The following is a 71,322-nucleotide window of genomic DNA, read 5'->3' on the forward strand; positions in this document are numbered from 1 at the left end:
GCTCGGGTGTCAAAATGCCCAGTTTGCATGGAAAAGGTGGTAGTATTTACACATACAAATTAGGTGCACAATTTAGCAGTTTAAATGACTGAACGCACTGGTACGCTTACAAATTCTTGCAGTCACCGTCTTCCAGCACAGGGCAGAACCACAGTCCAAACACAGCCAGACTAGTGGTTCCCAAAGTTTCGTCTCCTTATCTCCAACACTATCAGAGTTGTGCTGCCAACATTTTAATGGGGTGCTCCCAGGAAAGGGTCCTGTATCTGGTGGTAAGCTGGTAGTTTCTAAAAGGCAGAGGGATGTGAGTTTCAGGTTACTTCCCACCATCTGGACTGCAGAAATGCTAAGCTGAGGCTGGGCAAGGACACGGCGCTGCAAAGCACCTCTGATGGGTACCAGCTGGGCTGCACTGTCCCTTCTTTGCCTGGTGCGAAAGTGATACCCACATCCTCACCAGGACAGCTGGGGAGCAGCAGAGCCCTGCTGAGGAGGCAGTGACCTGCCCTGAAGGGCTGCGCAAGCAGCAGCGAACAGAACATTTCATTGCTGCACCTGCAAAACGAGGCAACTTTCGTAGATTTTTGTCACTGTGTGTAGAGCTGATTGAAGGCTTTAGGAGGTGAGCCATGTTGTTCTTTGACTATAATAGAACTAATTGTGTTCCTCTGGACAGGAAGTTGTAGCATGTGCACACACGTGTGCATTTTCTTCCCCTACCAGCTTCCCTTGGCTGAAGCAGAACCCAGTTATTGAAGAGTCCATATTGAAGAACCCATTTTGAAGAGCCACAGTGACTTGATTTTGTGTTTGTTTTCGTTTTCAAGTTCTTTGTTAGAAAAAGATCCCATAAGCTTAATTTCAAAGGTGGAATCTGGAAGGCTTGCCCCTAGGTCTGGAGACTGGCATTGTTAAAGGGGAGGTCCTGCCAGCTGCTGCGATGTCCTCCTGGCTCACCGTTGAGCAGGGGAGTTCCCGTGTCCCTGTGCTCACTGCCATTCCCCTCAGTTTTCTGTGATTATGCTGCAAATTCTGCATTTGTATGTTTAACTACATGAAAGGGCTTGTTTGATTTGATTAGCACAGACTTACAAAAGCATCTGGAGAAAGTATCTTCCAACAGGGAAGCTGTTCTCGACAGGAGAACGGGATTAAACAGGCATTTAGAGAGTTAAACCCTGGTCTCTTTTGGAGGCACAGCTGGAACCAAGATCTTAGACCAACAGGATCTGCTGTACAAAGTGGCTTCAGCTGGTGCGAACGGGCTCTGATGGATTGGGGGCAAAACTAAGTACTTACAGTCTCAAGATTGAACTCAAGTACATCTCTTCAGGAGGTGACCAAAGAAGAATGAAAAACTTCTGGTTAGCCTTTGCCTGTGGCCCATGGGGCAGAGACGGAGAGACTGAGCAAAGTGGAACAGGATTACAGTCCCAATGCTGAGATTAACGCTGGTGTTAAAGGGAAACAGGGCGCTCCAAGTTGCCGGCCTAATCACAGGCTGTAACCTGCACGGCAAGTCTTTCCCACTTCAGACTCTCCTGCCTGGCAGACAAATACTAGTTCTGGGACAGGTGACATTGTTCAGGTTTGACAAACTTCTTCTGTTTTCATTGTAATGCTGCCAGCCTCCTGTGGCCATTCTCTGTCAATTGGGCTCTTGTTCCTTTGGGGGACTGATAGCTCAAAGATTCTTTCTTTCTTTCTTTCTTTCTTGGAGGGAGTAGGGAGAGGGAAGAAGAAGAAGGGAGACCTTAGAACACAAAATTAGATGCTTGAGATAACAAAGGCTATACCAAAATCTCTAGGATTCACAGCAAAGAATTATGCTTCAGGTCGATTTTGATTTCTAGAAATCAACTTGTTGGTTCAATCCAAGATCAAAAGTGCTCCTTTTAAGACTTTGTGCCTTGACTGTTGCCATAAAAAAGCAGTGTTGAAAGAGTGGTAGGTCTGGGTTTAAGCATGGCTCACCATGTGCTTAGGCTTTAAGAAAAAGAATCTCTTTCGTGAAGTCTAGTTTCCTGCAGGTGTGGTTTTCTGTCTTCTCACCTCTGTAACCCCTGGCTCCTCCATCTCCCACAAGAAATCTCATGCAGATGAGAAGGGGCCCGTGGGTGCTGCTTGATCAGCTGCCTTGCCCCATGGCATCTCCACTGAGCTTTCTCACCTTCTCAGCCAGCTCCTTTGGGTCTTCCCCCACTGCACAAACCAAGTGGGAACTAAACTATCTCAAAGACTTCAGTCCCTCTCCCAAGTCTGTGGGAGAATGGCTGATGAATGAAGTGCTACTGGGGAGGAGTGGTGTTGCTGAGGAAAGACAGACCGAGAATGAGATCTGTTTCCTGAGGAAACTATGCTAAAAAAATAGTGCAATTGTGCAAACGTGCCCGCAAAGTTTAGTAACCTAAACTTTAGTACTTTGATCAAGTAGCATTTGCAGTCCCTGTGTACAGTGCGGTGTGGAGTGGAAAGTGCTACAGCTCCTAATCGAGCTTGTGACTCTGCCGAGGACTCTCTGTGGCCCTTGGCGTGCCACTGAATGACAGGCCGTGGGTCTTCCCCAGGCGAAAGAAAATGGGGCACGTTCCCTGATGGATGTTGGGCTCTTTGGGTTAACACTGGCCATGTGGAGGGGACTGCACAACGGGGCCTCAAACTTGGCTGAGGCTTTTGTGTTTCTGGAACACAAACAACAACTAACTTTTAGTTTATAATAATCTCAGTATGTATCTATTTACATAGCTGTTTAGTCCATAAATGTTTCTCATGAAGGCTCTTTCCAAGGCACGTAGAGTACATGAGGCTATTGCTGTGCTATTGCTGTCCATTTCTCCAGCTTCGAGGTTCCTTTCTAAAGTAAATCTAAGCCCCTGAATCCAAGCTGACCAGCAGTCCTGACAATATTTGGAGTGCTAAAAATGAGCACTAGGATTTTTGATGTTGTTCCCATTTCTAACTGGCAACCAAGGAAAGCTCTTGGTGTTGAGAGAATTAACAAAGCGCATGGTTAAGTGATGGTTGTGACTTGTGTTTTGCCAAGCAGAGACAGGTCAAATGATTTGGGTGGAAACCAAAACCCAGCTCCAATTGGCAACAGGCTCAGCACATCGATCCCCACCTCCTCGTCTCCTCTGTCACTCTGAGCATGTCCTTAGAGCACCTCGCAGCACAGCATGGGGTCATGCCGGGTGGCCAGCCACATCTTCAGGGAGAGGTGAGTGAATTACCAGCCTGCTTCCCTTGAGGGGGGTTGAGAGGAGGTGGCCAAGGGGCCTGGGGATGCTGAGGCCATGGGGTGCTGCTTTAAACTACACTCTCCGTGCCTCAGTTTCTCTTGCTATGAAAATAGCGGGGATGTTACTGGGGGTGTGCGGCTGGGCGGGAGGGTGGTGGGGCTGAGTGCCTGCTGGGGAGCAGGGTGCTGGGGAAGGCAGGTGCCGGGCCGAGCTGGCCGTGCCAGCCCTGGCCGCACAAGAGCTGTCCCGGCTGTGGGGGCAGTGTCCCTCGGCTGTGCCCACCGCCGCGGGCAGGGCAGTGCACGGCAGAGCCCGGTAAGGGGCAAACAAAGCCCGCACCGGGCAGTGCACGGCAGAGCCCGGTAAGGGGCAAACGGAGCCCGCACCGGGCAGGGGTGGGCAAGTCAGAGCCCGGTAAGGGGCAAACGGAGCCCGCACCGGGCAGGGCAGGGCAAGTCAGAGCCCGGTAAGGGGCAAACGGAGCCCGCACCGGGCAGGGGTGGGCAGGGCAGAGCCCGGTGCGGGCGCGGCGGGAGCGGAGCTGTCCGCGGCCGCCCGTGCTGAGCGGCGGTGGTTCCCGCCGCGCCCCCGCGGGCGCGGAACTTGCGCCCCCCCCCTCCCCTCCCGCCGCCGCCGCCCCGCGGAGCTGCCGCGGGAGCCCCGGCAAGTTTCTGGCGGTGGAGAGCGGAGCGGGCAGCACGGCGGGCTCGTCCGGGAAAGGTAAGGGGGGGGGGCCCGGCCGCGGGGGAGGCGGTGCCCCGGCATCCCTGGAAGGGACACGGTGCCCCCGAGCATCCCTGGCCCTGGGTGTGGGGAGGACGCGGTCCCCGTGGGTGTCCCCAGGTGCGGGAGGGCAGGGACCCGAGCTGTGTCCCCGGGGCTGAGAGAGCCCCCCATGCTCCCCTGGGGGGGTGATGGAGCAGCGGGGCAGTGCGTGTCCCGGGGTGGGCATGGGGACCAGCAGTGCCAGCCCTGGGTGCGACCTCTGCTCCCCACCTGGGAAGCCTTGGGCACTGGTGTGAGTGTGTGAGGGACACGACTCACTGAGAGCTTTAGGGGGTGTGTGTGCATGGAGTTTCACCCCCTCTCAAAGGGGCTTGCGAGAGTCTGGGGTGGCTAACGGGGGGAGGCAGAAAGCTGACTTGTTTTGTCTGTAGCTGATGGGGATGGGCAGCCCTGACAGAGGAAGACTCTGTAACCTACAAAGTGTTTTCGGGTAGGGGACTGGGGGCTGCCTTTCCTTACGCTGCAATCTGTCCTTCAGATACTGAGCAGTCACTCAGCTGTGCTCTTTCGCTCTCCTATGACTTTTTAAGGTTTGCTTTATTTGCTAGGCAGGCAGCAGTGTCTAATCTTCCCCTGGGCTAGGAATTGCAGAAATCGATTCTTGCTATTTACTATTGAAAGAGACTGGAGGTCAGCTGAGTTTCCAGGTTCATCAGGTTTCCTTCTCCTCTCCAGGAAAGGCTCTGGCTTTGTGGCACATTGGCTGAAGAAAAGCCAAGTCTGGAGAAGAAAAGGGCAAAACCTACAATCACACAAAATAAAATGTGTGTTTTTTCAGGTAGACAGTGCATGGGATCAGGCCAGTCCAGCCATGCCAGTGTCCTCCTGGGTGCCAGATATGGACACGGGATCTAGGTTTAGGTTTGATTCTTCCCGCAAACACAAGGATAGGGTCTGGGATGCAGAATATGAGGGTTTCCTGGTAATGTACCTGTGGCAGCAGCTGCTTGGAAAACTTCATCTCATTTTGATGTCTGATTAAATTGAGGGGAAAGGAGCTTTCACAGTCTGTCTCTTCTCAGAACAGAGCCTGAGCAACGGAGCTTAAATCAAATTCAGCAGCAGCTTTGTGTGCCCAAAGACTACGTGGCCAAGCAGTTTGATTTTAAGGGGCTGCGTTGTGGTGGCTGGGTAGCCCCAATGAGACATTCTCGTCTGAAGTCCCTCCCAGAGGAGTTACAGATTTAGTCTTGATTGAGCATAGTCATGTTTTTGAAATGTTTTTGAGTTGGAAGAAAACTCCAGCAGCTGTTTCTGTCAGAAATGAGTGTGGATGTGTTTAGTACCTGCACTGATGCTTCTGCAGTTTGTGACCCTCCACTAAACATGACAGCAGAGGGGGAGGCTTGTGCAAGCTTCCCCCTTGTCACACGCTCACCTGAGGGAGCAGCTCAGAGAGAGGGAGGCTTTGGGCAGGTTTCCAGCAGACAAGCAGAACCAGAACAGGTTTGTGAATTGGCAGGGAAACAGATTACTCACTGTCTTGTTTCCACAAGGGTAAAGACCTCCTGCGGCCAGGTGTGAAGAGGTCCCAGCATCCCCCTCAGAGAGGAACTCAGACAAGTGCACCCCCTTCTAATTCAGCTGGGAGGGAAAGGCTTTACAAGCCCCCAGTGAAAGCAGCAGGGGAAAGTCTGAGATTTTTGCAATAGTTCTCGTACTGATCCTAGCCTCACTTGCCTGTGCTCTGCACGTAGCTACAGTAAGTTTACAGATCCAGTTTATGATTTACTTTCAGACACAAAAATGGTAGCTCTCCATATTTCTATAAAACTGATTTATTGTCCATGTGTCAATGACATCAGCATATCTATCAGTGCAAGAGATGCATTTTTATCATTTTCTGTATTACAATGAGAGATGTGTGCTTTACAAACAGCTCAAGCACGACCATAAAAATAAGGCCTATCCCCAGTAATATGTCAGAAATAGAAGTTTCTCTCCCCTGGATTATCGTTACTTTTGCCAGCTTGATCTCACAGGACGCTTGTAGGTCCCCTGATGTATTGCAGGATGGAGACCTGCCAGGGATGTGAAGGAAATAAAGTCCTGCAAGCTTTGCCAGTTCTCTCCTTCCTTTGCTGCGTGTGTGCATGCACGCTGAGGAGCAGGAACAATTCCTTCCAGACTGTTTATGCTGGGCCTTGCCCTGTCTCATCACCAGTGCAGCTGTGTGACCACAGTCCCTCCTTCTTCCCAGGCTCCATGTTCCTAATACACATATGCTTTGGTGAAGCATCTCAGACAGGTGAGGTGTGTGTGTGCTGTGTTCAGCGTCTCTGCTTCCAAGGGCTCTTGAGGAAGAATGAAATATGGCCTAGGGGAGAACTATGCATTATGCGAATTTCAGGAATGATTTGCTCAGCCCTAAATAAAGGTTGTTTCCAATTAGGTTAACGAAGGACGTCATTCTCATGGCCAGAGTCTGATACAGGGAGGTATAAATCACCTGTTCTTGTACCATGGACACTCTTTACCCTTCAGAGAGCACAGGAGAGTAAGAGAGATTATTTTCACTGTGCTGTGAAACATTTAGCCTCCAGTGTGCCCTGTGGAGGAGATGAACCCAGCAGCACCCTTTCCCCAGCAGCGCTGTGTCCTCCTGCTCACCTGTAGTACAAGGGGGGCTGCCAGTCTCCAGCACCTTGACATCCTCCTCTCCTGCTGGATTCACTCTTCCCTGCACCAGCTTTGCTCTCAGGGTGAGTGATTCCCAGTCCCATTCCTGGGTGCCACTCTGCAGCCTGGGACATCACTCCAGCACTCTCACCCCTTGGCTGGGTCTCACCCAGCTTGCACAGTTGCAGGGTTCTCATCACCAGAAACTGCAGCTCCTTTCCTTGCGGCCTGATGTGTGGAGGGATGGTCAGAAAAACAGGCAACACTGAAGGTACTTGTGTGGACAAGTGGTGTGCCCCAGACAGAGCTAGCTTGATGGCGTATGCATTTATCCCAAAAGCTCATAGCTTAATGCTTGCATCCAAAATGTGCCTTGGGGAGCACTGCCATTTTTGATCTGTTTGTGGTTAAGGGGAAAGAAAGAGTCACTTTCTCAAGAAATTCTGAAGGGAAACTTAGAAGCTGATGAATATGTAGCAAAACCTCCCCCCGCCTTCCTTTTCCACACCCACAGTGTCATACTGTGGGCCTAATAACTTGGTGGTTTTCTAATAAATTTAACCTTAGCATCAATTAAAATGCTTTGGCACACAAGGAAAGGAGAGGTGGGCTCCTAAGGACATTCATCATAGAAAGCACATTGAGATTGGATTTTCTTTAGCTATGAAATTAAGTACTCTGAGGCAGCTTTTTCACCCTGACAATTATGAATATGCATCAGAGTGATGTTCTCGCCCTGCCCTGTCTGCTCTTGCACGTGCTGGCGAGGAGGAAAGCCCATTTTCTCACAACCCTTTTACAGGGTGGGTTGAAAAAGGGACAAGTTGGGCTCCAACCTTTTCTGCTTCCTTGTGATGGAGAAATCTCATCTGATAACTTTTCTGCAGCATCCTGTCAGCACCTCCTGCTCCCTTCAGTCAAAGCTTCAGATCCCCTAGTTCTCTGTCTTGCAGCTGGCAAACTTTAGTTTTCCACTACAGCCCAGATTTTCCATTCCTGCTTTTTCTTAAGATAAAATGACTCACAAGGTTTTAAGCCACACCTGAACACAAGCCCCATTTCTTTTGCTGTTCTTTATGAGTCACTGAGTAGTATGGTGAGGATTTGAGGCTCGGGCCAAGATTTGCACAGAGCAGGTGAAGAAAGGTTGGGAAATGTTTCCCTTTTTCCTACTAGGGATTTCCAGTACTTTTGTCCAACAAGTTGGGATTGTCAGTGAAAATCTCAAGGGAGAACATAAGTCTCCACTGGACAGTCAATAAAGGGAGAGATTCGGCTTGAATTCTGGGTGTGAAAGTGCTTGGAGTGCTGTGTGGGCCAGTAACACAGAGGATGGAGAACTATTGGCAGGATCTCTTGGCAGTTTAACACCAATTAGTGTCTTAAAATGCATTCACGCTCGAAGCTAATTTACTCGTACTTCAAGTAATTAGCTCCATCTGTCTAAATGCAGCCTTGGATGTGAGGCAGGCACTTTCACCTGGGCACAGATAACAAGGGCAGTTGCTCTGCTTGTGAAGCCCACGTCAGCAAATCTCATGGAGAGAAGGGCTCCGTCTCCCATAGCTCTGGACCTGTGCGATAGCTCCCACCCGCCGCAGGGCAGCTGGAGCTGGGGCAGGGATCTCTGCTGGGGATATGATTGTTATTCACCTCCTCCCCATAAGGCCAAATCCGTTCCCTGTTCCAGCTCACAGCAGGGCCCCGTGAAGACTGGGCTGTGGTGCAGGAATCAAGGGACCTGTCACCACTTGTCAGGGTTAACTGGTGCCATGGCTGGCCCTAGCTGCCTTCCCTTTCCCAGCCCTTGCTCCCCAGCAGGGCACTGGTTTCAGTTCTCCCGCAGCGTGCTGGTAGGGACCTCGGGAAAGGAGGCAGGAATACTGCATACGTTAAACGTCCCAGCAAGCAAGCTAACAGCTATTGAAACATATAATTAAACCATTATTTTATCTTACCCCTCTCTTTTTTTTTTTCCTTCACCTGAACAAAATATTTTTCCATTTATTTGTTATCAGTGAGTGAATATACTGAAACACGTCTGCTGTTCTGCTCTACTACCCCCTATTAACTTCCAGAGCACTTGGGAACCTTTGGCTCAGCTGCACGAAATAACAGGGAAACTAATTAGGTCGATAAAACTCAATGATTGAGTCAGACACCCTGAGAAAGGGAATGACTTTTTACTACTATTTCTTTTTGTTGTTAATACATGTGTTCACCCTGATGTTCTCCACCGCCTGCACTGCTGGCAGCATGGATCAGATTCAGTTACAGCTGGAGAAGTAAGGTCCCAGCCAGGAGCAGAGGATTGGGGTGACAGTTCCTTTCTGTCCCCAGCTGTGGGGTCTCCTGGGCTGGGGTTTGATGAACAGCTTGTTGTGAGTCCCCTTGTCTGCCTGGGTGCTTCTCAGCACACATAGCACACATCTCACAGCAGAGACAATTAATATGCCGCCAGGATGGCACCTGAACAGGTCTTGGCTGCATCACAAAGAGAGCTTGGGCCAAGTCTCTCTGCTGATGTGGACACGGGGACAGGCAGAGGCATGTGAAGGATGGGGCAAGCCGGGAGGAGGTGTGGAACTTCGCAGAACACGAAGCCTCCAGCTCCGAGCAGCTGGTCCCCGTGTCCAAATGCACAGCGCCTGCTGCAGTCAGCACGTGGCCCAGACCAGCAAAGAAAATTTAGATCCAAAGGCTAATGCTAATCAGCAAAATCTGTGATTGAAGAAATGGCAATCAAGAGAGATTACCAGCCTGATCCTATTATGGGCCCCCTGCCCAGCGGGTCGGGTCAGTGCTGCACACAGTGTTAATGAAGCCACCTCCTGCAGTGGTGGGGCCGGGGGCTGCACGCTGCTGGCTTGGTTTCACTGAATTTCACTGAATTTTTAGAGTTGGAAGGGACCATAAAGATCATCTAGTCCAACTCCCCTGCCGAAGCAGGATTGCCCAGAGCATGTGTTGCCACACAGTGCCAGGAGAGTGTTGCTGAACTGTCCTCCCCGGGAAATGAGGAAGCTGAGCACTCCTTGATTAGCCAAAATTCACTCTCACTTGTATTTGTATCTTGCTTTGCAGATGGGGAATGTGTCCAATGCCTCAGTGTTCATCTCCACCTTATCGGAGAGAGAAGACTTGATTTTTGGCACGCTCTATTTAGTCTTTGGTAAGGAAAGACAGCCTGTTATACCTCTCCCCCTGTTGTGGGCAGCCCAGGTGCCTGCCTCCCAGAGACATTCAGGCCTTTTGCAGTCACTGATGCTTCCAGAAGTGTTCAGTTGTTGGCAGAATATCAAACTGGTCCTTGCCACATTAGCCCTCCCCATGTTACTCGAAAGGATGACCGGGCCAAAGCCTGGTGACTGCATTCCCCTCTCAGGGGAACTGCAAGTACCACTTATGTTTTTAAATATTTGGAAGCTGAAGAACAATCTCTCAGGAATGTGCGGTAACTCCTACTGCAGCCACCTGATGTGATAAGGACTCTGTTAGCATTGCCAGCTTCATGACTATTGAAGGTGGTTTGGACCTCCAGCTGGCCCTTGCTTTCGGCAGAAGATGCTGGTGAATGTCCTGTGGTTTGCAGTTAGTGGCACCAGAAAGCCAGCGGGCAAAACTGAGGGGCTGGAACGTGCTCTGAGGTGGCCTAGCCCTGGTTGGTGTGGGCCAGAACTGACTGATGGGCAGACAAAATCCTTCCAGTTTTCTGAGCCCTGAGCAAGTTGTCTCCCAAATGCTAGAAGGTTTCTTATGCCTGGGATGGTGGAGGACCCAAGGGATCCTTGTGCCACTGGGACTGCCAGCAGTCCTATAGGCACCTACAGCTCCTAGGAGTTAGTAAAGCTAATCAAATGTACTTAGTACAGATGTGAGACTAGCTGTGTGGGAAAAACGCCTCGTGAGGCTGGGAACAAAGACAAACATCTCAGTACTCTGCCCTCCAGCAACTCCAAAGCCCTGGATTTGGCCAGGTCTTGCGTGGGAATCCTGTTCCTGAGAGGAACTTCGGTGTTGGCCATTCAGCAGCTTTGGAAGCTGGTTCTTACCATGATATTTAATTTACAGCCTAATCCATTAGGGAGGAACCCTCATGCTACCCAATCTGCTCCAAGAGCAGCAAAGATTCCCCTTCTGAGGACACTGAAACCTCTTTCCAATGAAAGCACAATTATATAATTTAAAAAAAAAAAGAGAGAAAGCCCTTGTTATAAAATTTTAATCACCACTGTTGTTTTAAATACACTAATAGCAAACAAAGAGCCTTCTTTTGTTTAGTCTGGATTTTCCTTGATCTTCATAATGCCTTTCTTCTTGTTTATTTTGTTACTGTGATATTGGACAACCCAGACTCACAGGAGTAACATTGCCAGAAAGAAATTAAAAAGGCGAAGGGGCCCAGCTCCTTGGCCTGACATCAGAAGAGCAATCGCACAAAGCTCCCGTTATTTATCTGGCTGGAAGGAAGTGCCCCCCTTGCTCCTTCCAGCTGGAAGAAGTGAGTCTGGCCAGATCCTGCACCCGGAGTTCATTGCAGTCTCATCCCATCACTGCCCTCCTACCAAACGCCTCTGTAGGATCTCCGGAAGGGATCAGATTCAATGTAAAGCAGCTCCAGATGTGCTCACAGAGCTCTGCAGGTCCTGTGGGCTCCCCTGCTCAGCCCACACTGGAGAGGAAAGCCTGGAGCCCTTTCCACCCTCTGTAGGCATCTCCGGTGTTTGCTTCCAAACATCTCAAGATGATCCTGGCTCTTTTCCCAGCTGTTACAGACAGCACTGTTTCTCTGCCTTCTCCGCAGGCATCGTGTCCCTCTCTGGGAACTCGCTACTCCTACTGGTGGCGTATCAGAAGAGGTCCATGCTGAAGCCTGCTGAGTTCTTCATCGTCAACCTGGCCGTCAGTGACCTGAGCATGACAGTGACGCTCTTTCCCTTGGCAACCTCCTCCTTCTTTGCACACAGGTACCTTGTGGAAGTGGCTCTGCACTGGCCAATGGCCCCCGGTGCAGTTTGCAAACCTTGTCTTGAAATGGGAAGATCCCTGACAGGGGTCCACGGGGACCCAAAGAGTCAGTCTGGTGGCATTGGGGCACTGTGTAACTTCCCAGGCATCCATCCCACTGCACGTTGCTTTGCTGTTCCCCATCCCTCTGGTTTACCACATAGACCTGCTGTACAAGGGGTTTGGTGGTGGGTTTCTGAGCTGGCACCCACATGGCACGGGCACTGCAGTGGTGTGCTCTGGCGTGGATCAGGGTAGCTCCTGCACCCACGGCTCCATCTGTGCCTGTCACTGGGATGCTCAGGGAACAAATCAGGGGCAAAGTCATGCCCATGCTTTGTTGGGCAGTCAGGCACCGGTATCTGTGCAGCCACACCATACATGGTCGGCTTTGCTTCTGGTGTGGGACCAGTGGCTGAGGCCCAACCACACTGCAGGAAGGGGAGAGGGCTGGGAAGCACCCAGCCTTCCTGCAGAGCGGGGACCACAGAGAAAGCTCCCATCCAGCCGAGTGGCAGGGGCTGTCAGCCAGCCGCCCCAGGCGGAGGGGAAGGGCTGGGTTTCCCCGCAGGCTTTCCCTTGCAGGTGGCTGTTCAACCAGGCGGTCTGCACCCTCTACGCCTTCTGCGGGGTCTTGTTCGGGCTGTGCAGCCTCACCAGCCTGACGGTGCTCAGCACGGTTTGCTGCCTGAAGGTCTGTTACCCAGCATATGGTAGGTGCTGGGAAGTGTTATCTGATCTATACTTACACCCCTCTCTGTTCACATAATTTTTTTTTTTTTTTTTTAATGGGCTTGATCCACCTCTTCTGATAAAGCTTTGCCCCAGGGCAACCTATTCCCAGTCAATGAGCTGGTGCAGCACATTCTGAAGGTTTTTATCCCTTGTGTATTCACCTCCCTCCACCATTGTGAGGCTCTGTAGCCCCAGCAGCCTGTGCCCCTCTGCCCATGCCCTGTGCATGCATCTCAGCCATCCCCTGCTTCACTCTAGGGCTCCGGAGCATCATCCAGAAAAGTGTCAAGGGGGTTGTCCCCCCTCTGCTCTGTAGAAAAGTCCCAGCTGCTGTATCACAGCAGGTTCCAGGGTTTTGAAAGTCTGTACACAGGCTTGAGCTTAGACTAGAGCAGACTCTGCATCTGGGAAGCCCCAAGTTCTGGCAGTAAAAGGAAGAGCTGCTTTCCCTTGTCCCTGGTGGGAAAGCCATAGGCCAAATGTATTTAATTCACTGAAGTAATTAATAGAGGAGGGCTGGGTTTGCAGCGTTATAGCTCAATTCCGTAGTCCTATTTTCAACTGGACTTCCTCCACAGACCTAATGTGAATGTTTGCAGGTCTAAGCTTGGGCACCAGCTCTTTGTAGAGGGCATGCAGTGCAGAGAGCACCTGAGGAGGCGAGGGGACCCAGGGATGTCCTCTACACATCTACAGCTCCTCCTATTTGGAGTTGCTTCTTAATTTCCTCAGCTCAGCTGCTAATTCTCCCATCTAGCATATATCTTCAGAATAGATTTTGGATTAAAGACCAAAAAATAGAAATAAAATGGGAAATCAAAGATATTAGTTTGATTTGTGGACCAGCACCCCAGAGTGCATCCTCACCTCCTCTCCCATGGCTTGCTGCCCGTCTGCCCGAGCCTGTGGCTGCTGCCAATGCGCTTTGTCCCCAGCAGCTCACAGCGCGTCAAGGACGATGCTGGAGCCGAGTCACCTTGGTTATGTGCCAGCACAACACCTCAGGAGATCACTGAGAGGGTGGAAGGAAAGATAAAGATAAAAGTTGGCTGTTAAAAGGCAGCCCAGGTACTGGTGGCTTCTCCCTGTGCAGGTTCTGCTCTCTAGATTAGCTGGTGTTTGGCAGCCTGGCACGTGGAGCTTATCTCCCTGTGATGCTCCGGCCCGTTTTCTGTGAGGAAATGGCTAATCTCAATGTGCTTTTAATTGCTTAGTTTCAAAGCAAAATGTTATTCCTATGTATGGCTGAAGATTTAGCACTTTATACTGAGCTCTTAGAAGATCAGAGAGTTTTAGATTGGATGGGGGATGGGACAAAAAGGGAAAAATCCACCTCCTCCGGTGCTTCAGTCTCCCAGAGAGGAAAAAGGTCCTTCAAATGACAGTGTCTGGGATGGTTTTGAGCAGTCCTGGAGCCAGCTCTCCCTGCCCTATGCTCAGGCAGCCTCCCTCCCTCCTTCCTGGCTGCCTGGGGGGCTGTGGGTGCAGTGTGTCCCCCCCATACACCAGCAGCCACACAACCTCCCAGCAATTCCTCCCGTAGCTGAGAGAGGCTGCAGCACTGATCCTGCCACTCACTGTGTGGGTTGGGGCAAACCCTTCCCTTTCTCATGGTTTCTTGCTCTGGCCGCCTGCCCAAGGGGAAGGGAGGATGCCCACATGTCCTGAGGCCCTGGGGAGAGTGTTGACATGAGTCCGCCTGGTCTATGGCTGCAGCACTGCCATGTTGTGCACTGCAGCTCCTGCCCTGTCCTTATGGCCCCGGCCATGTCCCAGGGCAGCTGGTCTTGTCCCCAGTGCTGGAGGTGTGGGCAGCTCGGGGTCACAGCCGCTCTCTCCACTCCCCCTCACCCGTGGGAATCCATCTTCACCCCAGTCCCTCTGTCGCAGGCAACAAGTTCTCACCCTGCCACGCCGGAGTGCTGCTGCTGTGTGTCTGGGTATATGCTTTGATGTTTGCCACAGCCCCCCTGGCCGAGTGGGGCAGCTATGGCCCCGAGCCCTACGGGACAGCCTGCTGTATCACATGGAAAGCCTCGAGCAGGGAGGCCACGCTCTACATCCTCGCCCTCTTCATCTTCTGCTACCTTCTCCCCTGCCTCCTCATCCTCGTCTCCTACTCACTGATCCTCTGGACGGTGCGGGTGTCCCGGAGAGCCGTCAGGCAGCACACGTCCCCCCAGCGCAGAGCCCACAGCGTGCACAGCCTGGTCGTGAAGGTAGGGGAGGGCTTGGGGTGCCCCCCGCCCCAGCCCACCACCCTATGGGCAGGGGAACATGGCAGGACCCCTTCTGCCAGCTGGTGGTATCTGCCGCTCCTGATGAATTCTCCAGGTGTTTGTATCAGTGTGGGTAATAACACATTTCTCCTCATTTAAAGCCATCAGGTGGAGGAGTTTTCATTTTAAATTACATTGGAAAAGATCATAAAAAGAGCTTGCATGAGTCATTGTTCCCCAGACTACAAGTTAATACTATAATTTACCAAGGATATGGCAAAAAAAAAAAAAAAAAAAAGGTGGATATCCTTTGAAAAAAAACCAAACACAGAAGAAAACAGCTTGCAAGCCTGGCCTCAAAGGAAACATTTGTGTCTGCTTAGAGGTGGGGGGGTCCGAGCATGGCCCATTTCCAGAGCCTCTCGCTTGGTCTGCACCCCGGCACGCAGGTTGCCAGAGGGATCTGGGCTGTTGGAGGCTGATGCTGAACTCGTCCCAGCCGGGTCGCTGGGTGCTTCATAACCATCTGCCTTGGCAGGCTGAGGCAATTCCCAAGTTTCCCAGGTGGGACGGGGTGTGAGTCACTGTGAGCGAGTGCAGGTTGATGCGCCCACGCTGGGATGTGCTGAGCTGCTGCCCTTATGTCTGACAGCCCGATGCTCCAGTGCGATGGGTCCAGCACCTTTCCCTGGGGATGTGACTGACTCTTCAGGGCCCTGTTGCACATGGCAGTGGTTGTCAGCATCAGGCTGGGTTTAGGGGGGAGTCAGCAGCCAGTGTGCTGCAGGAGGCTCATAGCACCACCTTCTCCATCTCCTTCTCTTCCAGCTGAGCATTGCAGTGTGCCTGGGGTTTCTGGCTGCCTGGACCCCTTACGCCATTGTTGCCCTGTGGGCAGTCCTCGGTGATGCCAGCCAGGTGCCAGCACTGGCCTTCGTGCTGTCGGCTGTCTTCGCCAAGTCCTCGACACTCTACAACCCCCTGGTCTACCTGCTCTTCAAGCCCAACTTCCAGAAGTTCTTCTCCAAAGACAAGGTGCTCCTCCAGGCCATCCGCACCCTCCTCTGCTGTGGCTGCCCGAGTGCCACGCTCCAGCCCTTCCCGTCCCCAGGCTTCAGTGACCACCCTGGGACTTGCAGAAACTGCAATGACACTTTTGAGTGTTTCAGTAAGTACCCCAAGTGCTACAAACTCCCCCAGGCACCCAGCAGCTCACCCCAGTGCGCTCCCCTGGGTATCCTGGCCGATGGAGCTGCTTGCCAGCCAGGGCTGAAGAGGACAGTGCAGGTAATGGTGCTTGTCACACGGAAAAGGTCAGGCCTAGGCGCTGTGAATGTGGCAGGGGATGCCCTGCCGTCGGATATCATGAAAGACCTTCTCTGAGCCCAGCTGTGCCCGGCTGTGTCCTACCAGCACGCTGGAAGACAAACGCAAGCGCAACTTTTCTCTCACCTATGTATCTGATGAGTTCCCAGCATGCTCTGTAGATGAAGTGACATGAAAATTTAAGACCAACCTTGCCTCCCCTTCTGGTTTGACTCTTGTGACTCTCAGCCTAGTCTTTGCACTTAAAAAAAAAAAGACCCCAGTGCCTGAAATCTGCCCAGGGTGCAAGTCCAGGGTGCAGTTTCTCCTGCAGCTTGCTCTCTGGGCCCTTGGCCTTTGTTTTTCCATCCTGGTGCTCTGATGACCAACTAGGAACTTGGTTGTCTTAAGAAACTGTGCCTGGCAGGGAGGGCTGGGGGCCAGGAGGTCCTGAGAGGCGTCCTACCTCCATCACCAGCGCCTACAGCCCTCACTGACCATGTCCTCTCCCATCGGGGAGCAGGACCATGCCACTCAGCTACCTCACTTGGGATTATGAAGCATCTTCGTATACCTCTCAAGAGCCTACTCTCTGCGCAGGCTAGGTTACCCCAAGCCCTTGGTTTGAATGCAAACCCAGCACCATCCTATAGTTTGAAATGGGAGCTTGTCTTTAGAGTAAGGATTTGGGGTTAAAATAATCCCGGTGTGAGTGATGGCAGTCCCAGGTTGCGCTTTCCAGGCAGGGAATGCAACAGCATCCCTTGGGCTTGTGGTCGGCATTTGGAGATCAGTGTGGTCAGTTCAGCCACGGGAAGAGTCTGGGATGAAAAGGACCAAGAAGCTGTGAGAGGGCCCGATGCAAAGCCATCCATGGAAAAGTCCCCACATTACCCTGTGGCAAGCGCAGGGCAGGCTGGCAGATGTCTCTCTCCAGTGACACGCTAGCATCCCTGTGGCAAAGCTCATCCGGGGCTGAGCTTGGGGGCTCCTCATCCAACCCCCAGCACCGAGCCACTTGTGGGCCCAGCCTTGGGCACAGCGTGGAGCTGGTTTTTCTTGGCACGGGGTGAATAACACGGCCGGGGTGCTGAGAGAGGTTGGTTATGCCCCAAAAAATTAAAAGATGTGTTCGAGGTGATGAGAAGAGTCAGTAGCGGAGGTGGGAGATGTGCTGCCCTCCAGCACCCAGCTGGCCAGTTACTCGTGGGAGCGCTTTACATTGTCACTGGTTAACGAACAAAACCACGCCACAACCCATCACCAGAGCTGCAGCATTAAATGGTGGATGTGCTAAATAGGAATAGTGAACTGCCTTCTGCATCGAGTGCTGGGAAGCAGCCGCTCCCCCGGTGCCATCGCTATCTGGGCTCTGCCTGCCTGTAAGCCAGCCCCAGCTCTCCCTCCTCCCTCCGCTCTCCAGATACAGATAATGCTATTTTTAGCAGTCGCTCCCAGAACCGGGATGTATCGCTGCCTTTTCTTAGCACAGATACAGCAGCCGCCTCGCTTCGAGGACCCAGAGTGCTTCACAAAAGAGGTCTGCAGGAATACGGGGGGCAGGTGTGTTCTGGGGGGAGCAGACGGTGGATGCTCTGGTCATTTCAGCTACAAACTTGGTACCACTGAGCCCAGGCATTAAAAATACCAAGGTTTTTGGCCTCAGTGTTACAGCCCAATTCCAGTGTAGGTGGCACTGGGGCTGGTGCGAGCTCTGTGGTGGGGAAAGGGGCTGCTGAGTGTGGAGGCACCCAGCGAAGCAGCGAAAGGTCCTGCCCCTGCTTTCCCGTGTGTCCCATCACTACTGGCTGCTGCTCCACCGCTCGGATCAGCGCACGACAGCATGGCAGTCGTGGCACTTGCTTTTGTCCCTTGGTCATTTCCATGTAGCCACTTTACCTAGCAGTTTTCCCGTGATGGGAGAGAGACCGATACCCCTGGGGTGCACTTATATCCTCCCCAGGATGGTTTTGCCCACTGTGATACCTGCAGGTCCAGGCGGTTGGGGCAGGGCAGGGTTTATGCACAAGAGCCAACTAATAACTGAAAGGCCACGCGGGAAGCGACACTCCTGCCTTCGCTCCCTACTCCTGCTATGCAAAAAAAACCCCCACCCAACCCAAAGATGTGCAATATTTGCAAAATGCTGCAAGCTAACAAAGAAAAATCAGGGCAGCCAGTGAAGAGAGAGGACAGTTTCCAACGTGGGTGCAGGTCTCTAGGAGGGTCGGTCGCTGCCCAGCCTGGGGCATGGATGCTCAGCCCCTTCCCACCCTGCAGCTCGTCCCAGGAACCCCGGCACACGAGGGGATCACAAGCACTCAGTGTCTCTGCTGACTAGCCATCGTGTTCTAGAAATTGTACGTTTTCAAAGTAAATTCACTGATGCAAAACTGGCGTTCGACTTGGTTCAGTTGAGTGTCAGCGGCCACGCTGTGGGATGAATGGAGATACGGCTGCAGTGCGTGGGCAGCATGGGTGCTGTGGGTGAGCGATGGCAGAGGCACGGCCCGTCAGCCAAGGACACGGGGCAAGCAAACCTCTCCTTGCCCAGCAGCCGAGCCTTCCTCCAGCTGGGGTAAAGCAGTGATGGTGTGGCCGGTGGGACAGGCTCTGCCACACAGCCCTGCGCTAGGGTTACAGTGGCCACCACGGCCAAGCCCCAGCTGTACCTGCTGCCCATCGCCATCCTGCGGGAGAGGAGCCTTCAGAAGGGTGGCCAAGGGCTGCTTTCCCACCGGAGGACACCAACACGAAGGGATGCTGCCATCTCCTGGGGGCTCTCAGGGCATGGCCACCCTGGGATGGTCAGGAGCCAAGAATGTGACCCTGTCCGGGCTGTGATGGGCTCAGGAACGTGGCATCGTCCAGCCACCGATGCAGCATTGGTCCCTGCTTTGCTTACTAGCTCCCCTGGCCTGCTGCTTTGTTCCCTGCCAGCTAAAAAATACTGTGGTCCAGAAATCTCCTAAAGCAGACAGGAAAAAAAAATAATCTGCAAATCCTCCAGGTCCTTTTTTACTCCAGGAAAACTGCAGATTGGTGTCTTCATCCTTAGTTTGATGTGAGAATATGTAACATTGGGAGCATGTAATACTGAGTATGCTTTAATCTACATTCATAGAGACACTCCCGCTGCTGGGGAGTCCAGGCAGCAGCAACGCAGCCACTTAGCAAAATCCCAATCATTTTAATTAACTGTGGCTAGGCCAAACAGCAGGTCCAGGGTCCCTCTCCAGGGCTGCCATAACCCAGATTCTCCTGCCTGCCAGGCTGGACCCTCCTCTGGGGCACAGAGCACCTAGTGCCAATTTAATCAGTGTCCTCAGCTGGGAATGGTGCCATCAGCTGCCACCAATTACCTGAGGATAAGAGCCGCCCCCAAGGGTAGCTCCTGTGGTGGCTGCTGGTGGGTGAACTTGGGACTGTGAGGAGGATGGTGGCTTTGTCTCTCCAGCCTGAGGTAAGATCTGTGGGGGCTGCTGTGGTTGGGCAGGGTTTGGGAGGTGGTTGCTGGTTGTGAGAACTTCTTTAGCTTTGGTGGTGCTGCAGCCTGGCCCCCAGCTCTGGTCTGGGTGGAAGGGGGTGGTTGGGGGCTGTGGTGCTGCTTGGTGAGAGCCCATCCTGGGGCAGGGAAGAAGCTAGGGCTGCCTTGGTTTGGCTTTGGTGTCTGGGCAGGCGCGCTATGGTCGCTGTGATGCCTACTTGGTGCTGGCCGAGTGAGAGCACTTGTGCCTTTTACTAGTGGTGACTTCATTTTCAAATATTCTAAGTTCAATCAGTCTCTTGAAGTTGAAGATGCTGAGGCAAGTGCAGACCTGTATGCTCCATTGATTTATACATAAACAATACATAGTTATAATAATATATAGGGGCTGGACCCTGGAGCAATGCAGCACCCTGCAGCTGGCCGTGTGAGAGGACAGACAGAATGGGTCGTGTGTGATTCGAGTCTCTCTCTTAGTTTATCAAGTGGCTTCACCCAAAGGCTGTCCCTTCCTGTGTGTTCCAGGCCCTGGTGGGGCTGTGTCCTCCAGACCCCAGGAGCAGCCTCTAGGGCCACGTTTCACAGTGATCACGGCCAGTAAAACGTGACTTTTACATAAATGAGTATTGTTCTTCTGCCGCTTCCCTCTCTGCTCTCTGGATAGTGGGCTCAGCTAAGGGTGGGAGCAGTTAGATTGTGTACAAAAACAAACCTTTGGAAAATATGTGCCCTTTGAGTTTAATTTCTATTAACACAGATTCTGTGAACTGGCTTTTCAAGAACAGCTTCACCTCAAACAAGGTGACCGATGCCTACTGTGCTCCCCTGAGACCCCAGGGACACGCTCCACCCTTCTGCTTGGCTTTCAGTTTGCCGGGAGCCATGTCACATCAACCCAAATGTCCCCGGGGCCCACTGTGAGCTGTGTTCCACCAAAACTGGGGGTCACTCAGGGGCCTGAGGTCACAGCAGCACACTCCAAGGTGGCAGGGAAGCTGCGTGTCCTAGGAAAGGAAAAAAGGGGAATACGGTGACTGTTGAGGAAAGTCCGCAAAACTATAAATGAATGTGAAAAATCAGTCATTGACATAACGGCAGAAGTTTCTTCCAGTGGTTCCAAACTATGGATGTTAATGTGTAGTTTGAGGAAAAACAAAGTCTTAACTCTGAGTTGTCACAAGCGTAGTGGGCACCTTCTGAAGTTTTAGTGCAGTTGCTTTTTAAATAATGCCCTCCCCCCTCCTAGACTCCAAACATTCCTTCAGCTTAATTGCTTCAGAGTGATTTCATTACTCCTGGCTGTGGTGGTTAATTGAATGTATAAAACCCTCCCAGACGGTGGCTCTCGGCTGCTGTGCTGCTGTTGGCCTCCCCACCAGTAGGACTGGGAGCAGGACCAGCCTTCTCAGCAGCTCCACTCTCTGGCAGGTCCCACACAAGCTCATCCAACTCCTGTTCAGATTTAAAGTGGGAATTGCTGATGAAGATCCCATCAGCTCAAAGCACAGCTGTCCTTGGGCCATACCACTGTTCCAGGTAATGCCCAGCCACCCCTTGCATCCAGACCCTTTCTACCTCCAAAATCAGTGGTTGCAGAAAGCTGCTGGTGCATGTTCCCCTCTGGTGTCTGTGCTCTGGCTGTGTCACCTCCTGTGGCCCTGTTCTTCTCGAAGGTCGGGCAGCCCCTCAGCTGCAGTTTGTGCCACTGACCTTTAAAGGCAGCCCCACGGGTGGAAACCTCTCTGGGGTGGGTGACCTCACCTGCGGGCTGCACAGTCACTGGGAAAAGGCGAGGGGTGTTCAACAAGCAAAGCTCAGAGCCCTGGTCTTTCTTGCCAAAGGTAAAGCTCCTGAAAGGCAGATAATGACTATTGCTTTCTGTCCTTTTATGGCAGCTTTTAGATTAGGCTGGAGAAACAGCCCGTAGGTGCTTTAATGTTTAAAATAAATGAGTGTCTCTTGGTGTGGTTGAGTTAAAAATAGCATCTTCATCATGATGAAACAAGGCAGGGAAAGCTGGAGGTGTTTGCTCGCGTTCGGCTGGTGAGTCACAAGCAGGCTGGGGCTGGGGTCTGGCTCTCGGGGGGGACGATAGGGCTCAAAGGTAGTGCGGGTGGTGTGTGAACTGGGCTTTGTGGTGATGGTGGCTTACCAGAGACTGCCACGCAGCTGTCTCCGTGCCCACAGACGTGTCACTGTGGGGGACAGGCATGGCGATGGCATGTTGGCAGGAAGAAGCTGGAGCCCCATTGCGTGCTCCATCGTGTCGTATGGAAGGGAGCTGGGAACTCTCCTGGCTGAGCATCGGCAGGGGTGGTTGGGTGCTGTCCCAAGCCCGGTGGCACGATGACTGTGCTCGGTGCAGCTGTCCCAGTTGGGGTATGGGGGGGGGGGGGGGCAGGCAGGGGCACCCCCTCCCTGCCTGGCACAGGGGCTGCTGTCAGGCTGGCCAGTCTGACTGTAGTTTTAGTAGCCCCAAGAATCAGGCAGCTCAGAGGGGGCTTTTCAAAAGGGATTTTGACTGGTGCGGAAACGGGTAGAGCAGGCATGTGAGCTGGTGGTGGTAACGAGGAGGGCTTGCTGTCCTCTTGAGTGGTGGGGAAGAGGCCATGCAGGGTGTCTGCATGGGACCTCCTGTCCCATGGTGTCCCACCCGCTCTCCCACAGCATGGCGGTGCCAGCCCACATCTCATGGGTGAGGTGGCCAGCTGGGCCACCTCCTCCCGGTGCAGGGATTGCTGCCTCCTGGCACAGCCTGCGGGAGGGAATGGGGGGGTCTGCTCCCTGTAGCCAACTCTGTAGGCTGGCTGTGTCACAGCCATTCCTTGGGGACCTTGCCTGGATGTGCACTGACTGATGGGAGGAGAACCACTGCCAAAACAGTGGTTCTTGTTTCTTTTCTTGTTTTCTGCGACCAGCTGTCGCATTCTGACTCGGGCAGGGCTGCTGAGCCTGGGGAAATGCCTGCCCTGTGCCAGCACCCGGGGGCAGCTGAGGACTTTCAGTGATGCCCCTGGGCCAACACCATCCCGGTGGCCACATCCCCGGCACAGGGATGGGGAACTGGGGCTGGGCTCGGCTGGGCAGTTGGAGCTGCTGGGTGCCATTGCTGTTCCACGCTGTGCATGGTGGGTTTGCCATCAGCAGCTGAGGCACCTTGCCATGGGCTAACACAGGGCTGCGGGATGGGCTGGAAGAGGGAAAAATAACTTCTGGGAGGCTGCGAGCTGCCAGAAGCCGTGCTCTGGGCTCACCCTACCTCTCCTTCACACGGCTCCGTAGTTGTCAAGAGAAACAGCCACTGGATTTGCCGCACGGCAGAACTTCAGGGCCTCTGTCATTATTGACATCCGCATTGTACTTCCCGCTGGCTCCATATGTAAAAGCAGGAAAAAAAAATAATCGAGTTTGCACTCACACAAGTTTGCAGATGACACCAAGTTAGGATGGGGCTGCTAATACTTGTGGAAAGGGGATTGGAGTCAAATATTGGCCTGATAAAATAGGAAATAATCTCAAGTAACTGCAAGGCAAGTCAATAAAGAGATAATTTTTCTTCTCTGAGCATATTTTTTTTATCTAAGTGAAGAAATCCAAACTGTGAAATCCTGTCACAGAAAAGTCAATGTATTGATAAATGAATATGAAAATTGGTCACTGAAATAATGGTAAAAAAATTCTTCTATTTGCTGCAAAATAAGGAAGTTAGTGTTTTGAGGGAGAACAAAGCTGTCTTAATTCCAAGTTTTGACAAACGTAATATTATCTTAAGTTCTAGAATGGTTGCTTTTAAATTAAACCATCCAAATTTTCTTCAATTTAATTGCTTCAAAGTGATTTCATTAGTTCTAGCTATATCAGTTAATTGCTTCAATTTAATGTAAAATTATTCCCAGCAAATGGCTCTCATTAGATGCCAGAGCGCTATCACTAATTGCCAGCAGAGGGCAGGAAACGATCAATTTGCCTTGATGGAAGTTACCAAAGGGCTGGTCTAGGAGTAAAAATATCCATCTATTTCCCAGGTGACCTATTTCACTGGAATAACAGTAGAAATTGGAGGCTACTTTATATTTCAGCACGACTGTGGCATAACACTAAGGCCAGTGCAATAGCACCTAGATCAATGTCCACCTTCCAGTGACCAGAGAAGCTCCCGGAGACCTTCCAGCCAGCTCCTGGGCTTAAAATGCTCAAGTTGAGAAACCGAGTAAGACGGATGGGTAACTAAAATGTAATTAAGTTTACTGTTGTCTAGAAGGGTGAAGAAAAGGTTTGATTTTTATTTTTTTGTTTTTACACATGTTCTTTTCTAAGAATAAAGTGAGTACCAACTGCTCTCTGGTCAATGCCAGAAGCTGAGTTACACCCCGCTCAGATTCCCACCGGTGTATGTTTCAGCTCCGGGAGGAGCAGAGCAGCTCTTTGAACTAACAGGGAGGGAGGAAAAAAGGGGAGAAGGGACTCCTGTATCAAGATGTGTTGTTTTGGAAAAACTGCTCAGACAACACAGGCTCAGGATTCTAAATACATTCTTGAACTTTTATTCCTCCCAGCAGGTAAGCAGTTGATTAAAAACCTTAGTAGCAAAACCAGACCAAAAATATACGTCTCACACTTTCAGAAACAAACAATTGCACTTGCATGTCAGATTTACGGGCAGAACTAAAATTCACATTTCAACAGTGAATATGTAAAGGACTAATGAGGAATTTGGGTTGGCAGCGAGAGCGAATGGCTGCATGGGTAACCATGGCAAATGTGCAACAAACACGGCCTGTCTGTTTGGGTATATGCAGCTTGAAGCAAACAGACGAGGCCATATAAAAAAAATGACATGATACTGCTGATTTTGCAACAGTGTAAGCAGAAGAGAAAAATAATATTAACAATCAAGACAGCTTAATGAAAGCTGTTTGGCCCTTCCCAGTTGAGGCTGCTTCAGCCATGTGCAATGTTACCTTCTGTACCTGGATTAGATCTTGTAGACTCTTCTTCCTCATGCGCACGTTTAGTTCAGCAAGTGAATGATATGGAAAATTACTCTTTTGCTCCCACTAGAACTTAAAAATTCCACTAGTGAATTCTGGAGTGTTAGGGACACTTCATGAATTAGGCAAAACAAAAGCTGCTGTTTTCTAAGATTTGAAGCCAAAGTGCCAGCAAGGAGCAACTGCCAATTACAGAAACACAACTGCAACTGGCTTTAGCCAAAGGAAAACACACGTTAAAACTAGAATTTCAAATGCAGTTCTGTACTGTGTGATACAATTCCCCACTCCCCCAAACCATGCTATAATCAGTACTGTGAATTAGATACCTCAGTATAAAACCAAATAAAAATAAAAAAATCCCATAAAATAGAAATCAAGAATCTCTTAAATGACAAAACCACCAGTTTTCAGAGGTGCTTCCTTGTATGTGCAACATCTGCTTTTTGTCAAGGCGTGCATCTTCTGGATTCACAGTGTGCAAATCCCATAAATTATAGATTTATTCCAGTCAGATTCCCTTACTAGTGCGGAAACAAATTCACAGTATAAGCTGTCAAGACTCTCCATGCTGTGAATGAATATATATATATATATATATATATATATAAAAAAAAAAAAGTAAAGTGCAATTTTTTCTGTTTTGCAGAGTCATACAATGGCTCTGTACTTCAGCATCTGTTTACAGCAGATTTCGTAATAGGAAGAAGACCCCCCCCCCATTAAACGTCATCGTTTCATGGCAGATGTTTCTGCTTTTCAATAGGCTGCATGGAATTTGCTATGCTGTAAAATCTGAACAAAAGGTTCTTCATTCAGTCCAGTCTCTGACGCTTACCGGTTTTCACCATTGACTAGTAGTATCAAGCACAGCAGATCTGTGGTTTTATACCTAAACATGTAGCACAAGACATGCCTGAAATCAGAAAGTTCATTCTTAGCTTTCCAGCTTTTATGCAGTCAGACTCTTGATACTTAAATCCTCTTTCTAATGATAAACTCATTGCACTCCTGCCCCATTCTGCTATAGTAGCTCTTGCTCGTCATCTTCAGATCCTGAGGGTCCTTGTCTTACCTCTTCATACCATTTGTTTGTGAGGGTTTTCATCTGTATGCGCCCGTGATGCAAGTCCTAAAGCAAAAGCAAACCACAGCAGTTTGTTACTAAGCTACAACACTACTTGTGGGTTACAGCAAGAGAGAAAGACTAGTTTAACGTATTCCTTAGGAATAATCCACTCTTGGTCTCTAAGCGTGCAAAGCAATTCTGTTTCCTACAAGAAAATATTTACGAAGTGTTCAATCAGTAATTATTTCCACAGATGATATTTTTGATGACAGGTATTTTTACTTGTGTTTTCTAGACAGTCCTGCTCTGGGGGTTTCAGCAATGGCAGTGCTGTCTGGATGGCCTGGCTTTGAATCTCACTATGTGTTCCCAGGGACACTGGGAACCTTGTGACCTGTTTTGGTGATTCTTATTTTTCTTATTTTTCTGGATTTTGGTTGCAATCTGGATGGCAGCCTGTGCTTTTGGCTACCAACTACAAGTCAGATGCTTACTCTGGTTTCTTGATTTGGTTTTGCAAAAAAATGCCTTTAGCTTTTGTGGGAAAGTGCTGAAAGCATTGGTTTAAAAAAAAAAAAAAGAGGTACAAAACAAGAGGAAAATACTACGTTTGTGCAGGCTAGGAAGATGGAATGTGCACATTTACATAAGATGACAAACTCCACAGCAAAAATACTTAATTCTATGGCAAATTGGAAAAACAGCCAAAGAGTCTCAGGTTTCTAAAGTGTGGAGTGAAAATGGCATAGTATTTACACCTCTCAGAGCCGCTCAGTGTTAAGTTACATGTTCAGTCAGGTGTCATTTGCATTTATAGCTTCAAAGTCTCGGTCTCCCAGTGAATAAGTCTTAAAAGTGAAGGCTGCAATTCTAGGTGCATATTTCCCAGATAAAAACTGGACTCTGCAGAAGAATCACAACTCCAGAATTCGCAGGACACAGTAAAAGGCAGTACTTTGTGTAGTAGCACTTTAAAAACTCTGCTTGAGTGGCAGCAGCTTTTTCTAGCAACAGTAGTAACTAGTAACTCCTGATACTCTTCATGGTGCTCTGCAAGACTAAAGGAGAGTTCAATAAATCCATACACCTTTTAAAGTTTAATTGTGGTAGCCCTGGGAGATACTCATTTAATCCAACCTGCAATTTTACAGTGCAGCTTTTCATTACAGCTGCTCTACATATGCACAAGTAATATATTAGATGGCTCACGGTTCCCAATGTAGAAGCTGCCTGGCTACACTCTGAGCCTTGAATAGTACAGAGTGAAGTGACAACCAGCTCTACCACAGCTGCTTTTCTTCAAGAAAAGAAGAAAGACTTACTTCTTGTGTGAGTCTTCTGGTGAAGAAAGGATTCAAATACTTGGCATCAAACCACATAAACCCTTTGAGGTCCTGGCGTTTTATGTACTGGGCTTCATATTCCTCCTCTGTGAGCTCTGATAAATGTTCAGATTCTATGGTATTTCCCTAGAAAGATCAAAAATATTGGAATAGCCTCAGAAATGTGGCAGTCATCCCTCCAGCTTGCTTCAGTCCCCTACTCTGTGCTTTCCCTTCTCACAACCAATTCCTGTCCTGGAACATCATAGAAATTGTCACCCCAGCCTACCAGGGCTTATGGATGTATGAATCTGTCCGGCTGTTCATTTCCAGAGATGCTTAGATTCCCTTTTCATGATGAAAGGTAAAAGACCTCAAATGTTCCATATTTTGTATTGTTGCTATTGCTGAGAACAGATTTCTAGTGTGTAGGTTTTCTCTTGTGAGCTGGACAATGATTTTATCCAGCAAGCAACACTAAAGTCATTGTCTCACTGAAAACAAGCCCTGTATCACAACACATTCTACCCCTGTACTCTTCCTATACACATCTCCCTACGTGGACAGAGTAAGGTAATTCTGAAGATTGCAAGCCTTTTGAACCCTCACACCAAGAGGAGCTGGTCCTACGGAACAATACCCTGCATGTGGTGTTCAGTGGTTTGGGGCACAACGGGCAAAAACTTAGGATACTGTGTCTTCCAGCCTTTTGCACATGAGGCTTCAGACCGGCTGCTAGTTTTCTTCAGTAGTCTTGCTTAGCCAGAAACTGCTTTAAAATAAAACCTAGTCAGAGGGGTGCTGTTGCTACCACCTTCTCATGGCCTTTGCTTTGACTTTTTCAAAATAATTCCCATCTGCCTTTTATGATTAATTCATGACTCAGACTGTAGTAGCTACTTTCCCTCTGTATATGACTCAATCCTGTATCATCTGTTTTATGCTTTTGCCAGGGTTACTTTAATTTGTATGGATCAATTTATAATTAGATAGAGTTAAGAGGCTTTTTCTCCTCCCTTTGTCCAAACAGTTATTTGGTGTAAACACTAACCAAGGTCTGTCTTTGGGATATTTTAAAATTATGTTTCTTGGCTTTTTCCTACTACCTTAGCTTTTTCCACTGCTTTCATTTTACTTTCTAGTAAAAAAAAGACATACTAGTCCTGGAAAATGTAAAAATTAAGAAAAAAATTTTAAAAATATCAGTGATCCTCTCAATAGAAAATCCAAACAAACCATCTTCTCTGTCTTGCTAAGATTAATGTCCTTCTTGTTCCTCTTGCGTGCTTTGGAGTCCTCGATGTCAATCAGTCTGATAAGGGGCATGGTTCCTCCTCCCAGTAGCAAAATTGTGAACAGAACTATGATGATTGTGGTTGTCCCGATGAGCTGCCGCTTCTCGATTGGTTCCAAGCCCAAGTGGAGGCTGAGGGCATAGGGAATTGCACCCCGTAAACCTTAACAGAGGGAACAGTAAATCAATGAAGAGTGAATCAACAGCTAGTCCTCAGTGCCCTGATAGCTCAACAGGAATTCTCCATCTTTAAAATGTTTTTACAATCCTATACTATATCCATTTATCTATCATTTGGTTACCACCCTAAAATGAATCTGAGCTCTTCAGACACTGTTGTTCAAACTGTGAAGTTGCTAGATCTAGAAAGAAGAGTCGAGTCTTTGCAGAAACGCCTTGGCGGGGATCACCACTGCATAGTCCTCTGTCACAAAGGGGAAAGAGGACAAATCTATTTACGCTATTGCGCTTGCGTTTGAGTTCAGCTGAGCTTGTTCCACAGATGGAAAACCAGTTCTTCCCAGAGTAGCCCACAATCAAAAAGATAAAACAGTTTTTCCGGTTCTCCAAACTTTGTGCTTTAACTTACCACTAAACCACATGATAAACATCATTTTGGGAGTGATTTTATGATCACGGAAAAAGTTGAGTAGGTAGGAAAGTGGGAAAATATTCACTGCTCTACCAAACAGAACAAGTACCTGAAAAACAGAAATAAAAGCAAAAGACCATTTGATGTGTTACATTGACAGAGGCCCCAGTTGCATCTGGTTTGTATATAGTAAGGTGAATATGCTCTTTTTACTCACAAGTCTTGCAAGTAGGTGTGCTGCTAAACTAACAAAGAAATCTCTCAGCATAGATCAGTATGGAATTTAACTTTTTAAACATTTTGTCTGCTTAACTGAAACTAAACCAGACTTGTCACTGACAGAGACCAGACACTACTTTACTTATAATAAATAAATGAAACCCAAGAGGCATTCCAGAGAGACCAAGAATTACTTTGGGTAAAAGTTCTCCTCAGTTCAGTCAGCTCAGCTCCTTTAATCATTCCCTTGGCGCAGCAGCTAAGAGGCAATAAGATATTTCTATTGTCTCCCCATGGACCAGTTCCTCAGAGAAAAAGGCCAGAAGCCAAACAAACAGCATGTAATCCAGTTCCTCAACACTTCCCTGGGTATGGTTATAAAATATACCGTGCATTGAAGCAACATTTTGGAGGGGGGGGGGGGGGAGTACTAGTAATTTAATGGTACACAATTAACAAATACAGTGAAAACTTTAACTCAGAAAACCCAAGGTTTTCAAAATGGCATTGCTTTCAAGCTCCACCACAAACAGACCTCAATAAGGTAAATATCCTCGAATTAGTCAGCAGGATCCTTGAAGCGCTGTGGTGTTTTCCTTTATGAATCACCCCAAAATTATGCAACTTGCATTATGCCTGTGAGGGCAATGCTACACAGAAGGAAGTGTCACACCTTAGATAGACAAGGAAGTTGTGTGCAGTGCAGTGAGAGCAGCTCCCTGTGCCGATATCACTATCCATAAATTGAAGATAACAACTTTTCCCCTGAACCACAGACTAAAACATGCTAGTATACGTTGCTGTACGCCACTGGAAATGGATTCACATTTCCCTCTTTTGACTCTGCAAAAGAGAACATATTTTTCATGTCTATACTAAACATCTGTAATAGCAATAGATGTAGGTAACCCCCATGTGAAACATAATTCAAAGTGCTGCTACATAAAGCTACACTGAAATACAGAACGAAAGAAAAAGAATTAAGAATGGAGTCGAAGGATGAATACACATTAGAGAAAGTTTGAGTCAAGACTTCCTCTGAAGAAGGTGAGCTCAGAGTGAAGAAGTGATGTATGGACCAACTTGGTTTATGTAGACAAACTGCAGTGATACATGAGACAGCTTCAAACGCTGTAGTGCTGGAGAGATACAAGGAATCGAGTTTGATAGGTTTGCACTGTAGTTTCTACGAACTGCCTACTTACACAGATCCATAAGAACTTAGGTTTGTTTTCTGGTAAAATACCTTCTGGAATGAAGTGGCATACATAATAATCTCAACATCTTTTCAGATTTCTTTTATTTTAATAAATCTAATGGGGTCAAAACAAGCAAAGTTCTTTTCCTTGTTTTTAATAATCTTATACAGAAGGGCTTCAAAGTAACAGCAAATTGGAATTCCTTAAAGATTGATACATTTGTACAGAAAAGTGCTGAGAACAAGAATAATAATTCCATGCTATTAGTGAGAGTTAACTTTGTGCAATATGTAAATTATAAAAGTATTTTCATAAAAAACTATGAAATGTAAGAATTATAAAATATTTTAACTGTAAAGTATTTCCCCCCTCCCCAATACCAGAACCACATCTAAACAAGTATGGAAGAAAGTAAATACCTACTATGCACCAGATGACAAAGGACATTTCAAACTTGTGAGGAAAACTAAAAATCGAAAGGCCAAGAAATGCAAAAACACATGTTTCTGAAAAAAAAAAAAAATCACATCTTAAATAAACAATTCTATAAAACCTTTCCTACTCCTATTATAAGTTATTACATACGGTACATAAAATAATATTTTTTGACTTCTGAATGCACAAAATAGGCACAAATGACATTATGCAAAAGACCAGATTCTTCCACTCTCTCTGTCGGTAGACAGAACCTTAGTCTGAATGTGCAGGCTTTTTCCAGCTGTAAATTACTAATGAGTATGAACAAAGCTAGCAAAACCTTCTTCTAAAGACTGAGGAATATAGGGCAAGCTGCAGAACACAAGCTACAGGAGTGACTACTAATGACTTCTGTAGCTTTGAATCAGATTCTATATAACTGAAGTGTCAGGCAAAATCTCATATATTGCAAATTGAATATTATTATAAAGTATTCATTAAATTTTTATAAACGGCAGCAGTTCATTACTTTCTTTGCAATAAAATACTGCACTGTATAATCTAACAACCCTTGTATATTCTAATAACCTGAAATGGTACCATCACTGCACAATGACTACAGTAATCCATTTTATTTCCACAGCACCTACACATTACCATCAGAGAACCGCACAGTCAAGATGCTTCATCACTTCCCTGCTGTCCTAGCAAGTTCGGTTCCTTATCATAAAGGCAGTTAAAAACAGGATGGTTTTGGACAGACAGTAGCAATACCTGAGTATTGCAGGTAATACCTGAGCAGCAGAAGAAATAGTTTGGTCATGCATTGGGTACTGGTGACTTATATTTGTATGTTCAAAACCTGCTGCAAATGTTTATGAAATTGCACAGTGTCTTAAATAACTCCTTTACAGTGGCTTGAATGAATATGTGCTTTTTTAGCATTTGTAATAGATTATGACCAAACCCTGATGAGCTACTGGTGCTCGGGTAATGAGTGGTTAAATTCAGTTTGCAGCAAGGACATTCCCTGACCATGTTGCATGTGCGTCTTCCTGCAAACAATACAGAATATATTCATGCCATCCCCTAAAAAACAGGGATATGTTTGTAATACAGAAGCATGTCATTTCTTCAAAAGTTTGGCTTGTAAAAGGAAACGGAAAGCCTATTGGACTCTGAGCCGCTTCTACCACTACTTCCAAAAACTTCTTTTCAATTTGTGACGATACTGTTTTTGCAAGTAGCTTTTTATATCCAAAAACATTTTAAAAAATACCACTAAAAATCCATCTCCTAAAACTAAAAATAGACCAGAGGAATGTAGGAGTCAGAGATCTCTATTCGGTTATCAATCTTGTGGCAAATCTTAGCAGGAGCCTGCAGGATGGGAGAGAGAGATTTACTGTACGCTTTATCCAGTATGGCAGGAAAGGTGACTTTTGACTGCCTTCCGGCCTCCGCTATTAGGAACTCTTCTCTTACAAGACATATACCACTGACATACAAATGGCTAGAAGAAAATTCACACTTCTGCTACTCTCATCAGAATCAGTATTTAAGGCAAATAAATTTTTAAACTATTAATATTAGGTATTAATAGTAGGTAGCACCTACCACACATGAAAGCAACAGTTCTCAGTGTCTGCTGCATTAAAATCTGTGTAACTGGGGACAAGTTATGGTGTGTATAGTGAGACATCACGATGCCAGAGAAGAGGATCGCCATGATACCTGTAAAGAAAAATGTGGCAGTCAACAGAAGAATAGTTTGCACTCTACATATATTTGTGTTTATAGCCCTTACTAACACAGAAGCTTATGAACCAATAAGTGGGGTTTCTATTACCATTGTTATTCATACTGGTTTCGTGCCACTGGTCACATTGAACACCAAGAGGTTCAGTACAGGTCACTTGCAAGCTAGAACGAATGCCTGCTATGTCACATTTTCCCATAAAAGTGAGGGAAATAACAAGCCAATTCTTGAGTGTTTTTCCCTGCTTTTCACTCTCCTAACAGGTAGAGAGGTGAGATCAAAAGAAGAATAAAAACAATTTGAGAATAGCAGGGCTAGAGAACTGTATGATCCAGTTCTCCCAGAAAGCGTGTCATTCTTTCCTATCTGCTGATCAGCCAGGCTCGATCACTTCACCAGAAGTAGAACCAGACCAACAGGGCACACGTGTGAATTCACACCAGTGTGGTGCACTATACCTAATAACATAAAAAATTAAGAACAAATAGCGCACACGTTAGGGTGTACCCCTAATTTTTTATCAACCTGAGAATCAGAAAAGCTATTGAGACTTGTGAATTCAGGGCAACAATTGTTGTAGGAATCATAGAATCATTTTGGTTGGAAAAGACCTTTAAGACCATGGAGTCCAACCGTAAGGAAGGTACAGCCTGATACGTAGCACCTGCAAGGAATGCTGCTGTGCAGAATGTCCCTTGCCATCAGCAGAAAGGGCCACTAAACCATCTGCTAGAAGTTACTAGAGAGATTAATCTCAGCTATCAGCTATGGGAAAAGCCACCACCTTTTCCATTATAGAGTTCAGTTACCCTAATGACATGCGCAGCTTGGACAGAGGTAAAGCAATTGATATCACAGGCCGGAACAGCTACCTCAGATTTCACTGTATTTCACAAATCTTTGATTTGTGTTAGGGATTTTTTCCATCTACCTTGCTTCCTGGCTCTTGGTTATTTATGGGAAGAATCTGAATTTCAACCTATTTCACTAACTGCTCAAGACATATCAGACACGCTGTCAGTTGTTCAGCATTCACAGGGAGCTGGATATCTTAAAGGAAGTCTTAGGCATTTCCATGGCTGCTGCATTGACTTACACCTGCAAAGGATGCCATTTGAGATGATGGTTGGGATTATGGAATAACTTAGCAGTCCACTTGAAGAACAAGTGAGTTATTTCTTTGAGAGTTATTTCCTTGTGGGGAAATAACTGACCAAAACTGACAACGTAACCCAGAAGTAATCAAGTGCACTGCAGATCTTGAGAGGACAGGATGATGTGGGAGCATGCCTGCTTTGCCCAAAACAAAGGAAATTCAAAAGACTATTAAGTATTTGGCTGGAGCTATGTGCCCAGGAGTGGCCCAGATGAACGTAACTGGAAGGATTAGAATAGCTGAGGTACACTCAAAAGAATCCTTTGTTTGAAACACAGATGTGACCTGGCTGAGGTCATTCAAAGTTTGTATTTCTTGAGAAGTCATTCTTGAAGGCACTTGAGCAAACTACAGAGGTGGTCTTTACAAAAACAATGACAAAGAACCTCTATCATCCTTAGAGTAACTAAGTAGGAATCTTACTTCAAAGTCTCTTTCATTGTATACCAACATACGGATGTGTTGGTTACATAATGCAATAGCACTGTAATTCTGTAATAATTTATTATAATTTCATATTAATAAGCAATATAAATTAGAACTAGAACATGTGCTGAGACCCTCCACAGTAATCTTCTCACAAGGCAAAACTTGTTTTTACAGCAATACAAATATTTTAAGATAACAAATTGCTTGCTTGGGTTGCAACAATTTCATTCCCCTATGCATGTGTTGGTCTATACACACATACAGAGTACTCCTGGATGCAAGTGGGGAGGAATGGAATGTTTGCATTAGGATTACACATCTTGATTGTGTAACTACCATGATTATGGGCCACATCTTCATACGTATAAAAAAATACAACTCCACTGAAATCAGTGAAGATATGCTGATATACACTGCTACAGATCCATTCCAAAATATGCACATTAGCTCACATGTACATTTTCAGAAAGTCTCATTTCATACCTGCAGCTCATTTACATGAAATCTAGTCCTGCTACTACTCCTCAAAAAACTTACAACATTCTTATATAGCCCAAGTTGTAAAACAAATACATCTTTCAATGGACTTAAAACTTAAGAAAAAATGAAAACAAAGAACCAAGCAGTTCCCTAGCTATTTGAATGATACTGTTGCATCCCTTCCCACTTTCCTTTGAGAAATGAGACAGAAAACTGATCGCCTTAAAAAAACAGTTCATAAACCACCTACTTTGCTGGTAAAAAAATCACCAAAGGTCAGAGTCGTTGGGCATCCAGCAGAACTGGACCCTGTCTTTGTAGTTGATTCTACAGGATGATGGAAGAAGTTCTCCTGTAAGCCTCATCTCATGGCTTTCAGCAAAACTTCTACCAAGTATTCAGACATATACAACGCTCAGTGGTCTCAGCTGATTTTCCCAATAGCACTGAAGGACCGGCAGAAAAACAGCTCCAGGGTAGTAGCCTGGACGTTATCTATGTCAGCTGATGTGACTGAGATCTACAGCTGAAATTTTAATTCTGTGTTAGGAAGAGGTAACTGGTGAGAATACTACTATTTATGTTGGCTACCTAATGCTTATGAAAACTGCAACTACCTTTTCTATACTTATATAACATGAAGTAGAAAATAATTATTTCTTAATAAAACAGTTAAGAGGAGTTAAAAGTAAGAGCACAGGTTAAATGAGAAAACATGTTAAAAAACCTGGGACCCTCTTAGACACAAATAATATCTACTCTCTAAATTTATCAAATAAACTTGCACATACTTATTTTGCCACTCACCTGAGAGTGAGATACCCTCTGCAAGTCCATAAGGAAGGTAAGCAAAGATAATCATCATCCCAAACTCTAGGGAGGGTGTCTTCCTTAAATCAATGTGCTTTAGCACGTACACACAAAAACGTTATGGAAAAAGTAAATAAAAAAATATTCAAAGAAAAAATGAAATCTTTGTCATTCCGTTACAAAACAATGATTATGCTTAACGTACTTATCTACTGAATAGCTAATAAAGTCTACACATTGGCCTTTGACACAAGTATGGAAAAATTAATAATTTCTTATGAGTCGCTTCTTATAGAACCTATTGCTGATAGAAGTCTATCAGAATGAACAGACCTAGAGACAGAAAAGATCTGCTACTGATGTACCTACACAATGCTGATTAGGACATGCCAAATTGTTTGTTTGGATTTAGAAGGGCTATTTTCCTACATGTTCAACCTTTGAAATCTCTGCTCCAAAACTGCAGAAAATTTCTGCAGAAAATCCAGAGAGAATCAATAAATAGTAAAAGGCTTTTCTAAAAATAGGAGAAAGCTATGAAACAGCAAATTAAAAGTAAAGTAGCTCTCATTTATGTTTTAACAAAACTTATGTCCTTTTGATACTCAAGATATTTAAAACTTACTTTACGTTTGTAGTCATGAATGTGGACATTTGTTAAGGGCCGCAAGTTCTGCTTTGCATCTCATGCATAGTTCTGCAGCACAGCACAAGTAGATTCTGCCTCAGACATCAATATTTGCCACACTAAGCATGCAATCAATCTCCTCTGTTCAGTCACTAGAGTTCTAGTTACTTTCAAATGGATATGACAGATTTGCAGTAATATTAACAGTGAAAAATATTCCTTCAATCACATCTTTGCCTTAATGCTTAAAATACTCCATCTACCATCTTTGTTAAAATCCACAGGATTAGATGCCTGTGACCTGGAAGTTCACGTTCCTCCTGGGTCATGAACCAGCAACAACCTTCAACTACATTTATCTGCTGGCAACTAGCAAGAGATGCTCTTCGCCACACTGAAATTTTGTTATGCTTAGGGTAAATCCAATGCTTTGAGGCACGAGTAACTGTAATACGGCAAATAAGCTGCTTTTCTCTTTGTCTTAATATCATTTAGATATCAGTGAAAGAAGTGTTGAACATCTGTCTCCCTCTTTTGTTGTGATGTATGGAATAATTTAAAAGTTCATGGAATCAGGCTAATGAATCAAGAGAGGAAATATGTCTCTATTTAACCAAACACTCTGTTCTTGTTATTTACAAACAAAGTGCTTAACAGTATGTCCCAGATGACATGAATAACTGTTGTACAAGCCCAGTACAAAAGATTACCTACAGTTTGAGCAACCTGCTCTAGTGGAGGTGTCCCTGCCCATGGCAGGGGGGTTGGAACTCGATGATCTTTAAGGTCCCTTCCAACTCTAACCATTCTATGTGAAGTCAGTGTTAACATTAAACAAGCTCTGAAAAGTAACAAAGATGCCTGACTTACAACAAACATCCTTCCTTATCTCAGCAGAGAAGCTTATGGGTTGTTTAGCAACCAATTCATGGAAGTGGAAGAGGCAAAAAAAAAACCTCAACGTAAATCCAAACAGAACAGCATCTGTATTCAGCTGCCTGCATACGATACATAAGGACAAACGAGCTGGTCTGACTCAAAAGCCCTCAGGAAAAGTAGCTTTTTTTCCTTTTTAATTAAGAGTTTTATGTATGTAAAAAAAGGAGCCATATGCTTGTAAAAATGGATCAATATTGAAACGGAATTAATACATTTTGAAATTATGAATTACCATATTTTATAACACACCAATGCACATAGTATAAGCTACTATACAGCATTTCAGACCTTAATTATGTTCATAAAAATTTGATGAAACTTTTTAATACACACTCATGTACACTAACATAAAAACAGAATAAGCATGAGAAAATCCTCAGCCAAAAAAATAGTATCTAATAAGAAATATCCCCTAAGAAATGCTGGATGGGAAAGAAAAATACTATTAGAATGTTGAAGTTCACCAATTTATACATGTGTATTGCCAAAATTCAAAAAGGATATTAATGCAGAAATAAGACCAGTAAGTGTGCCAAGCGCTGCAGAGCCAAAGAACATCTTAAGAAAGTATCCCAGTGCCTGTAGAAAGGTTTGCCATCCACTCACATCTGACATATTTTCTCTTGTCAAACCTTCTGCTGTGCTAGATGCAATTAAAAAATAAATAAAAAGAAACGGTTATAAATTCTAAGCTGGATCCAAAAATACCACACATCTTTTGAGAACAACAACAAAAGAGACTTCCATTTCTTTGTTGCTGCCACTCTTAACAGGCTTTCACTGTGATATATTTAACAAGAGGAATGTCAAAAGATGTTAAATCAAGTCTTAGTGTAATCCCCGAAGGGAAACCTAATTTTGCTACAAATCTGGAAATCCAGCACTGCTCTTCTAAAGAATCCCCAGAATGGCGTAAATAGGCTATGATAATGCCCAGTATCACAAAACAATTTTCAAACTTTGAAAAGGAAAACACAACACATTTTGCAGTGGTAAAAACTCAGGGCATAAAAAAGAAAAGAGATGGATTGTGAGGTCCTCAGAGGAGAACAAATGAACAGGAAGATGCCTCATCAAATATTTAGGTGTGGATGAGAGACGAGAAGATCACTGAAGAAAACCAAAGAAGCTCTTAGGAGGAAAGGGGAGAAATCTCTTTGCGTTTTAGGAACATATTTCATAGAATTCCATGTAAAGAAGACATGGATTCTAACTAAGGTTCCTTTTGACTGCTGTTAGTCTTCATGGTCTTCCATAAAAGAACCACGACTGTATTAAAAGCAATTTGTTAACTGAAAAATGGCTCTAACTTCACTACCTTCTTAGCATATCTACTCCTATACATTCATAGTCACATCTATTGACTTCAGAAATAACATGAAGATATATCTTTTTTTTTTTTTTTTACTCTTTCAGCCCCAAAGAATTATCATGGGCAAATGATAAGGGTATTAGATGTTCTTCTTTCCTGTGACAGCCCCAACATAAATAGAAAACTACTGCATGGATGTTGATGTGTCTCCCCTTGAACTGAAGTGTGACTCTGGGTATAAGCCAAAGACACAGATTGTCTTTGGCAAGGTAAATAATTTTGTACAAGCCTGAACCACATGTTGGTTTTCTGTTGTCAGGACCCTCAGATGGAAAGAGAGCTGATAAATGTATGAACGTAGAAAGCGATCAATCATCTGGGGTCAATGAGATGAGGCACTGAGGTGAGAGTTACTGTATATCTGAGTAACTAATTAACAGAAAATAATGTGGTTGCTGTTTCCATAAACATGTGTAGTTCAAATGCACTTACTTGGTCAAGACAATAGAGACTGCGTCATTGAGAATGCTTTCTCCAAACACCAACATGTTAAGTACAGGATCCACATTGAGGGCATTGAAAATGGCAATAGTAGCCACAGGGTCAACTGCAGATATCAAAGAGCCGAATGCAAAACTGGGAGAACACAAAACAAAAAAAAAAACTAGATGAAAGAAAAATATGTACCCAGTAAACTTATATGAACAACTAGTAGCAAAGACATTATGCGTTATATTTTCTGAACAGTGAAAAGTTATGCTCTCTTCCTGCTCATAAGAACTTGAATTGACAAAAGGGAAGATTTTGTTTTGCATTTACTGATATACCAAAGAGAAAAGCTGTCGTCCAGCTGGAAGTGATGTTGGAGAAATACCTATCTCCCAGCTCTCAACAGCAGCATCAATGTCTTACCCCAACTAAATTAGGAAAAAATCAAAGGAACGGAAAACCAATTCTACAGACATAGCCCAAATCATGTACCATACATGCACAGCATTACCTGTTCAGGAGTACCAGAGAGGAACTAGGCAACTCTAGTTGGCAGGCAACTGCTAAAACTCCAATACTTTGAAATCCAAAGATAGACAACACAGAGGCAACAGGACTGCTCAGCTGTGTAAAGTCAAACACTGGAACCAAGTAAGGAAGATTTTTGCTGTTCGTGTGTCTTTTGCTTGTTATGCTTCTTGACTGTCACCCAATTTATTTATGGATTTTAACAGAAAGCTGTTTATTGTATAGCCAATACAGGAAACAAAAATCCCAAATAAACCAGGAACGAACTTTATTTAATGGTAGGGTGGTGTACTCCCAAAAACTGATTAGATCCTTTGCCAAGTTCTTAAAAAATCTACATTACTGATACTGAAAAACTCATTCGGTCTTTAAAGAGAAGTTTTGGACAAGGAAGTTATGTCCTTATGATATATATTAATAATACCAACTAATCAAAGTTTACATATTTTGACTTTAAGGTTTGTTAAAAACCCCAGTACCTTTCCTGCCTAGAAAAATCACTGAGCACAGAATACTATTTGGAAATCAGGGTGTAATAAATAGGGTTTAGAAGTGTTTGATCTATTTATTAGTTTCACACACCACACTGAATCCAAGCAATCTAAACAGTAATCATAACAGCTGGTCAACTACAGTGCATTTCACTTATACAGTTATCTTGAAGAATGCTTCATTTCATATACTACACCATTTCCCCAAGAGCTTACCTGTCTGTCATGTTGAGTTTATAAATTACATCAGCCTGAAAGAATAGGTAAAACATAGAAGAATCATAATCAACTGTGTTTTTCTGCTGTTTTTAAAATGAAAATATTCATCAAATCCTAAGTTTACAGTAGGGATGTTACTTGGTCTAACACTGCCCTCCAACAGTGATCTACTGCTACAATTCTGGTCACCCAAAATCAGCAAAAAACAGATGAAACTGGAACAGATACAAGTGAGCAGAGTATGTAAGGAATTCAAAGGAATGGAAATCTGAGAGGCAAAGAGGAAAGTATGAATTGTTTACCAGAATGAAGTTTGAGAGAAACTATAATTATCTATGTCTATACCTAATCAATGGGGAAACACCAAAGCAGAGAAGTGAAAAAAATATACTGACAGAAGAACAAAGAAGTCTAATATTGGAAATTAGAAGATGGCTCTAGGGAATACAGGTTTTGGATCTGCCTTCTGATAGGAAGACTGAGTAAGTAAAAAAAGATTAAAACTCAAGTCTTAATTACTTTTAACATGGAGCACGCTACATCTACGAAAGGCGTTCTATAACATTGCCTCTGCGATAGCAGAGAACTGGACTTTGTGACCCAGGAATTCACTTTTGCTATGTTTGCCTGCTCTTGAAAAACGGATTTTCAAAAAGCAAGTCAGATAAACTTAAGTGTTCCACAGCATTTAGTCTTACCTGGCCCAGGAAATAAATTCCTCCACCTACAATGAAAGCTGATATTGCAGTGCCAAATACAGAAAACAAAGTGATGGAACCAATGTTCTGAAAAAAATTGCCCTGGAACACAATAATAAGTAAGTAAATAAGTGAAAATTATCTGAGGGAAAACTCATGTTTAGGTTTGCATCTAAATTAGATTCTGATTCACAACTGGGTTTCCGATAATAATGCTTCGCTAATTTGGTTCCAGGTAACCCTGTATATATATCCACACCATCTGCCTAAAAAGCCTGCTCTCCTGAGGACAACAGCAAATCCCTCTGAGGCCCAGGACAGGATGTGCCCTACCAACAACAAGCTAATCCTCAGATGAACAGCTGGATGTTCACCAGCACTTTGACACATTCCCGACCTGACAAAACTGCAAATGAATCCATCTATTGTAGACAGGGCATGTGAAAAAAGGCTTGCAAACTTCCCAGTTGCTAGTCCATTTCTTAGGTTGCGATTTTGTATGAAAAAATCTTCAGTGCCTGCACCAATTCATGATATTGCTATTGCCCAGTGCCCACTCCCTCTCCTGCGGTGCAGCTCAAGTAGAAAGACAGCACACAGGGAGCACCAGAACCACTTCAGCCAGGACTAGAGCTATGAGAAATGTCCACGGAAACACAGGCCCCCAGGTAAAGAGTGAAAAACTTTGCAAACATTCTCCTCTTCTTTAGCTATGGAGTGACCCCACCTCTGCCACTTCTGATCCTACTCCTTCCCATTCTGCCTCCTTCACATCAAGACCTTGTACAGCTCTGACGAGGTAAGAGACCTCTCCAACCAAGGAAAACAACCCCTGCGTGGTACCTAAAACCTTGCCAACACTCAGTTAACAGTAACAAGCTACATTCCCTGCATTCTGGGTTGAAGAGGCTTGAATTTTGCATTCTCAATTCCTTGATGATTAATATGATGGAATTTAATGCAATTATTCTAAACTTCATGAAGATAACTAAAAGCAGAATGTGTTCCAAACAAAACCTCAACATGTAAAAGGGGCTAACCTTGTGCAATGAATATCCAGATTCAAATATAATAGGTGGAAGCAAAAGCAGAAAGAACATATTTGGACGAAACATTTCTTCTTCCTGCAAAACACAAATGAAGTATAATTTCAAGGATATCATTATTATTGAAATAACATCAAATATTCCAAAAGGGAAATTATTTTAAAAAAAGAAAAAAAGTTGGAAAATGAAAATGGCATTAAACTTTCTCCCCTCTTGTCACAAAATAAAAGGCTGAAGAATAGTAAACTACTCCAGGGCTGCTGCTTCTATTGTTTGATTTTTTTAAAATCCAGTGATAGAAATCTCAATGTTATTTGTTTTAAATTACTGTCTCCAAATAAGCTGCACAGAAATCAGGTTAGTTATGGCAAAGGAAAAGTCTTCCTGTTTCCACAAAAAGCATTCCCATTTTATCTCATGGTCTCAAAATCTGTAAGGACTGTCAAGGAACAGTGATCTCTTGGCCACTAGTTTGAATGTAATCTAGGGTAACTGTGGTGTAGTACAGTTTCACGAGGAAACTCATCACTTGACAAGAAGAAATCATATCATCATCTTAGTACACTTGCAAGTGAACAGGCTCAAGATATATATCACTGTTAAAGTCTGAGGCTTGATTCTTCTTGGCAAATGTATATTATGCCTGTAATTTAATGGTACTATTTTGATGGTTCCTTTTTACCATCAGAGTGATAAAAGTGAAACCTACTGTGAAGTAAGATGTTATTTTTTGGTGACCTTACTCTTTGTTGCCTGTCTCATCACTTGGCTAACACTGCTTTATGCCCTAAACTGGCACGCTGGTTTTTTTCTGCTGGCAGACTAAGCACTGAAGGCAAATTAACCACGGCTGAACATGCCCCTGTCTCTTCACCCACCAGGCTCCCTCCTGGTCCCCACAGTTCTGAATACAGCACAACTTGTCACCTTTGTAAGCAACGATTAATTTGTTTAAATCCAGGTTAAACAGGTGGTTGACAGTCTCTTAAAACACCAGCATTCAAAAAAGAAGTAGTCATCTCTTTAAAGTCTCATTCCTGTCTGTACCAGCAATAATCATCTTAAAGGATTTGGGGACTTAGAAAATAAAACTCATCCTTTATACGGAAATGCTCTAGTCAGTTATTCTGCATGCACACTTCCGTGCATCGATGGCTAGCACTACCTAGTTTCTGTCAATACAGTAACTGCACTAGAACAAGACACACACATACTTGATTAACTACACTGTTTAAAAGCCTGTGAACGCAGAGCTGGACAAGGAGGTGAGAAATAATGAAAAGGACGGACTGCATTTGCACTGCATTGAAGCGGAGACCAGGAAAGTAAAACATGAGGACTGTAATTACTAGCCACACTAGCCAGCAAGAATCACCAGCAAGTACAAGGTCCACTGAGGACTTAGGAAAGCATGATTGCAAGAAATTAAATTACAAAGTTCTTAGGGCAGGTATATGATCCAAGATTTGCTTTGTACACAGATATAGTCTGCAGTTAAATATTCTATTTTTTTCCCATATCAGATAAACAAAAATTCTCTACTAAATTTAAAACCATTTAAAACCATTTTATAAACTACATAATAATTATTGATTTGAACATTTCACATCTGAAATTATGACAGCCTATGTTAAAACCTAAGCTTTAATACAGTGAAAGTAACTTAAATAAGCAAATAATAATGTGATATCTGTGACCATTTACCTTAGCTGATAACATGGTTTGGCATCCCCAGTGCCTCCCAGGATGTGACCAATGCTTACCAGAAATAAACTACATAATTCACTAGCTATGATCAATATTTCCTGTAGTTATAGAATCAGTGCTCAAATCAGAGCATACTTTAAGCTTTGTTTTTTTCTTCCTACATACATGATCTTCAGATTATTTTATTTAACCAGTAAGAAGCTATTTTAAAATGTTGATTTTGCGGCTCTTTAACTGACTTTCAGTTTTAAGTCAAATCCAGTTGACACAAATCAGGAATGAAGAAACACTAACTACTGCACCACCCACTGTTTCTAATAAGTAAATATGTAAAAATGAAATATCACAACATGACTCTTGAAATATGTAATTGCTTAAACGAATTCACACAGAATTAGTGTAGTTAGTTGACAAAAAAAAAGAAGTATAATATGTAATTAAAAAGCTGCATCTGATTGAAAATTTATGCATTTTAATGTATTTACTAAAGAGAAAAAAAAACAACCCTTCCTTTAGGGAAATAACTGCCAAGAAATACTAAGCTGCAAACTAGGATTAAAATTCACTACTCAGACCAAGATTTTCAGCTTGCTAATATAAATCCTGTTTAAAACTGGCGAGTCAAATCACTGTGATTTCCCTCAGTTCACTGATTTAAACCCTAATAAACTGTTTGATCTTATGAAACAAAATTCACAATTTAAATACTGCAAGATTTTAAATTAAAGCAGAAATAGTGAAGAGTTCATTGCTTTGATGATGTGGATAAACTGTAGGAGGCAAAAGCCTTGCTTCACCATAGACTTCACCTCTTAGAGACACTCCTGCCAGGATTCTCCCTCCCTGGGGAAGCCTCTGTAACTCCACAGATGCCCAGATAAGATCCTGTAGCATTCCACACTGATTCAGATGGGAGGGGACCTCTGGAGGTATCTGATCCAAGCCCCTGCCTAAAGCAGGGCCAACTCAGAGCAACTTCAGCTGCTCAAGGCTTTATCCAGCCAAGTTTTGAGTATCTTTGTGGATGAAGATACCCACAATCTCTCTGGTCACATGGTCCTATGTTTGGTTGCCATCGCTGTTAACATTTTCTTCCTAATATGTAAGTCCATAAAGCACCAGGCAGCAGGACAAAGACAAGCTTCTGCACAGAAGCTTTGCCTGTATTTTCTGCTAGAAATAAAGCTTAAATCATGTTTCTATTGTCTCAGCCAGCGTGAAAAATGCTGCTGCTTCAGGCACACTGGTCTCAGCAGTCTTTCCACAAGAAGCAATGGAGTACCCAAGAAACATGCCATGCTGAATGGATTGCTCTGTGAACTGTCTCTTCTTAGCCCCACAATTTGTTGCAGTTTTAAGCATAAGTAAATAAAATAAGTGAATAACATGACTTTTAGCACAGCTATTCTGAAGAAGTGCTCCTTTTTCTCTCTCTGAAATCTACGTTAACATCTTCAGGTTAAACATGTAACTTCACAACCTATCAAACCACATTTTTTTCTATGAAAACACCCACAAAATTAACTCCAAAAGGAGGAAGAGGACTAAATACAGTCAAAAAGTATACAAGACAAATAAGTGAATTGCTATATTTTTTACTGTAACTGATCCCCAAAATGCCTAGTATGTTCTTCTACCATGTAATCTAATAGGAACTGAATTAGCACCATAGAAAGGATTACTCAGGGAAAAATATACTATGTAGAAAACATTCAGCAGGATTCAGGACCTCAAATTGGTTGTATTATTATTAAAAGAACCCCAAAGTTTGGCATCAATTATAAAGTACATAAGTTTTTGGAAATTACATATAAAGAAATGAATATTACAGTCTTATTTTAAACATCTAAGGATTGTTGTACAATTAAAAATTAATTGCTTCAAATATACCTTCCAGTTGGCCAGCTTTTGAGCCTCTATGATTTTTATAAAAGCTCCCATAAGGATACCTAGGAGAGAATGAGATAACATTCTGAAATACACACAAAACACATGACTGTTTCCATTAACGGTTTATCAACTCTCAGTCAACAAAGATTTCAAAGTGAAAACAAGGCAAAACATAAAGCACAAACTCTTGCATTCCTAAATCACAAAAACACAAAGTGGTTTTGAGTCCGATATATGTCAGTGTCCAATACATTACATAATTACACAGCTTCCCCACACAAAAGATTGTGACTTGGGATATCCAAATACTGAACGCGCACAGCAAGAGTGCTGTGTTCATTGGTTCAAAAAGGTTAACAGGATTAACTATTCAAAAATGCTTCTTATCTAAGCTGTATTCAAATAAAATCCACCTTTCTTGCTAAAGCATCAGGAAGTTATGAGTTAGATATCTGTATGACAGCACAAAACCTTCATGTCACTTCAATGCTATTCGCAGTGTTAATGCAGCTTAAGTGAAATCAATCTTCCCCACAGAAGTGAATTTTGTCTCAATGAAATCATAGCACTTACTAGCAATGAAGTAGGCAACAAATTCCAATCCGGGTGGAGACACTGTCAGAACTACTTCCCAAATGAATTACACATCTTTTAAGTCACGTAGAAATACTAACTTGAATATAAAAGAATTTTATCAAGGGTGCTGCAAACTCAATGCTTAAAGGTTATCATGCTGTTTCCTCCTATACATCTTCAAAAAGATAAGACATAAAACTTCAAATTAACAAGATTTCTTCTGGAAGATATGACGATAATTCATGAACTGTCATTAATTGCTTTCAATGAGTTATGAGGAATTTGTCTTTAGTCAGACTCCGGATCTGTGTTTCTGCATAGCTGCGTTTTATTATTTACAAAACGGAGACTTCATAGTCAAACACTGGGATTTAGAAGTGAAATATACTGAGTGAAAGGTAAAAAGTGGCTAAGAAGCTTAAAGCATGCTTTCCTGTAACTCGTGTTTTTATTCTCTCATGCTGTAGCTATCAAAAGAGCCTTACAAATAGCATCACATGGATTACTCCTGATGGATGTGTCATACACACAAAGCCATGAGGCTTAAGCCTTCTTTCATACAAAAATATGTGAAGGCATTGGTCCCAGAGGATAGAAATAATTGTTCCATGACATGGTTTATATGGAAAGGAAGAGCAAAACATTAATGAAAGAACATCAAAGGTCTGCTGTTCTTTGAAGGAGGACAGAATGCAGACACAGCCACTCATATGCCATATAAACACAGGTCTCAGTACTAACAGTCAGGCTTTCCATTCTGGGATGGAAGCCGTGGCAGAAGCCAAGGACTAGAACATTTCTAATTTTTGCAGAGCAGCAACACTGTCTTCAACTGGTACAGGCAGTACTTGTACCACTTAACAAGAAGTTTATGTGGGGGAAAAAACAAACCACAGCAACCAAGGCCTATGCATCTGAAGGCACCGACTTCAGGAAGTGTACTTCCTGAACAAACTTTCACTGTATTGACAGCTCTCACATAAAACTATGTTTAGAGGGGATTCAAAAGAAAAGAGAATCTCTTAACTCGCTTCTGCTGAAGTGGAAGGGCTCCAGCACAACTTTGAGAAATTGGACCCCTGTGATTAGTCCAGCCATGGCCTGTGGGCTACAAGCTGGGCGTTGCTATCCTATGAGGTCTGGAGGCTTAAGTAAAAGGCTGATCTCAATCTCTTTTTCAGAGGAAGAGCTAATCACAAGCTGACCCTAATAACAGCATCGTGGACATACAAGGTCCTTTTATGATATCAAAAGTTAAATGAACAATATAAATGTAAGGCAACAGCAGAGGTTAAGGGAAAAGGACGAGCCTGAATCATACAACTTACTTACTTTTATGTAGCACAAGTTACTTCTAGCTGTGTATTACACACAACAGTACTTCTAAACTAAGGTTATGCTAAGCAAAGTCATGTGAGAGAGCTGCACAAAATAATGCATCACCAAGAGGGTTTAATAGCAGCAGAATCAAACTTTGATGCTAGGCTTTAAAATGTCCCACACATCTTTACAAACTATTCTTCTTTTATGTCTAGATTAAAGAGCACAGTTTTTGTTCAGCTGGTTCCATCTGTTAAATCACACCAGTTTTGTTAAGAACGAATGGACGAAGATCAAAATTCAGCCTTAGAGAATACACTCCCATCCTGTCCACCAGGAGAGTAACATGCTCTAGAAATTGTAAAACAGAAGCTTCCAAGCAGCTTAGACAATGGGAGGAAAAACAGTTGTGAAAATCATACTTGTCTTCTCTGCTGCCATTTTTATTAGCCCTCAATAACTGCCTGAGAACATTTGCTTAATTTACAAGTCAAAATAGGACACACCTCACTTCTGGCACTGTGAGCAAAACTGGATACTTGAAACTCAAGCTGTGCTCTTGCAGCTGTGTAGATCATTACCAGTAACAGAGGTTCACTGACCAGCAATTAGCTGGCAATTCCAATGATTATACAGATGCCGCGTCCTGTCAACAGAGCTGACAGTAGTTTAAATATGACTGAGTCAATAAACTAAATAAATAAAGCTTAAGTGACACAGGACATCTGTTAGCTGGGTTGCTACTCAGTGTAACACTCTCTTGACTTAGTGGAACTGCATTTGCTGGTATCATCTCCTCTGGTTTGGTAGATGGACTACAGCGATGCTGCGGTTTACACCACAAACCCAACTATCCAAGTGTCCTATATACCCTTTACATGAAAATAAGAGATGCAACGCTGCTCCTCCTTACCCATCCTGAGTAGCAGTTTCATGAACAAGCTTTTGTTGGGACTGACAGGAGCACAGAAGAGACCAGCACCACTAAGATCCTTGTCCGGCTGCTGAGATTCCAAGAACAAGAAACAGAAAGAGAAGAATGTCTGTGCCTCTGCTGCTCCCTGCAAAGCCCAGCAGGAGCAGTGACACAAACTGGCCCAAAACCTCAGCTCGGCACTGCCCAGTAGCTAGTTTGGGGCAGAATATAGAGAATGATAGTAAAGAATATCCAAAACTATGCCGGCAAGAGCAACCAATATACCACTGCATTTTAAACTGGGAATTATGCTTAAATTTAGCTATTTAATGACAATGGTAACTAACCTGATTAGAAGCCAAATTAATACATTTCACTTGCATTTTTGTGTACAAAAAGGAATGATACTGAAGAGATAGTAATGTCCTTTTGGAACCTTTCACGGCACTGGAAGATACACTACACAAGACATCTCATCTGTTCACAGCAATAATGTAAGAAGGGAAGGAAAGAGAAGTGTGTCAATAGTGAATCAAACACTGCAGGGTTTCTATGGGGATGACAGAGCAAGTCGGGATGATCTGCAGCAGCTCTGATCTTTCTGTGTCATACTACAGTAGACAGAAGCATAAACGCACTAAAGTCTGATGGATGCTGTTCCTATAAAGATGAGGTGCGTGGGCAATACCCAGGAAATCCATACTGGCACTATGACAGATTTCTTACAGGTCTGATTTTCAGCCGCACAGAAATATCAAAACTCAAATAGGGTCTTGCAAGTGAATGCCTCTTTCAGCTTCAATACCTTCTAATATTCTCATAATGTGATGTGGTTTGCATCAAATAGTTATCTAAAAATTCAGGGAGCCACGCCTGCAGGAAAATATGTTTTTCTGCTAAGTAACAGCTCTAAGATTTTCTCAATCTAGCACCCAAGATGCAAGAAGATCCTTGTTTTCCAGAAAGCATAAGGTACTGACAAGCACCAGAAAGCTTACTGCCTCCCATTGAGAAATTGTGTGAAAATACAGTTAAGAAATATGAGAGAAGAAGGTACCAGGAAAGCCCAAGAGAAAGTAAAAACTCTACCTGCTCAACAAGTATTACACGGCTCTGTGCTACGTTAGGATTATAGCTAAGCATCTTTCTCTTTTTGTTGTATTTTTACAATGACTGTCACTGAAAGTGTCACTAGTAATAGAAGCAAAAATATCACAGATTCTTGTAAACAAGTTATAGAGACAGCTGAAAAAACTGTTGCTGGGATTAGTTATACTAGATTCTTTAAACATGATGTTAGACAGTATGTAGAGAAAATAATAAATGTATTTGGCCTGATTTCCTCCCCATTTACAGGTTTATGAATCGGGACCACCAGCACACAAATAAATGAAATTACCCTAACATAAAACTACAATCTTAGGAATGCTCTAAATTTAATTAAAATGAAGTAACTTCATTAAGGGTGGCATTCTTATAGCTCAAGTCATAGGAAGAGCTCTTGTCACGGTACTACAGGGATAGTTAAGTATCTGGCCATCCAGGCAAGTTTTCAGCATACAATTACAGTCCCCAGCCAGATTAAAATCACATATACAGACATAATTCTGCCGACACTAATACAAACACATGTACCACTTCAAAGGGAAGGCCAGAGTCTCGCTGGCAGGGAGTGCTGCAGCATCTTGTCCCACAGTCCAGATGGAAAAATAGAGAAAGCTGCCAAAGTACTTAGGTAGTGACATCCCTGTCATTTTACTGGGCCAGTCTATGCTCATATGCTCATTTCTTCATTTCTTCTATGAATTGGTTGTTTTCTTCACTGCATCCAATTTTCTGCATCTTTCTAGTGATGGTTAACACACAGAAGAGCTTTACTTCATGTACAGACTACTGAGTCCCTGAATTAATACAAATTCAATATAAAAATATCATGTTTACTCACCTAAAGAAACAACAGCCACACTCTCTGGTAAAAAATGAAGCCGGTATTTTATCAGCAAATGCACCAATATGATGCAGATAGCTGTGAAGGAAAAAAAATAATTGTAGATTTAGAAGTGTTAAAAGAGAATAAAATATACTTTTAAGTAGTATTTCTAAAATACATGCAGCAATACTTCTCTTAATGATTTAGTAAAAATCTATTAATGCAAGTAACCAAAATTTAACTCAAACACAATTCTCACTGAAGTATGTAAATGGATCTACAAATGACAGAAAATAACTAAGGCAAATTTTAGAACTTAAAATCATCTTCTAAAAATACCAGTATTACTACTTTTAGAGCCTGATTCAGCTTACAAGAAAACCTCCTCTGAGCAGTAGCTGTAAAAAAATGTCAGCTATACAGAATACACTATTTCAATAAAGTTTTCAGCAAACATTTTGTATTTTTGAAATAAAACATACATGTACACATGGCCTTAATTAAAATTTCAAAGCTACACACTTTCACATCTGAGTCCCTCTGAGCAGAAGGGCTTTACCCAAATGGATAATCACAGAATCGGAAAAATTACACTGGAAGGGACCTCTTGAGGTCATCTAGTCCAACTTCCTGCTTGAAGCAGGGCTAACTTCAAAGTCAAAGTAGGTTGCCCAAGGCTTTGTCCAGTCAAGTTTGAAAATCTCTGAAAATAAAGAAGTCACAATCTCCAATCTCTCTCAACCCCAGTTCCAGTGCTTAAGTCTCACGGTGAAGAATTTTCTTCTCTCCAATCCACATTGCCCCTGTTGCAAGTTGTGACTGGTGCTTCTTGTTCTTTTGTGCACCTCAGAAGAGCCTGGGTCCATGGCCTCTGTGATTCCCATTCAGTGGGGCTACAAGGTTCCAGAATGGGTAAGTGTTTAAATATCTTGGTTCTCATAACAAGCATCAGCCAAATTCTATGTGAATCAGCAAGAGACATTTACTGCTGAGCATTGCTAAAAGTTAAACCAGTAAGTGGAAAGAATCAGTGTAGAAAAACAAAAAACAGATTTAGATTCAAGTTAAAAAAAAAAAAAATTAAATCTGATGCAACATTAACTTATTGTTTTTAAAAATTCAATTTTGTACTGTAGTAATGTTATTTCACCCAGTAAGGAGAAAGTCCATGTCTCACAACAAAGGTTACAGTAATATGAAAATCCCATCACAGGTTCTATGCCACTGGTAAAGGCTAATTACAAAGGATGTATAGAAGATCTGGGTAGCATCCATGGATGTAGTTAGTTGATTCTGAACCACTTGATTCTGTTAGAACTACTGCAGATTTTCTATAAGAATCAAATAATCTAGGATTATTAAATTCCTAACAATTTTGATCTGAACATTCCCCACATTGAAAGTACCACAATTCTTCCCCCATTTTAATTTAGCTCAACAAAGGGTGAAACAAAGAAACATCATCTGTCCTGCGTGTCTGTAATACATGTAGTTCACTCTATTTGCTAACAAATCAGTCTGCAGCGGCCTGGGACACGCACAGTATTACTGCTCGCGTTCTGTCAGAAAGCAACTGAAGCTCAAGCCAAGTCAATAGCATTTTACATACTGGAATCAAATTGTGGCCTGTGAATCACAGCAGAGACTGTTTTAAACTGTGCATTTGACAAACCCAGTCATAACTGCAATGGGAATCTTCAATCTCCTTACTCTGTGCCTCACGTCGGTGACTCTCGGCCGCACAGTGCCAGGCCACACTACAACAGCGCACATTTTGAACTCGGGAAGCAACTAGCTTCTCAGAACTGCTCTTAGTGATTTGGTTTAGCAGCTCCTTCTAGTTAACTAAAAACCAAACAGCCCCTCGCAGATGGTTAAGAGCGCTTTTAATTTACAGCCTAAAATGGTCCACAGGTAGTTCTGAGCTCTGGCATGGTTTGCTGGATCACACCACCTGTGAACCACTGGGGTCTACATGATCTGCACTGTCACAAAAAGAAGCACAAACCTCAGAAATACAAACATCACTTTTCATTGCTCTACTCTCCAATATGGGGCTAAGGAATGGGTATTACACCGATGCCTGCATTCTCCCATTTGTTATCTCGCACACCCAGTTCATACACAGCATGTTAAGCATTTCATTGATGTGCATGTGAATAGATGGATGGGCTTATGAACTGGGCAAGGACTCGTGAAAAGCAGTAATATTTGCTCAATTACTGGCATGTAATTTGTTCAGGGCTAAACCTGTGAGATCAGAGCGATGAGCAGGGATGGCTGCGTTCATGAAGACCAGCAGGGCTCCCTTTCCCACATATTTACCCCTCTTCCACTCCACCAATCTTTATGATATCGATCGATCAGTTCTCAAAACACCTGAAATTACAGTACAGTACTTTAATGCAGACTCAAACTGGTGTTTACTTAAAAATGCTGCACTAGAAACTGCAGCAGTTCAGAAGCTGACCAACAAACAACTCAGACATTTGGCTGCCAACTGCCACACAGACTATGGGCACAATAGCTTCACCATGTACCTCAAGCAAAGTTTTATTCACCTGTCAATCAGTATTATTGAGTTTCATATCAATTTCCTGCCTGTTAAACATGAAAAACACACATCCAGGAAAGACATCTACGATTACTGTGTTACTGCTTTTTGGGACAGATGCATAAAGACATCTGGACATTACAGATTTCCAGCAAACTCCAATGCAAGCACAAACATGCCTTCTATTTAGCAGATCTAATCACCAGCTCCTTCCTACCAGTTTTTGACTACTTTGCTTTGGCAATAGAAGAAAAAGCAACCATAGTCTAAGAAGCAACTCCCACCACCATAAATACTATTGCAGCCTGCTATATTCTTTAGCTGTTGGTCACCCATTCCTTGTGTAAGACTGCTCCATTTGTATCTGGCAGTGTATCATCTGCTCCAGGCACTTGCACGTATCAGGAAGAGAACAATCAGGCAAGTGTTCTGGATGGGCTAAATGTACATTTGAGTGTCCCCTTAAGGAAGAGCACAGTAAACGCATATATCATAACAGAAGAGAATTCATGGATCACATGAACATGGCAGAATAGAAGTATAACTTTGAAAGTGAAGTGGTGTTTGAACAGATAAACAAGCCATAGAAATCTGGGGTCAGAGTCCTACTCATGCTACTTCAGGCACTTCAAATTTGGGGCTTGGCTTTGACATAACACAGCTCAGAACGGATCTGCTTCTGGGTCTGTTCCAGTTTAGAACATTTGAAAGGCCATTTTACAGCTCATGACATCCGGATTTAAGAGTATTCATTCACACATTCATTTTCACTCTTCCTACACTCTTAAATCAGAGGTTATGAATGGGAATAACTGAACAATAAGCTTTTGTACTGCCTTTACTTTGTCCAGGGAACTCCCCTGACCTGAGGGTGATGCTTTTAAGATCCATTAAGTTATCAGACTGGCATAAATAGGCTGGAACACAGCCAAAAAAATCATAGCTCTGTTCTACAATTTTGCCATGAACGGCACTTTTAAAATCCACAAGACACACATATTCAGAAATTTTATTTTAATCTTAGAAGTCTTCCATCTACTGCATTTTGCTTTATTCTTTCTTTTCTGTTCAAATTCTAATATGTCATTGACCTCTGGGAAAACATTAACCTTCTTCGAAGACAAAGAGATACTTCAGAAATAAGCAGAAGCCTTCTACTTTGCTGCATTTAATAATAGTTATTTATAGGAGATAAAATTTTATTTTTTTTAAACCCAAATGATTTACAGAAGTTTCTGCATTACTGTCAGCTTCATACCTATTATTTTCTCCATTAGCTACTGGAAAAAATAACTACTTAGAAGACTAGGTGACCCGTTTGTCACAGAAAAATCTCTTAGTGTAGCTTGCTTTGGAAGAATCAAGCACACAAACACACAAAGGAAAACAGATAAACCCTTGACCTTCCATGAAAGTTATGTTATTGTTAGTTTTGACTACAGCATTGCTCTAAGCAACGAGAGATAACTATATTCAATTAAAGAAAGGTAACAGCCCGGACTTACAGAAAAGTTGGGCGTGCATCTGCCATTCAAAACATCTATATATGGCAATATGCATGTTATTATTGCATTCTTGTAAGAATGTTAGAAAGTAATGAGAGCCAGGAAAATAGGTACTGAACTTTAGGTCTAGTACATGTAAATCTGACTGCCTTCTATTGGCTTATAAAACGAAATATCTAAGGGCTGTCCAGAAGTGCTAGAAGTAGTTAAATTGACATCTGTCTAGTACCCTGTCCTCAAAGACAGCTGCAAGCACCGTGGAGTATTCTGACAGTGTCTTTTTTGTACATGAACACATGCCATGTGCTTGACAAAGAAGGCAAAGACAATTAAACACGTTTGTACTTTTGAGACCACAGTGAAAAGGTTTGCAATGGTCCTCAGCTTTTCAAAGGCTTGGGAAGTTCAGGCAGTTATATACCCAACTCTCTAAATCCCCGTGCTTTTACAGTATTTGACTTCATAGAGAGAAAAACAGAGGAGAAATAAAATGCTATGATTTTGAAAGCTGGCCTATGTCCTCAGATACAGAGTATGATTAACAGAGATTAAAAAACTTTCAGTTCATCATTCACCTAATACAAGAAGACTAAAAAAAATCGTCATGCCACTAGATTGTTCCTCTTGCTGTGCTTGGACTCCTGTTTGAACTGGAAGGATAGGTTTAGCAGGTGTAGGTACCACCAATTTGGTAGTAGCAGCCAGTGTAGTGTGGAGGGTGACATTGATGACTTCATGGGTGGCGTTTGCAGACCTGTCAGGATAATATAATACATAATTATACTGGATGGGAGCAGCATGATAAAGACCTAGCCTGCTAAAGACATGCACACATGAAATAACCACCAGATCATACTGAATTTGTACTAGTGACCAACACGTTAAAGTTGCTTTTTAAAAGCGGTCTCGGATTACAGACAAACACGGAAATTCAGATTCACAGAGTTGATTATTGCTGAGTTCCTTCACACACTGCCAGACATCAAATACTCTGCACTGCAGCTCGGGATGCAGGTGAAAGCCTGACACAGAGAGAACGCACTAGCCCATTTAGCCTGTCGAGTGTAACAAACCCGCTGTGTCAGACCAACGGCACCCGCAGGGACCGCACTCGCCAGCTCCCACAGCCCTCCCTGCCGCGAAGGGTCGCTCCAGAGCCGGCCTCCCCCTCCCCTGGGCAGGATGCTCCCGGACCCGCTCCCGCCCCCAGCCCAGGGCCTGTTCCCGCTACACGGCGGGCCGCCTCGCAGCCTTCAGGCCCCGGCGCCGTGCTGAGCGGAGGGGCCGGCAGCGAGAGGCTGGAGATACTGCCCTCCCCGGCCGCAGGCCCCTGCCGAAGGGAAAGGTGCACCCGCCGGGCACACGGCAGCGAGGCCCTGCCCTGGAGGCAACGCCACCCCACCAGCAAGGCCCAGAGGAGCGGGCCGACCCCTCCCACCGCCCACTGCCCGCCCGCCACCACACTCACTCCGCCATCTTGCCGGCCCCGGCTCAAACCTCCCACCGCGCGCAGCCACTTCCGGGACTCGTGAGCGACGCTCTAGCGGGCGCGTCCGCAATCTCTATGGTCGGCCCGCAGGGAGGGGCGCGGGTGGCGAAAGCGCGCGTGCGCGCCGGGCGGCCGCTGGCGTCCTGAGAGCGGGCGCGTGACCGGGGTGGGAGGGGTGGTGTCACGTGAGCGCGGGGGCGGCTGCGCGCGCGCCGGGCCGCGAGCTGTCCTGCCGTTGCGTGGCGACGCCGCGTCGTCATGCGCGGGGGCTGGGGTGTGATGTCAGTCCTTCTGTTGTGCTGTCCGATCATAGTCCCGTGTCCCTCCGCCATCCCTGCCGGGCGCCGTGTCCCTCAGCCGCCGTTGTCCCTTGTGCCTCAGCCACCATTGTCCCGCGGCTCCGTGTCCCTCAGCCAGCGCTGCCGGGCGCCCTGTCCCTCAGCTGCCATAGCCCTGCAGTGCCATGTCCCTCAGAGCCACCATCGCTCACCAGCTCCTTGTCCCTCTAGCCACCACGGCCTTGCACCGTCTTCAGTTGCCATTGTCTGGTGGCTTCTGCTTCAGCTGCCATTGCCTGGCAGCTCCTTGTCCCTCAGTCGTTACCTGGCGCCTCCTTCTCTGGCGCTGTTGCCTGGCTCCTTTCCCCTCAGCCACCACCACCCAGCAGCTCCTTGTCCCTCAGCTGTCATTGCCTGGTGGCTCTTTGTCCCTCACCCGCCACCACCCAAGCTCACAAGTAACTCCTTGTGCTTAAGCGGAGACCGAGGTCAGGGTAGCACAGGGTTATTCTTTCAGAGGGTGCGCTGGGAACCTGGGTGTAATGACTGCGGAAGGGTGCTGAAGCATCACGTCAAAATACTCTGTGGTGCCTAAAATCTGGAAGTGTATCCCGACTTTTTTAGATAAGAGATGTCCAACCTGCAGCTGCCCTAAGCCTCTCAGTTGGCTGAGCAGAGCTGGGTAAGCGCGCACCTGAGCCCTGGTCGGCTTCCACTGCTCAACCACGGCCTGAGGACCTACCCTTACAGCGAAAAGAGGCAAACGAGCAGTTCTCCAGTTAACATCAAGCTGGATCAGAGAGCCACTGCCTCAAAATCACTGCCAAGACGCTCTTGAATTAAAATATCGTCCAGTTGTCAGCCTTACCTGGTGTAAGCTGTAAGTGCCCTCCTCTGGCACAGGCTCCTGCTGTGACATGGGTCTCTCAGCTCTCCCGTGCATCGGTTCTCACCTGGAAAATGGGAATAATTAGCACCTCCCAGCTTACAAAGACAGTCATGGATGTACATACATCCAGTGTCCCAAAGTTTGAGGTGCAGGGGTGATGGGCACTATGGAAACAAGTAGTATGACAGCATCACATGCATTTCTGTTCATTTCTGGTTTGATTTCCTTAGGAGAAAAAGAGGGATTTGTACAGACATATTGGTTTGTGTACCTCAGGTCATTTTGAAGGCCCTTTAGAATATCGTCCACACACTTTAATCAAAAGGAAATCATAGATTCATGGCACAGACACACTGATACTCATGTGAACTGCTTACAGGAAAGTGAAAGCCATGAATTTTAAAAAACAGTGAGATTTGGGCAGCAGCTGTTCTTCTCTTTATGTCACAGGCGGGTCAGAGCTGGATTGTTTGGTTTCACGTTGTAAGACTGAACCCACACCTCCTTCCTTTGCTCATCTTCTGATGTGATTTTGTGGTGACCTACTTAGATAGTCTTACTACAGCTATAACTAAATATTTTTTTCCACACTGGCTAATTTCCGTCAATCTGCAGTTTGCTAATCCCCATCTGCTTTAACTCATTCTTTCCATCCTGGTAGTGTTTGGGACAGTTTAGAGCACGTGGCTTCAGCTCAGGCACACGCAAAGTGGCACACTAAAGCTCACCAGTGCCAGTGAAAAATGAGGATGGCCCCTCGCAAGGTGGTGCAAGCTGATTTCCAGAGGTGATGTGCACATCTCACTCCATTTGAAATTGGGGGGGACTGTGGGCCTCCAGCACATCAGAAGCTCAGGCACTTCTGCTCTTTCATCTCAGTTTTCACGATGCTCTGGAGTGGAGATTATGAGCAACGCTTCATCCATAAATAATGACGCTTGATCCAGAATGTGTTACACTTAAGTTGATGAAACACAGGAAATTACCTCATGAATGCTGTCTTCCTTTTTTTTTTGTGCAGAAATTAAAATGCAAAGTTTGCCAAGCCTCGAGCAATTTCAGTACTTGTGAAGTCCTCCAAACGTGCTGTGTCAAAGTTCCAGAAGGATATGGAGGGTCGCATTGGTATAAATAGAGACTGGTGCAGGTCATTCTAGATGGTTAGAAGCAGATGGTTGCTAAAAGGTGAATTCTCAGTATTCCCCTTGACAACATCTCTAAAAGAAATTGATCTCCTGCAAATTTGCATGTTTTTAGCTCATAATAACTTTTGGGGGTTTTCTTTTTCTTTTCTGGGAAGCCCGATGAAAATGCAAGAAGTTAAATTGAAAAGGATTGAGGGAGAATAGGTGGGAATGTGACAGAGAAGGACAGCAGGGCCTATAGCCTCCTTCTTCTGTACCTTACAGCTGTGCGGATGGTGCTCTGGGTTAAAAGGAGTATCTGCATCTGTCTGCAAGGGCCAAGTTTCTTAAAAGCAAATCAGCAGATGGTGGAAGAGGTAGAGCCATTGCAGCAGTGTCGGTCAGGGAAAAGGGCATGGCTAGAGTCCTGTGTAGTCTTCACCAGTTGCAATGGGCTCTTGCAGTTGTCATCAGAGCGATGTTCAATCCTGTACCAGGCAGGATATCCTGTGCAGAATAAAGAAAATCTTAAAACAATTTTTCCTAGTCACTCGAGTTTTGCTTGGCATGAAGAGTAGGTCATCTGGCCTAAGAATGAAAGCCAAAAATTTTAGCTGTTTTGCTTTCTCTTTGCTTTTTCCTTGCTTTTGTTTTGTTTGGGGGTTTTTTGGTTTTGGCCTTAGCCCTATTTTTTCGGTTGTTTTTGTTCCTTAAATCTTTCAACTGGCATGATCAGGAAACTCCACGTTTACTTTGTTTTACTGGCCTTGTAACCGTCATGTGCTTTTAATCATGAGAGATTGATATAGAAAAGGGATGACAGCAGATGTAACTCTTCAGGATGTGAGCTGACCTTCTCCTCACTGTGCCTGCTGGTCCTGGCCAAAGGGGAACCACAGATGGGTGTTGGGGGCCATGGGAAGTGTTCCAGAGGGGGTATGGAAGAAAGGAGGATTGAGCCGGGAAAGTAAAGGCCTGGGAACCTAGAGAAACACAAACCTAGGACTGAGCCTCACAAAAGCCAGGATCTGAAGGGAAAAAAAAAAAAAGGGAAAGGTAGAAGGAGGATAAGGATCCCAGGGACCCCTGTAGGAGGGGGGAGCATCAGAGCAACTGGAGGGATCAAGGGCTGCTGGGTCAAGTGATTGTGTGAGACCAGGAGGCACCAGGTACCAGGAGGTGCAGTTGGTCAGATACTGTGAACGGCACGTTTCCACTGAAATGAAGTGTCACCCCTCAGAGCAGCACATTATGGGTGAAGTAACCACAGGTGATATCAAATTATAACGTCTAAAATGTTCTATATGAAGAGATGGTGATTTTCATGTCTCATCTCTGACTCATCAGCAGGAAATTCCACTGCTTGCTTGACCTGTTGTTGCCACTGAGAAGGGGTAAGTCAGACTTAACTGCCACTGAGATAACTACCGAACCAAACACCGGTCTGGCATCACTGTACAGATGGTTTTTCAGAGACTTGGTTGCAATAGAAAGTAATCATTTTGGCAGGAGGCCTTTCAGCCTGCTTCTCACTTGTGGTTTTCTGATGCGCAGCTACTGAGCATCTGTTGATTAATGTGTGCGCTGAATGTTGCTTTTAATAGATCCCAGGAATTTCACAGTTGTTTAAGCTCATCTAAGATGATGTGGCTGTAGGTAACATAGTGTTTAGTTTTAATTCTTAAATTATACAGAGCAGCCTAAATAAATAGCTATGTTCAGCGCTGAGGGCAGGCACAGATGAGTAAGTGACCAGCTGTAACCTTGTGCTGGAAACATGGGGGAAGGCGCTAATTTGCATGCACAAGACTTTGTTCTCTCTTGCAAGTGGAGGCTGTGGGCTCTAAACAGCAAGGGCATGCCAAATTTACCCTAGGGAGTGAGTTTAGCAGTTATGGCAGTATTTGGCCTTGGACAGATCTGGGTTAGCTTTTTAGATTGTCTGTAAACACTGTGATCTCAGGTGAGTTGAACAGTCACCTTTGATTTGAGTCCTTCTCCTGAAATAGAGAGTGCTGAACTTCCTCCTGCAGGTTGGGTAGGTGGCAGTGGGGGGAGGCTGCCAGATGTCGTAGGGAAGGTGGAAGTGCTTCACCTAGATTTACTGAAAAACTATCCTACAAGTATTTAAATATTCCAGTCGCCTTCATAGCTTGGCTTTGTATTGCAAATAAAATGTTTCCCAGGGTGTGGAGAAGGTTTCAGCTCTAAGCTCAGCTCTAAGCTCACCTCTAGATCCTGATTCTAGCATGGAATATGATATGGGCCAAACAACAAAACGGGCCTGGGATTTGCACCAGGCAAAATCAGCAATATCAACAATACCAAAACCAGCAGTGGCCTTAAAATGTCAGTATCTGTAGGCTGTGTGTGAGGAAATGCCTATGGCTATGGCACTGAAGTGACAACAGGGCACTTACTGCTTACAAAAGACCTGCCTTTTGGGGGCTTCATCATCCCCCAAGATCAGCTCCATCACAGGTCCTGAAGATGTTGGCAGGCTGGGATATGAATGCCGGGAAGCTGCACTGGCCTGAAAACAACCTCGTACAAAAAGATCATCTCCTCCTACTCCTTTCTCTTGATTTTCCTGCACTCCAGTATGAGGCTGAGAAAGAGAGAAATGATTGTACTTTAAAAGCAAGGATGAATGATCTTTGTTATCAAACTCAGGACATTTATTTATTATACAAGAGAAGGTTAAGCATGTCGCTAAGAAGGTTGGGAAAGAGTCAGCCGTGTAATTTGCTTGCTTTATTGCTTTTGGGCAGATGGGAAGGATTCTCTTAGGCTGACTGATGAAATGCTGAAAATTGTTTTAAACCCTTCAGTATATAGATTTGTTTTTATATCTTCTTAATGTGTCTTAGTATATATAGTGTCCTACTCTCTTGTTCTCTGGATATACGTGGTAGACATATGCCTGTGTGCATACATATACGCACACCTATATGTATAAATATAAACAAATATACAGAGAGACAAATTCCGGGCATGAGTTCTCAGCAGATAACGTCTCTCCTGTTGCTTTGTTGTTTGTTGTTTGAAACTATAGGATGCTTGCTTTGTTTGCTTTTCATTTCATGTTTTGTCTGTTTTTGACATGCTAAATCTGGAGTTTATCCAGGAGGAAGCAGTGACAGAGGGAAGCACATCGCGTGGCTGTAGTCAGTGCCCAGCAAGATGCACTGCTATAGCCAGGTGCCAGAGGTTGTGATCCACCTGAAATGCAAACAAATGGGATCAGCCCTTGGGAACAGGGACCCAAAGGACAGCAGTAGGGAGTATTGTCAAGGACACAGTTGTATCACCTGCTGGCACTGCTAGCCAAATGGCTGAATACACGGGCTGAGGAGACTGTCTTTTCCAGCCCTGTTTGACTTTCAGATGAATGCAGCCTTCCTGACCCCAAACTGATTTCCTTATTTTTGGCACTGGATGCTTGTTCATGCTGGCTTGTGCCCTGCCACACACCAATAACTGCTCTGCCGGGTAGGCAGGCACAGAGGACAGTCCCCATCCACACGACTCACCGGCTTCCCAACAGAGGCTCTGCTGGGGCAACGGTTCAAACACAATCAAGTGGGGACAGGAGGTACTGCCCCAGAGACAGGACACAGAGGAATTGTCCTCCCTCGGTTTTGCCTTTAAATGGTGAAATTTTTTTTTCTCTGAGAACTCAGCCATTTCATGTGTTTCAGAGCCGGTGCTGTGCTTGTGCGCCGTGACTCATCTGAGTCCGCTCTCACAGCAGTGTCTGATGGGCCTTCTGTCTCAAGACATGACTCTCCCAGCGTAAATGGGTTATGCTTAGCGACAGGCTTCAGCAGGAGGCAGTTGCTATTTTACAAATGCCTAAATTGAGGCACAGAGGGGCTGGAGAAACAGCTCTGAAACAGACAGCAAGTCAACGGGTGAGCTGGGAAGCCCATCTCGCAGGGTCCCCTGCCCTCTGAGCAGCACTGTATCTTGAGACCTGCAAAGACTGGGGAAATCTGCTCCCACTTTTTTACCCTAATCTCCCAGTAAACAGGTTTCTGTTTGTTTACTGGCACAGACGGCTCTCACTGACACCACTAACTCATCTGACCTTTCTGGCCACCGCAGGCAACCAGCCACATGAGCTGACTGCACCACGAGTTGGGGCCCAGCACGATGCAGCTCTGTGGTCATGTTTTCTGCCGGGCCCAAGGATGCAGATGCAGGACCCGGGTCCTCTTTCCAGCAGTGGCCTCTGAATGCTTCTGCACAATCAGAAAATGAGGGAAGAGAAGGCAGTGATGACAAAGTACTACCCTTTTCCATTTCTTCCTGAATGGTTCCCCAAGTCAATCCAGTTTCTTCTTTAAAGGGCTGTTTGATGCTTAATTTCAAGCAAGCATTGCAAGTTCAAGCCTCCTGCACCCTGCCACAGGTGTGATTTCTGGAGCGTATCTGTATGTTTTGTGCATGTGTGTCCATCCCAGAATTTGATGGCACTTTGCATGTATGCATGTGTAGAGGGGATGACAGGGAAAGAAGGTGCCAGCAGTAAAACGCATCATTTGTAAATTAAGAAAATCAAACAAAATAACCAAGAATGGAAAAATCAATTATGGTCAGGCTAGAATTAGAATTTAAAAAAAACCAAACACCCCCCTTCCTCTACAAAAAGCCAGCAGAGGCCACATGCAGACTTCTCAAGAGACATAGCAGGGCAAGCAGATGCAGTCCTGCTTCCAATAGCCTCTCCAGCTATTCTTCAGTACATTGAAATTTTGGAAACTTATAGTACCTGCAGCTTCCTTTGGCAGCCAGTGCCCTGTTCGCATCAGGCTGTGGGCAGAGCCACCTCCTTTTCTGTTCTGGACCTGGCTGCCACCAGCTTTCTTGGATACGGGTCTGTGCGCTGGGGGGGACCATGAGTGTTCTGTCTGCCTTTGCCCTTGGTGGCCAGACAGCAGCTGCTTCCCGGACAGAAGCCATTCATCATCTGGGAGGTGAAACCCGAATACCAGCTGCAGGAAGCTTGGCCTTGCCTGTCCCCTGCTTTCCTCCTTCTCACAGCAGTCCTTCACTGCCTGCCCCTCCACCAGGGGTTGTTTTTAATGCTGAATACCTTTTTGTTGAGGGAAGTGTTTAGGTGTTCTCTGGACTACACTCTTGTTGGCATATAAATTAAAAGTTCTTCCTCCTTCCTCATCACAGACTACCCTGAAAGCCCTTCTGTCAGTGGGAATTAACAAATCTTTGTGACAACTCTGATAAACAGCGTTTTTTGTTAGCTGGATTACAGTTACTGGTACCAGCCCCAAAAGAGTCCAAGTATTTGTTGTACTGGTGAGGAGCATCTGCTGTGACATGTCTACAAACAAATGGCAATGGGAAAAGAGATCAACTGTACAAACAACTGCATTTCTCGCTCACAGTGGTAGCCTGGAGCTGCTGGGCACTCCCAGGACTTGTCACCTCATGCTCGCATGAGCAGCCTGTGCTCGAGCTGCCTCCAAAACCTGCCAGCCCTTGCAGGAGGCAACGCAGGGCTCTTCCAAGAAGGATGCCAGTCTTCACTGCCCTTTGCTAGTAATGGGATGGCACGGCAAAGGCAGCTGGGACTTGGGTGGGCACTCCAAAGTGTGATTTAATGACAGTGTGCACACAGATTTCCCACCACCTGGGTCTTCCCAGCCTCCAGCCTGCTTCTGCTCAGTAGCCCTGATGCAGCCAGAAAGACAGAGATCTCTGCCCAGTGCTGTTTAGCTGATCGTTGGGAATCCAACTGGTAGGACCTAGATTTTTTGGTAGGCTCTGTTATCCTGCCCATGGTGCCTCTGCTGGGAGAGAGAAGTTCCACAGCTGAAATGATGCAGGTATCCAGCTCAGTATCCAGCAAAGTGATAGCAGAGAGAAAAATAATCATCTGAATGTGCTGACTCCTGCTGACTCCTAGGCCATGCTTTCTCTCAGGTCCCCTTTCCATCAGAGGCAGCTGCTGGTGGGTTTTTATGGGCATTCCTCTGAAGTGTCTCCCTAGAAGAATGTTCTGCTTCTTCTGTTATCTCTGTAATCCCTCATCAGGACAGCAATTGCTTTGTTGATAAAACACAGCTCCTGTTCACACCTACTCCACAAATCTCTTCTGACATACAACAGGCAGGCACCATATCATAGAGAGGGGCATCCCTTCCCATGGCCATATAGCCTGTCTTGCCCTGGATAGAGCAACGGTGCTCCCGCAGCCTGGAGCAGAGATAAGGGGAGAAGTACAGATTTAGGAGAGGTAAAATGAAAAAGCAACAATAACAAAGATTTAATGCTGGCAAGAGTGGTAACTATCTCATAGGAAAGAAGGGATATATAACAAAAGGAATAGAAAAGATGAATGGAAGGAAACCTGTCTTTCTATGGTGGGATGGTAAACAAGCAACCTAGTTGCTAGCTACCTTCCAGTAGGATAGGGGAGAAAATTGGAAGGAAGAAAGTGAGGAAAAAACTACTGGGTTGAGATAAAGACAGTTTAATAAGTGAAACAAAGCTGTATGAGCAAGCAAAGTAGAATAAGGAATTCATTCACTGCTTCACACAGCAGGCAGGTGTTTGTGGCTGTTCTTAGGGAAGCACATAGTGGTTACTTGGGAAGACAAATACCCTAACTTCAAACATCCCTCCTTCCTCCTCCTGTCCCTGAGCTTTTATTGCTGAGCACAATGTCCTGTGGCTTGGAATATCCCTTTGCTCACTGGGGGTCAGCTGTCCTGGCTCTGTCCCCCCCAGCCTCCTCGCTGCGGGGGCAGAATGGGAAAAAGAAAAGGCCTTGAGGCTGTGCCAGCCCCACTCAGCAGTAGGTAAAACACTGGGGTGTTATCAACACTGGGTTAGTCACAAATCCAAAACACAGCCCCCGAGCAGCACTTCTGAAGAAACTCCTCTCTGCCCCAGCCAGACCCAGTCCGGCAGCGCTGGAGGAGGAGAGCCTGGCAAAAAAAACAAAGCAAGAGGTGAGGGCAAGGGAATTATTTCTTTCCTTGGCAAGGCCGTTCTCCTTGGATCCTCCTCTCCAAGAAGAGATCAGCTCTGGCAATCTCCTTTCACCCTTGCAATGATTCTTCTGATAAATCTGGCTGCTCCTTCTCTCTGCCACATCCATCCAGCCATGGCACATGGATTGAAGTGATTGCCTTGCCCGTTGCCACAGCGCTGCTGCCTGTGTCGCTCCCCAGCCGTGGGGTGAGATGAAGTTCCCCCTGCTCTGAAAGCCAAGGGAAAGCCTGAGGGCCAGGCCTTTGGCTGATACCTACTCCAGTTAATTTTAGGGATACTGCCAGAAAAATGGTTGCATGGTCCCAGAGTTTCAACTGGGATATATAACATCCCTCCCCTCCGTCCCAGCAAAGCGGTGCTGGCTCAAAGTGATCAATGCTATTCTAAACCTAGAAATCTGCAGCGCTAGTGGAAATGTTAACAAAAAGCTGTTTGTTTAGTTTAAAATACCTTTACAAACTAAACAGCTTAAATCCAGGTTATGTACAATGAACTGTACACTGCAAATTTTTTTTTTTTTTTTGTTGGTTTATCTGAGAAAAATATGCCCATGGCAAAGGTTTGTTGTTGTAACTAGGCGCCGTTCTTAGCAAACTCTCCTGCTGGCTGCAGTCAGCTGCTGTGAATAACCAATGGAGGTTGCATAAGATGAGAAACTCCGCGAACCTGGCTGAAACCAGCTGTCACGCTGGTATTGAAGGGAGTACCTCTCTCCCCTGTGAATCATGAGGTGGTGATTGTTTGGGGACACAGAGCAGTTGGGGCCAGCAGACCCATGAGGTCATCTAGGCTGGCCACCTCTCTATCACAGGCCACGTATTATCATCTGTCAAACCCTGTCATGAACGTCATAGCTTGTGTTTCAGGTAGGTAGGATGTGTGACTGACACATAAATTCCAGAGAATTATGCTGCTTTAACTAAGTGACAGCAAGAAATAAGGAAACTATCACTTCCACTTTTGCTCTTACAAAATTCAGCCTGACTTTTAATTGGGATATTTCTAGTTGTGATTATGCCGTGTAGCCACTAGCGGTCTTTGTAACAAGCAAATATGAGCTGTCTTGATTAAATTCCAGTTTAGGCGACTGTAGATTCCTTTGCTACAGTTTCCACCATTTCTGTAGTAGCTGGTGATGCTCTGCCTGTCCTGCCCTGCCCTGCATTCCGGGGGCATTCTGCACTCTCAGCTGCAGACTCTGAAGTGGGCTTGGGCTGAGATCTTGAGTTCCCTGGAGGAAATGCCAGAACGGGTGTGATCACGGACTGCAGCCCTTGTTCCTCTTGTTCAGATGGATGCACAGCACACGCAGAGCCACATGTGCAAAACCAAACCAACCCCAGATTTGGCTGGCAGCACAAATGGTGCCATGTCGCAGTATCCAGGTTGGCACGAAGAGCCCCATCACACCAGAAACATGGTGTCCATCAGGAGATGCTCTGACTCTTTCAAGGTCCACCTTGACATGACTGCCGTGTTTCCCTGTGGGTGAACAGGACCACTGCTATCCTGTGTGGGGGACCAGGGCCTTTCATTATGGCTTTCCTGGGCAGATGGTTTATACACACTCAGCAAATCCATTGCGCTTGAAAGGTGCTGATCCATCACGCACATCCAGCTGCCCAGCACCTCCACAACAAATCTGATGCTTCCAGAAGGTGTTGGTCTTCACTGTGTGACAGACAGAAAAACGCTGTTCTTTTTCTTCCTGAATTTTGCTGTGTGTGGCAGCACAACTGGGGCTGCTGTACAGTGCTGCCAACCAGCCTATAAATCCCAGACTGCTGTAAATAACTCCTCTCTTCTGCCCAGGTAAAACACCTAGGCTGAAAAAGACCGTGTGTTTGGGGAAATGCAGGCAGGCAGCAAGCTCGCCTAGAGGGATGGCTGCAGTTCCAAAATAAGTCGCTTCCAGGTGCCTTAGGATCCCTTGCACTAAGGACAGTAAATCAATACCTGTTTCACTCCTATAGGCAGGGTCCTGCTTATGTCAACAGCTGATGCTCCAAAGCATTAAGTAATTACAAAAATGAACTTCCCTGTAGAGTGAGATATGCGGTGGAGTAAAGATCTATTTAGACCGAATTGTCGTGACTGATGCTATGTGCTATGTAAACCTCCGAGGCCCCTGGAGAGATACTTTGCCCTTGAATTGTGTGAAGAAAGAAGGACAAGGGATTTGTGCATGGCACCTCCTGGCCTTGCGTGAAGGTCATCAAAGGGGTGGCTCTGGTGAGCATTTTCCAGAATCTGAGCAGGCAGTATGTGAGCAGCCGTACGGGTGCTGTGACAAGCAGGTGTGTGCCCTGCCCTTGGTGGCAACTCTGCTCTATGACACCGGCCCCTCCTGTTGAAATCACTCCTTTACTTTCTTCTGCTCAGCAAGTCAAGCCAATGCCCTGGGAACAGGCAGTGCTGAGCCCTTGCCCTTGCTTTGCCCTGGACTTCTGCAGCAGCGGCGGCCACAGAGCTGGGAGTGCTGGGGGCTTGGGGAGGTCTTATTTATAGTTTGCAGCCCCGTATTTAAAATCTGGCTGTTTTATCTGTTACAAATAATCCTACATTCAAACCAACTGGCCCCGAGTTTCACTTTCTGCTCCATGCTGGGGAATTTCTGGTTGTTAATTTTTCAGAGGCACCCGGTGAAGCTGAGTAATGCAGGGAAGCAGCCTCAGACTGCCTGAGCATGGAGGAAATTACACATTTGGTGTTCAAGAAAATGTATGCAAATAGCTTTTCCAAGGCGTTCTTATCACCATCCACATTGAAAGCAATTAAACCTCCCTCAGAGTGACACTTCCATGCAAAAAACATTATACAGCATGTCGCCAAACTCCAGCACAGCCAAATAAATCATTGGAGGCAACGATTCTGGGCTCTGAAGTGTTGTTCTCCAGATGAGGTATAAATCAGCTGCAGCAGCAAGAGCAGCAGCAGCTGTTTTTAGAGCTGGTAAAGGTCTCTTCAGCTTGACTTCACCTTTTCTGCTCTTAGTCGTGCTCGCTCCTGCAAAGACTTTGGAGTCAGATATTTATAGAGCGACAGCAGGAGTCCCACTGCAAGCCGGAACAAAATCAAGCATGAAAGGAAATCATTAGGATTTCCTCAGAATAAAATAAATGTAGTAAAGGTGCAAATGCTCCTTCGGGGTAAAATAAAACCATATGACACAAACGGGGCCAGTGCCAAAAGCAGGCAGTAATTAAGCCTAGAGGGGAGGGAACCCAAAAGGGCAGTGTGGATCCTTCTAGCAGGTCATCCTCATGGGCTGAACTGCTTCCTAAGCCTTGATTCAGCCCAAGTCTAGGCCCTGCTGAAGTTGGTGACTTTGAAGCGGGTATTCAAGTGCTCTGTTGAATTGCAGATTACGGGGAAGAGAAAGGGAGTATTGGCGGTGCCTCTCTCACCCCGTGCCATCACCGATGTGCAGCCCAACATGCAGTGTGTCGATGTTACCTGGGTCGTGTCAACACCACATCGGTGCTCTACACAGGAGAACACCCAGAGTGTGGTCCTGCCGGGTACCCACCACATGGGGACCTGGAAAACAAATGGCCAGGCTCCTGTTGGCTGTGGAAGGCAAAGCAAGCCTCCCCTCCCCTCATCAGACCAAGATGAGCAGGAATCGCTTTGTGCAATGTTCACCGCCCTGCTTCTGAGCGACAAACCCCAAAACAGAGCCCGACCTTGCTACGATTTTAAGAGAAATGAAAGTCTGCACATGTTTTAAGAAAGTCCTACAAGCCCTTTCCTTGTACATCAAAGGGCAATGATTACAGAGGCAACGCCTGGGTGGTCAAGAGGTTCAGCTCTTTGCCTTTCTAATTAAATATTTATTCCAGCTAATCAAAATCCAAGCTGGGAAGAAGGTTAAGATGGCTGGAAGCCTTTATACTTTACTCCAGCAAAATATCCAAATATATTCACAGAATTAATTAGGATTCAGCTCCGTGGCTGGAAGTGCAAGGAGGCATCCAGAATAGAGCCGTTTCGTTGGGTCACCTGGGTAGTTTGACACTGGTCAGTGACTGAGTAGAAATGGTTAAAATCCCCCCAGTTGTAGCAGTTGAAGGTGATGGGCATTTTTTGCTGCACAGCAGAAGAATTTATATTCTGTATTCAAAACACCATATTTAATGTAGCCATGGAATGTTCTTATGCACCACGCAACCGTCTTCCCCACTTGGGAATCCAATTAAGCTGTTGGCCTTTGTGAGTTAATTTTGCATTATGTAATTATGAGTTAATAGAAAGCAATCTCCTCTGAAATGTTCTTTTGTTCCTGATTGTCCTTGTCACCAGATTTCTGGAAGGCAGTCACATTTCTACATGGTGTGAAGCCCTGAAGTCTTCTTTACAGGTGGCTTCAACAGAGGCAGAATTTTATCCCACTTTCTTGCCTCCATTGTTGGTTTTGAAATCCAGCTGTGTCTCTGAATAGACCAGATGTTTCTTTTCCACCCCTATCAGCTGGCAGGAGACAGGCAGGGTTTCATCTGCCTGCGCTGCCCTTTCATCTGGTTTTGCCTGATGTCCTTGCAACCCTCGCAGACCAGGAAAGAGCAGAGCTCTTGAGTTCTTCCACACCATCCACAAATAAGGCTGGCTCTAACGCAGAATTTCCTGGCATCCCCACCTTGACCTCCTGGTGTGCTGAAAATGGCCTGTTTATTTTCTGACTCTCAGATAGTTTGGACTGTTTGGCAGTATTTTAGCCCAGCCATCGTCACAGGTTTTTGAGAGGAACTTTGTTAAGTGATATTTTAAAATCTGGATAAATTACTTACACTAAATTACACAACAATTTTATTTCTTGTCTGCTGAAGTTCTTTCCTTGGGAAATTTTGGAAAGTACAGCCTGATATATTCCCTCGACAAAATATTTAGATCTCAAAGGCATTTTATGAGCCTTTGCGCAAGTCCACGTTGACTGGGATAGATATCAGCCTTCAGAGGTGGGCTGACACAAACAGAAGCCATGAAATCAATTGAATCTCTGCAAAGTGCTGTGACAAGCGTAATATTTTAGCCTATTTTTCTGATGAGAGCCACCTTCCAAGTGAACATGGAGTTCTGCAAATTCGTTTCTGTTGATATTGCCTCCTTTTGGGAGCTATGACACATCTGATGACTGTGGTAGAATGAGCCATCCCTATGGTTAGGCACGTGTATAGGTGCTATTAAGATCAGAGCCCTAATAGCCTTGTTAGAAAGTGTAGTGGGTGGCATAATCTGAGAACTGGTCTACAGTAATCCTGCTTGCAAGGAGCACCTTGCAACGTTTGGTGGAGTTTTTCCATCTTAATAAACAAATATCTGCCTTTGGTTTCCTTTCTGTTACTGCTGACACATCGATGTGAGATAAAATAGCAGCTCCCGTGGGTGGCAGTGGTCTCATACCCAGCCGAAAATGCCAGGGCCACTTAGGTGTGCTCTTATTGCCAAATTAAGTCCACACCCTGTTGTGTCTTTCTGGAAACCTGCTGCATCAATAATTATGTCTGTGATCTGGCACACAGCAAACGATATGCTGAGTGAGTATTTATTGCATACGCTGTGTCTGTGGGTGTACATGTAGAAAATATTTACATTTGTACTGTACATGCACCCTTTGTGTCCTGCTCAAAGCTGGTGATGACACTGTGTTGGCTTTAAATGGTGCTGGAGCAAGCCCCATGCTGCAAAGAGACTTTTAGTGAAAAATAGAGGAAGCACATTGCTTTTGCAAAGCTGAGAGCCAGTCAGCATCCAACCCACCCCTGTGTCTCTGAGTGACACAACTCAGGTTCCCACTTCACTCATAAACTGTCTGGCAGCAGAAACTCTAGGGAAGATCCAAAGCTAACAGCATTGTTGAGCAGCTGGAGGGCTGACAGTGCGATGCTGACTGTCCCCACCTTTATAAATGGAGGCAGTTTCCTAATCACAGGATGGAGTCTATTCTGGAAAGTCTCTACCGTTGGGGCTGAAGGTGCCAGAAGCTCCAGAGACCATGACAAAGACTGCAAAATGCTAGCTAAGGATGTGACATTCTTGCTACAATCTGTCTTTCACTGAAGTGGCAGAACGAAGATTATTCTCCCAGATTAGATAGTCCATTTCGAGCCTCTGCATAAAGTAACAGTAAGTGATGTGCAGTCAGGGTGCAGCAGCCCTTTAGTGACCATTTCAAGCCCCAAAACTGAGGATTATGTTCACCCCAGCAGCCCTTTTACCTGGCTGCCTGCTCTGGGGTCAGCTCCTGCATAAGGCTCTGCTGCTAACCCAGCCCTGCCTGCTCCCCGCTGGCCCTCAGGAGCGCCTGGCACTGCCCGTCCGAGGTCCCACACCTCGGGGCACTTCTTGGGCAGGTGGGTTTGCTCCTTGCAGGGTGTGAGACAGCCCCTGGTCGCCCTCTCCCATGGTGGCTCTGGCTGTTCCATGGCTGGGTGCAGGATCTGGCCTGCCAGACGTCTGCCCAGCCTGGCCGTGCCAGCGTTCATCAGGAATGCGCAATGGTAGCTGCCAGGTCGGTCTCCCACAACAGCACTTGAGCAACTGTGTCGGTGTCACTGTGAATATGCAGCTTCAACCTCTCCAGACTGAATGTGGTGTAATAGTGTCTGTACCCTCCCTCCGAGCACCGCAGTCGCGCCGGGGC

At 45.2% G+C, this 71,322-nt stretch overlaps 2 protein-coding genes across 2 annotated transcripts; one reads left to right on the forward strand and one right to left on the reverse strand.

The window, feature by feature from the left end:
- The first annotated feature begins 3,148 nt into the window (after nucleotides 1-3,148).
- LOC141471184 (opsin-5-like) lies at nucleotides 3,149-15,988 on the forward strand. Its single transcript, XM_074157604.1, has 6 exons — nucleotides 3,149-3,217; nucleotides 9,729-9,816; nucleotides 11,449-11,611; nucleotides 12,237-12,364; nucleotides 14,277-14,605; nucleotides 15,434-15,988. Exons 1-6 carry the CDS (start codon nucleotides 3,149-3,151, stop codon nucleotides 15,986-15,988), a joined length of 1,332 nt encoding a protein of 443 aa, XP_074013705.1.
- Nucleotides 15,989-25,033: 9,045 nt separating this feature from the next.
- On the reverse strand, nucleotides 25,034-55,369 carry SLC9A8 (solute carrier family 9 member A8). The gene is made up of 16 exons (XM_074157259.1): nucleotides 55,351-55,369; nucleotides 54,458-54,636; nucleotides 49,839-49,919; nucleotides 45,082-45,140; nucleotides 41,479-41,562; nucleotides 40,439-40,540; nucleotides 39,738-39,772; nucleotides 38,506-38,649; nucleotides 37,206-37,344; nucleotides 35,132-35,237; nucleotides 32,118-32,234; nucleotides 30,507-30,589; nucleotides 28,663-28,774; nucleotides 28,016-28,236; nucleotides 26,780-26,926; nucleotides 25,034-25,520 (listed from the first exon to the last, which is right to left on the reverse strand). Exons 1-16 carry the CDS (start codon nucleotides 55,356-55,358, stop codon nucleotides 25,413-25,415), a joined length of 1,725 nt encoding a protein of 574 aa, XP_074013360.1. The 5' UTR covers nucleotides 55,359-55,369; the 3' UTR covers nucleotides 25,034-25,412.
- Nucleotides 55,370-71,322: the final 15,953 nt, after the last annotated feature.

The sequence above is a fragment of the Numenius arquata genome, chromosome 12 (assembly GCF_964106895.1).
Source record: "Numenius arquata chromosome 12, bNumArq3.hap1.1, whole genome shotgun sequence".
Taxonomy (NCBI): domain Eukaryota; kingdom Metazoa; phylum Chordata; class Aves; order Charadriiformes; family Scolopacidae; genus Numenius; species Numenius arquata.

Bases quoted from the DNA above. Each gene is read 5' to 3' on its own strand.
- LOC141471184 (XM_074157604.1), top strand. From the start codon at position 3,149: ATGTCCTTAGAGCACCTCGCAGCACAGCATGGGGTCATGCCGGGTGGC. The intron at 3,218-9,728 runs GTGAGTGAATTA...CTTGCTTTGCAG, and splicing joins AGCCACATCTTCAGGGAGAG to ATGGGGAATGTGTCCAATGC. The intron at 12,365-14,276 runs GTAGGTGCTGGG...CCTCTGTCGCAG, and splicing joins GGTCTGTTACCCAGCATATG to GCAACAAGTTCTCACCCTGC.
- SLC9A8 (XM_074157259.1), bottom strand. The intron at 35,238-37,205 runs ATATCCTTTTTG...TTTTGTGTGTAC, and splicing joins CTGGTCTTATTTCTGCATTA to GTGCTAAAGCACATTGATTT. The intron at 30,590-32,117 runs GTAGGTGCTACC...TTTTTTTTTCAG, and splicing joins AACTGTTGCTTTCATGTGTG to AAACATGTGTTTTTGCATTT.